Source organism: Adiantum capillus-veneris, chromosome 19 (assembly GCF_014529385.1).
Source record: "Adiantum capillus-veneris isolate H3 chromosome 19, ASM1452938v2, whole genome shotgun sequence".
NCBI lineage: Eukaryota > Viridiplantae > Streptophyta > Polypodiopsida > Polypodiales > Pteridaceae > Adiantum > Adiantum capillus-veneris.
The window spans coordinates 74394712-74466800 of NC_140949.1; positions in this window are offsets into that span (position 1 = coordinate 74394712).

Below are 72089 nucleotides of genomic sequence, written 5' to 3' on the forward strand. Positions count from 1 at the left end.
CCACCTGTTCCCAACTGCCCTACCCGGCAGGGATCTGCAACACCTTAAAACTTTGAACTTCAGTATCTTGCACATTGGGGTTCTGTTTGACGAGCCATCTGGATCGGATTCTTGAGCACCTCAAACACTACATTCTAGAGCACTAAATTAGAACTTTGGACATCTTTACCCGCAATCCCATCTGGACCATCCTTGAGCTTTTTTTTGGCCTAAAAAACCACTTTAGACATACATTTTCGTTGACACCAATCTGCCCAGGGAATCCATACCTACTCTTTGCACTACACATGCCTGCAGCCTTTGCCTAGCATATACCAATTTCCAGCTTGGACCAACTTTGGTTGTACCAATGTCAATTGAGAGCTGTACTTCTGCTATAATTTGTAATCAACCTTTCTCATTGTCTGGTAATCAAAATTCGATTCCGAATAGCACATTGTGTTCCTTATCTCTTGCTCTTTAATCTAAGAGTAATCATTCTCAATTTTGTTGTGGTTTGCAATGTCTTGTCTGTGAGATAAATGTGTTGAGTTGAGGGCTCAAATGGTTATTTTTTTATGTTTTGACCTTTGAAGAGTGTTTCTAAGCATGAAAGGAACCTTTTCGTGTAGTTCTATTTTAGTTTTCTATACATCTAGATATTAATCACCTCCATAATTCGCATGGAAAATAAAGAGGTCCTCCTAGACCCCATCCTCTTCCTAATGTCGGGTGCACTAATGAGACAAAGTGGCTTAATACAGACAACACTTACGTGGGGCTATATAAGTTCAATAATAGAGAACAAACACTCTATTATAGATGTGATGAGCCTCGCATCAAGGAGCTGACCGACCACAAGAGACTATATGTTTTTACATACACAAAGGGTAGAAGTATCCAAGTGGTCATGATAGATAAGCATGGCCGTAAATACTCTCCTATAGACCATAAGGAGCTAGAGTGGTATACATACTTTGGTGGACCACTCCACCAATATTATGTAAACCTTGAGGAAGATTCGGAAACTAGGTACGTGAGTCTAGTAAGAACGAGAGCGGAAGATTCATTTGGGCACCAATGATTCTCGAATGCAGGACCCATGGGGTCAATGGGGTCGTTTCTTTGAACACACACAGGGGCAGTGAAGCACTTGATTTGACTTACGCAACTAGAATCCCTCCAACAATTACACGAGATCTAACAGAATGACCGGATGAACAAATGGTGGAGAGGACACCAATTGTAGTGCCAAGGAGAGAGTACAAAACTAGAGAGACCATATCAGGAGGGTCGAGAACGGTTAGGATGGTTGTAGAGACTAGATGCATGCAACCATCTCAAGTGGCCAAGTGTGTGCTCAAAAAGTATAGTGGACTGGGAGATCCGTATGCTCATGTTTCAATCTTTAAACAAGTGTTGACGGCTGAACAGGTAACATATTTCCATACTCAATACGAAGGATTTGGATTGATCCTAGAAGGAACATCCTTGACCTGGTTCCAGCCACTAAACAACCAAGAATTCCTATAGAACAACTTCTACAAGAATTTGTAGAGGAATTCTCAAAGAGAGGGATTAAGCATAATACGGTCTCCCAAATCTATGCATTTAGACAAAAGGAGAAAGAAAAGGTGAAGGAAGCCTCACTTCAATTTAAGCAATACTTTAGAAAGATGTCCTACTAGAGAGCTACCTCAGGATGACAGGCTGTTATTCCTTTTCATAGAAGGATTGTGAGATGATACTCTCGAAAATTATATATGTGCACTTAAAGGCATGTGTTACATTCAATCAAGTCATGAAAGAGGTGTTGTATTTGGTAGACAACAATAAGGCATATGGGGAGGTGACTGAGGACACAAACCAAGGGACAAGTAGCACCTCTTCCACTAGTGAATCCACGAGGAAACTGGGTGGGAAATACCCTACTACTGATCAACTGATCGAGGACGTGATCAGAAGGATAAACCAAGGAAATAGGACAAACCGAAACACATGACAATAGTCCACACAAAAATGTGACACGTGTGGAGGAGATCATCCAACTCAGTGGTGCAACATGCAGCCGAGGCCAGGAGAAAACGTACAACATGTATTGAAGTGGTGTGCTATCAAACAAAAATGGACAAACCATGAGACCGACAAATGTTTCTACAATAGAAACTATGTTAGAGAAAGACCATATGGGCCACCTGGAGGGCAACAGTTGCCACCACCTCCAAGAGACCAAGTAGGACAAAATAATGTAGTCCAAGGGCAGGAAAAACCTCAACCTGTGTTGGGACATCAGCCTCTTTTACCACAGGAAAACAGAGCCATGTTAAGAATTTCACAACCCATAGAGGCACCTGCGGGTCAGAGTATGATATAAGTAGTTTCAGACCGAGAAGATTCAGACAACTCTTATGAGAGAGGATTAGACAAGTTGCAACCACATGGTTTGGGGTGGTGTATCATGGCGGTCTCTTGGATAAGAATGGAAGTGTTGATGGTATAGGCGACCTGGTTCTTTCACTTGCCTTTGGATGAGGTCGAAAAAAAGTTACAGTAGCAATCTCTTTGGTAAATGTGTCTGCTATCTTTCTATCTCGGACCTGCATCGTCATACCTTCAGTCGGCAGCTTCAATGCCTCAGCCACAATCTCTTTTGTGATTACCACTTCTACCTTCTGTCTTTGTTGGTCGGTGATTTGGGCTGACCCATCTTCTTTGATTATAGACAATAACTCATATGCCTTCTGGAAATCTGCACCGCATGGTTCCTGGTCATAGAAGTCCGTTAAGCCTAGCCTTCTGTTGGCTTCTTTGGTGTCTAGCTTGGTAGCTACATCATATATCTCTTTTGGTAGCATTTGCAGTTCCACTTGGTGTCCTTCTTCACTCTTGAACCTGCCAGTGAAAACTGTGGTGTTGTTTTCTTCAAGCTGTTCTTTTGACAAGTATGTTGCCTTGGCCGTCTTTACTGAACTTGGGACTAGTTGGTAGGGTGGCAACTCTTGCAACTTTTCTTTTTGGGACACTCTTTTCTTGGCAGCTTGCATTGCTCTTGTTAGGGGAATACAATATCAAATTTAGAAAGTCTGCAAATTCCACTCTGAAATGCTCTGAGTCTGAATTGCTGACAAATTATGTCCATTTTGCTTCAAATCAATTTTGGAGCATGCATAGAAGCATAAAAACATGTATAGATCAGAATCATACACTTCAGGCAAAAATTGAAACAAAAGTAAATAATCGCGATTATTTATAGCTGGGGATTTTTTCCAACTTTTTGCATTCTTGACATCATAGGCTTGAACCATATAGCATTTAGGTGCTCTGAGTGAAGTGTGGGCTCATTTGAGTGCACGGGGTGGAAATGGTGCTAGATTTAGGCTTTCATACTCTAAGATAGTAGATATAAAGAGATTTTGAGTTTTTGAGATTTAAACTTGCTCAAACTTGGTCAGTGGACTTGGGACATCATTTTCTTTGGTCCCATAAGGTCAAAGTTGTAATTTCCACCCATTTTGGTAAGAAAGTAAATAATCGTGATTATTAACTTTCTTATCAAAATGTGCATTTTTTGTTGCAACTTGGTTCTAGGCATGATGTAGACTCTGTGTATGAGATATGGGGTGATTTGGATCAAAACATGTAACAGATAACTCAAAATTGGATTGGAAAGACCTTGGTGCGTTTTTTGACAATTTTTCTTGATCATTTTGGCTCATACTTGAAATGTGGCATGTAATAGATGTGTACAAGTGATAGGTGAAGTGAAGATATCATTTTCAAACCAAAAAAGCACAAAAGTAAATAATCATGATTATTTATTTCTGTCAATTTTTTTACAAAACTTGACAATTTGATGACCTAGACATATTCAATACATTTAAAACAAGTCCTAAATTGAATTTGGTAAAGTTTTGTCGTGTCGGCATCACTTCGTGCTTTGTCGACTCTGAAACATCGATTTTTGTGACTAGATGGCATGTGGAGTTGGTTAGTCACTTTTGAAGCTATGGATTTGTCCGCTACATAGTCCTGATGCTACCCATCCAGTTTTGGCCCACTTGGAGTCAGTTTGACTTTATATGTCAAATTTGACGCTTTGTAGCTTTCGAGCTATTTTTTGCTTTTTGAGAGCTTGCCTTGACTGTTTTCATAAAACCATCCAGGTACATTGTGTATAGACCTAGTCTATAAGCTGTCTGTGGAGTCATTATCCAATTTTGGCATCTGGCAAAAACCTAGATTTTCTACTTGGAACCCCCCTTGACCCCTGCCGAATGGTCATCTGGTGATATAGAAGTGTTCTATTATATAGGGGCATGCTACAATTCAAGTCTCGTCCAATTTGGTTGAGCTCACAGGTCGCTATGGTCAATTTTGGGTCGTAGGACTTTGTGCACTGCTGGGTTTCTAGGGTTTTTTCTTGAGCTTAGACTTGCTACCCGGTCATATAGAATTGATCATTGATAAGCTTAGAACTTACCCCTCATGTCTCGTGTGAAACGGCGCTGTAAAAGGGCAACTATGGACTCCGAAAATCAAGCACAAAGAAGGAGGTCGAGAGCTCTCTTCTCCAAGAGTGACTAATGGAAATGAGGTGATTTTTGGCTACCTTGGATATCTATACTCGGACTTCCCAAACTATTTTTTCCCAAATTCCCCTGTTAGTCCTACTAAGCCGTGAAATCTATGTTAGACTCCAAAATTTCTTCAATCGGATTCTGGTAGCTCATTCTGCAAGAATTTGCGAAAGTATGCCTTGACAGCCTAATTTAGGCTTCCCGCTTCCAACTGTCGATTTGATTGAAATTTTTTGAGCATGTCCGTCTTGTCCTTCTGATCATCAGCGTATCTTTAGTTTCTCCATCTGAGCTCATTTGCTATTTATTATTAATTTTTGACCTATTTATTAAAAAATAACAAAATCCGCTAAAAAAACAAAGTGAAAAATCAACAATTAGAAAAATACATTGAGAAACACTGCTTTATTGTTTTTTGGTAGATTTCTCCATTTTTAAGTCCCAATATCAAAAAAATTGATGAAAATAACCAAAAAAGACCATTTTTGACGATTTTCTGATAGTATATACACTATTTACACTCATCATGGAGATGTTATTCGTTAAATTTCTCCTGTTGATGACTTATTAAGAGCATTATTAGGTAATTTTACAAAAAATCACACGTTAACATCAAACTTTTTCCTCCCTCTTCAAACATTGCTCTTAATTACTTAGTTCCCTTCCACCCCTCTTAGATGGCGTACTCCGTGACGACTGTGTGCATGGTTTGAACAATCGTGTCTATGCATAGCCTTGATTGGATCTACCATGCTTTGAAGATCAATGCAGCTCAAGCCATGATGATGTGTAAGAGTTGGGTCTTGAGTAATTAACTCAAGGGTTTCTGAGGTCGAGGTTTTCTTTTGTTGTCTCCCAAAGAGCAAATCTTGTAGCTTGTGTGCTCTTTGCTTTATTGTATTGTCAGGGTGCTTTGGCCCGCTGATTTCCTGAGTTGTTAGTATCAATAATGATCATTGTCGAGCTTTTACCTGCCATTGATATCTTGGTTTTCTTTGGTCAGAATGTTGTGGTTGAGTCTTTTGAGACTTAACCCTCCACTACTTCATCGGTTTTACAGTTTGCGGAGAAGATAAGTGCTCCTTTTTCCTCCAAATCCATCTTGTTTTAAGTTCTCTGCTCGGAGATGCTCCTCTTTGTGTTTTGAACCTTGAAACCTTCTTTGGTACAGTAGATGATATTTTGGGAACCCATCCTTAAGTTGTGCTTTTGGTACCCAAATTTGCTTGACTCCTTACATGCTACTTGTAGCATTTGCTTGTTTATAGGATGGAAAAGATTGATTGTTGCATGGTTTGTTCTACTAGTAATCTCTTTTCCATTCTTCTTTGCTTGGTGAAATTGGAACAATGAGTTGTCCGCCTTTAGGTGATAGCTTGAGTTTACTGGTATCCCAATCTGGTACTGCCTTGTACGTCCGCATCCATGAGATTCCAAGAATCATCGTTTCACGTTGTCATGAGTTTTTTGGAGCAAGGGATTGCGCATATGTACATAACCATGCATGGTGCATCAAATAAAGGATTGCCCATTTTCCAGAGCCAGGTGGTTACGTGGGGCCCACATGTGTACATGTAGGACTGCATGTACATAGTGCATCGATTTTCACTATTACCAGTACCACTGTGTTTTTTCTACAATAAGGAGGAGTTGGTAGCGCGTAAAACTTCTCGAGGAAGCTATCCGCGGGCCGACGACATGAGGTAAGCAGGTGCGTCAGATGGCATCGAGTGGCGTCAGGAGGTTGAACGGGGTCAATACTTGCACGCGGAGAAGTATGGACACGACGTGGGTGTTTTCTTGTGATACTTATGCAGAAAGGTCATCATGAGTACCACTTTTTGGGGCCACTTCACGTGGTTGCGGGATGCATTATTTGGAAAAACTGAGTGCCAGGTGTGCGGATGATGCAAAAAGGTGACAACTATGCACTGCGAGGTCAATTTTTGGCCTGTTCGGGGTCCGTTTGAGGTCATCTAAAAGGCCACGGGTGCCCAACTAATAAAGCTAAGTGTGGGAACTGAAACAACAGAGAGAAGACCAGAAAAAATGTAGAGAAGAGAGGAGGAACAGCCGCAGGTGTGTTTTTTCTCATTTTGGAGCTTGTTTTGGCCGTAAACTGCTCATCCGAGGTCGGATTTGAGCACTTTGACATTGTAGACTGGGGTTTTGGGCCGTTCCGGACGCGATGGCGCTGTCCATTTTGCCAAATTCCTCACTCTTTTTCTGCTGTTTTTCTGTGTAAGTTTCTCCTATGAGCGAAGTTTCTGCTCCAGTTGGTGATTGTATCTGGTATCTTTCACCCATATTTTGTGAGCTGTTTGCCCCATTGGTGTTGGCCCAAGCTCATTTGTATCTAAACATAAAAAATTCTCCTCTTTTGAGCTGAGTTTTTTGGGTGTGTGTGTGTGTGTGTGTGTGTGTGTGTGGAGTGGGCAAGTGGATAGTCTCTCTCCTCTCACTCCAGAGGTGTGTTCCCTGTCTCGGCCAGGTGTGTTGTGTAAGCCGAGTGGTGCCCCATAGTGTGTGTGTGTGTGTGTGTGTGTATCTTTCCAAGAGTGTGTGTCGGGTTGTTATAGAGGCGCTGTGTGTGTTTTCATCCCGCTCACATTCTTTTGGCGCCCCCACGGAGGATCTTCTTCGAGTACCTTCTGCTTCGAGCTTCGAGCTTCGGGATTACAAGTTGCAGGTTGTAGATTACATGTTAGAGGTTACAGGTTATAGGGATAGGGACAGGTACAGGTGATTCACACAAGTACAGGTAGCTAGAGTACAGTGATATACTAGCAGTGATGTCACTTGCAGTTGTTGTGGGTATGCATCACTTGGCGCCTATTTGAGCGCATTGTCTGTTGGATTGTACGTTACTTGTGGAAACTGCCATTGTACGCATTTGTGGAGCCATACTTGGTTGTATTTGGCAGTCCCAACCATTTCTGAGACTTGGTCTGGAAGATAGTCATTTGTGAGACTTGACTATATGCGATTTGTATTAGCCTTCGTGTGAGGGTCGATAGCGTGAGGTTTTTATTGAGTTGGGGGATTCTCAAATGTGGAGATCCTTTCGGTGATACAGGTAGCTGGAGCACCCTTTTTGTCACCTCGCCATAGGCTATGTACTAGTGAGTCCTACTCGATGCTCGGAATCTATTGTTGACAATTTATGCATACATAGAAAATCTATATTTTGGGTTCCTACTGCTCTACTTCTGGGGAAACTCTGTCGAAATTTTCCCAAGTTATGATGGCTGGTTTTTTGGTATTTTGAGCCATTTATGCTGTTATGCTGCTGAAATTTTGGCAAAATCAGAGGATAAGACAGGTGTGCTTTCTTGGGAGCTTCATGGTTGGCTTTAATGGATGATCAAAATGGACCTCAATTCACTCCATTTCATTTAACTCAGAGAATCCAGATAAATGTTCATGTGTCCAGGAAGATTTTTTTCCAGCAACGCATAGTCTTTATGTTCGGGCCAAGAAGATTACGAGAGATCCTGGAATGTCCTTTGCCTGTTGTAATTCCGATGATCAACTATGAAAACTCATTTGATGTGCATGTGTTTGTCCTTATCTAAAGCTGAGCTCCATTGAAGTTTCTAGGGATTGGGTAGTGAAAAGTTTTGGGTTCTTGCACGTGTGTTCGAAGGGGTTCTCAAAGCATCATAATTTGGGTAGCCATGGATTTCTCTTATCCCGAGTTTCATGGAAGAAGTGATGAAGATGTGGAAGATTTTTTGGAAAAGATGGAGGTTGCCTGCATTAGCAACCAGATTCATGACCCTACGCAAATGTTACGCCTTCTCCAAATTTTTTTGAAGAGTGATGCACGAGTTTGGTCTAAAGCATTTGAAGAGGAGTTGCGTGTGGCTGATCCACCTGTAAGGTTGAGTTGGTACAATCTACGACATGGGTTGGAAGTGGAGTTTGTTAAGATAGAAGATCCTGACAAGGTGTGGCAAGAAGTACAGGCTTTGGTACAAAAGGAAGGTGAGCCAGTAGATGCGTACATACGTAAGTTTTCATTGGCATGGGAGAGAATGCGCAAGGCTTTAGCACCACAGGTACCCCCGCCTGACATGATGAAGAAGGACAGGTTCTTGGCTGGTCTTTGGGAGAATATACGTTGGAGAGTGGAGCTAAAGAAGCCTAGGACATATGAGGATGCACTAGAGGTAGCAAGAAACAAAGAGTGGAAGTTGAGGAAAATGAGCCAGTTAGGGATGGAGTCTTTGCCAATGAGGTCTGAATTTCAGCCTATAGAGTCTTTACAAGGGCGCATGTCACGGGTTCATCATGAACCAGTAGTTACTACTCAGGTTATGCCAGCAGTGGTCACTACAGCAGTGCAAGATGATGGGCTAAGGTAAGACATGAGGAAAATGGTAGATTTGATGAAGAATCTCAGCCTAAACATGCTAGGTCAAGTGGGAAATAATCGAGGTCGAGGGAGGTTTGCAAATCAGCCAGGAGGTGAAGAAAGGCCTAGGAATGGTGTTGGACAAAGCAATGGTAGGTTTTGGAGGCAGACGCCCACATGTTACAATTGTGGAGAGTTGGGTCACATCAGCCCGCAATGTGATAAGCCACCAAGGAGGGGGGGAGACATGTATCCATTGCCAAGACAGGTGCTAACTAGGTCAAATGATTATGGCATCGAAATTAAGGGAGATGAAGGAACCAGTGGACTGACCCAGGAGGAAAAGGGAAAGACAAACGTGCTAAGTGTAGTCACTTTGGAGAAGGCATCAAAGCTAGAGGATACATTAGTGATGCCTATTGGGAAGAGGACCACAGAGGATAAGGAAGGAAGAAGTGCCCCAGGTCCTAGTAAGAAGAAAGGAAAGAGCCATGAAGGCGAGGATGTCAAGGCCAAGAGGAAAAGGAGAGCTCGTCGAAAGTTTCATGTTTCAGATTTTCCACTAGGGGATGGGCAATTAAGCTATGACTTGAAGGAGGATCTGACGAGCAGGAAGGCAGATGTTACTTTTGGGCAGCTTATAGAGATGGTGCCTAAGCTAAAGCGACAGTGGAAGAGGATGGTTAACCCAATGGAGAAAGAGCCAGAGAGAGGTTCAGTAAAGGTGTTGGCAATGGATGAGCTACCAGACATTTGTCCAATAGTAGATGTGTAGCATAAAAGGAAAAATTTGGGACAAGGTTATGTGGATGGCGGAGCCCAAATATGCGTCATAACACACTCATGCGTTGAGAAGATGGGTCTCATAGTGGCTGGGGTGTCAGGTTTTCGGATCAGATTGGCAAACCATCAAAAAGTAAAATGCTTGGGTGTTGTAAAGAGCTTAGAAGTGGAGGCATATGATGCAAAGGAAGTGGTTGATTTTCATGTGATGCCAGCAGGGTTGGGAGCATATCCTATTATACTGGGCAGACCATGGTTACGTGCAGTGGGAGCTGTTCAAGATTGGCGACATGGTATGATTAGCCTCTATGGAAAGACAGGTACCAAGAATCTTTATAATATGGACACAAGAAAACGATTAGAGGAGCTTTATGAAGATGAGGATGAGTCTAGTGATGAAGACTCTTCCACGGTGACAGATGAGGACAGTGATAGCACTACCAGCAGTGATGAGGATGCTGATGTTTCATTTCTTTTTATGGACAAAGAAATCCAGGAGGATGGTTTAGTTGCATTTGCGAATGAGGATGAAAGTGAAGGGCCTTATGAAGTGATTGAAGGGCTGATGCAAACCAAGGTTGAGTTTTCAAAGAAGCAGGAATTGATGACACAAATGATCAGTGGAGACCTCTCAGCTATGGAGAAGGAGATATATTTGCACATGCAAGTCTATGCCAAAGTAATTGATGATTTTCTTGATGGGAGGTTGATAAATGGCATCTCTACAGGTTTTCCTTGGGAACCAGGTGAAAGTTTGATTAAGCTTTTGATGCAAGGAATGCCAAGTGTTTTTGTGTGGGATCCAGGTGGAATGAGCATCTACTAGTGTTGCTGCTGCTGAGCATGAATGCTCTAGCAGGCTAGGGGGTGGGCAAATTATGTCAGGAGTTTTTTGGAGCAAGGGATTGCGCATATGTACATACCCATGCATGCTGCATCAAATAAAGGATTGCCCATTTTCCAGAGCCAGGTGGTTACGTGGGGCCCACATGTGTACAGGTAGGACAGGATGTACATAGTGCATCGATTTTCACTATTACCAGTACCACTGTGTTTTATCTACAATAAGGAGGAGTTGGTGGTGCGTAAAACTTCTCGAGGAAGCTATCCGCGGGCCGACGACATGAGGTAAGCACGTGCGTCAGATGGCATCGAGTGGCGTTAGGAGGTCGAACGGGGTCAATACTTGCACGCGGAGAAGTATGGACACGACGTGGGTGTTTTCTTGTGATACTTATGCAGAAAGGTCATCATGAGTACCAATTTTTGGGGCCACTTCATGTGGTTGCGGGATGCATTATTTGGAAAAACTGAGTGCCAGGTGTGCGGATGATGCAAAAAGGTGACAACTATGCACTGCGAGGTCAGTTTTTGGCCTGTTCGGGGTCCGTTTGAGGTTAACTAAATAGCCACGGGTGCCCAACTAATAAAGCTAAGTGTGGGAACTGAAAAAACAGAGAGAAGATAAGAAAAAACATGGAGAAGAGAGGAGGAACAGCCGCAGGTGTGTTTTTGCTCATTTTGGAGCCTGTTTTGGCCGTAAACTGCTCATCCGAGGTCGGATTTGAGCACTTTGACATTGTAGACTGGGGTTTTGGGCCGTTCCGGACGCGATGGCGCTGTCCATTTTGCCAAATTCCTCACTCTTTTTCTGCTGTTTTTCTGTGTAATTTTCTCCTATGAGCGAAGTTTCTGCTCTAGTTAGTGATTGTATCTGGTATCTTTTACCCATATTTTGTGAGCTGTTTGCCCCATTGGTGTTGGCCCAAGCTCATTTGTATCTAAACATCAAAAATTCTCCTCTTTTGAGCTGAGTTTTCTGGGTGTGTGTGTGTGTGTGTGTGTGTGTGTGTGTGTGTGTGTGTGTGTGTGTGTGTGTGTGTGTGGGTGGAGTGGGCAAGTGGATAGTCTCTCTCCTCTCACTCCAGAGGTGTATTCCCTGTCTCGGCCGGGTGTGTTGTGTAAGCCGAGTGGTGCCCCATAGTGTGTGTGTGTGTGTGTGTGTGTGTGTATCTTCTCAAGAGTGTGTGTCGGGTCGTTATAGAGGCGCTGTGTGTGTTTTCATCCCGCTCACAACGTGTTCATCTGGTAAGCATACAAACTGATGAGGGATGAACATCCATGTACTATCACATTTAAGTTGACTACTCCCAATTTTGGTGTTGGGTTCTCATTACATCCTTTAATAGTCGATATTCCTGTTGTCAAAGACTGACTCGTTGCTTTCTTGTACATGGAATAGCTGACTGCATTTACTCGAGCTCTTGTATCGACCACCCAATGCATTTGTTATTCCATCTAACCATTCATCATCTGTTGATACTCCATCTTTCTGTAATTCCCATAGTCGGTCATCTAGATCTTCCTGGCAAATGTCTCATTATAAGTGTATGGCCTTTGTCTTCTTGGTTTCGCATCATCTCTCATAGGTATGGCATATTGATAGATTTCTGGATCAACACCCTTGAGATCCTTATAAGACCAAGAAAAGATATCTTGGTATTCTTTTAGTAAGCTTAAAAAAATCTCTTCTTCTTCTTTTGTCAAGTCATTTGCAATGTAGGCAGGTCTAAGCTCTTCTCTTGGTTCAGCCAGATCTATCTCTTTTGTGTTTTCAGGTCCTTCGTAGGACTCGCCCTGTTTTTGTAGTTCCCTGACATGTTATTCGACTATGATTTTTCGGTCTTGGAGAGTATATTTTTTGTAATGGGATGGAACACTCATTACATCTTTACCTTCCTTCTCAGTGATTTCCATTTGAGTGGTATATATCTCCTTTACAGCTTTCTTCAACTCTTGATACTTCTTTTTTCGTTCAACTCGTGTCATGGCTGAATCCTTGTCTTGGTATTTAGGTTTTGCTTGAGTTTCCTTTCTCGTTTTTCTCAATGTTTTTGATATTTCTTGCTTTTCATTTAAAGGATATCTACCAGTGATTTTGTCTTTGACACAATCATGTGCATCTATCTGCATCACAAATTGTGTTCTACTGGAGACTGATGGCATAGGTCTAGCTTTCAAGTTTCTCATGTATCTTTTTCTTCTATACCATTTCTGTCTTCTCGATTTCTGGTTTGGAAAGTCAAAAAACTTTTCCTCCCCTCCTTTCATGAGTATTTTAGCTCTCACATGTCCTTCTTTTGACCCGAATCATCTAAGGTAGCTGAATGTTCTTCTAACTCATTTGTTGCATCATAATAGAGGTCTGAAAAGACTTTTTGAGCCTTCATCAAGTCCTTGGATTCTTGAATTTTGTCTTTGATGTGAAGGATTGAAATCATTTGTATGGGAATTATGCCACAGCCGTCCTCATTGTAAAATTGAGTAGGCATAGACATATTTACACATACATCCATTGTTGCTAAAATTTGAGTCCAGTCAAATGGCTCAACCAAATGCTCTGGAAAGGGTTCAGATACATAGGCTTTGTCTCTGCAATCCCTTTCTAAGATACATTCTTCTCGTTTTAAGCTCCCGTTTTTTGAGGCTCCACACATCCAAATAGGTGTGTCTTTGTTCAACCAAGATGGTAGCTTAGTTTCAGCCCAAGAGACTAAGTCAAATTCTTGTATGGGTGTTTTCATGACATCTCTATAAGTGTGATCTTTTAGATTAACCCTTGTTATTGATCCCACTTACTTCAAGTACATATAATTTTTCCCCCAATCCTGGATGAGTTGTACTTGTCGCATGAAAGGTCTTCCCAAGATGATTTCATAATTGAGTTTCCTTCCAAAGTCCACTATTGCAAAAGTGTGTTGATAATCAATCCCATAGGAATTAACTATCATCTTTTCAAGTAGTCCTAAGGGTCTTTCAATGTGTCCATCAGCCAATTGCAATTTCATTCAAGTTTTTCTAATGGTTGGTTGTCCTCATGATTCCCATACTGCTTTCGTTGGCTATGCATGTCCCACTATCTAGTATTTCCATGGTTTCTATATCATTATATCTCACCAGAAGGGTTGTGTTTCCTTCTTCCGCTTCATAGTATTCTCCAACTTTGTTCATTAGGACGGATCCAATCTCTTTGTTATCCATTTCGTGTTTCACTTTTCACAATTTTTTTGCAATTAGCCCTGTTATCCCCACCTTCTATAGAGTTTTATGTAGATTATTCCATAAATAACTCTAGGGTCTATTCCACTCTTTTTATTTGGGTGGTTTTACACACTGTGGATTCATCTTCGTTATCTCCCAAGTAAGAGGGTAGTGTTTTCAGAGTCATTGGTTTAGACATTCCTGAAGCTTCAGAACCGCAATACCCATACATGGATTGTACATCCATGTCCATATCAGGAGGTAGATCGTCTAACCAAACTTCCTCTATAGGAGCTGACTTCAGAGTTAGGCTCCCATCATTAATCTCTCTAACGTTTTCCCATAAGTGTCCTACCTAGTCTTCTTCTACGAATGGAATTCCATCTAAGGCATCTTTGCTGTCAGGCACTATGAGTTCTGGCTCTTTTGTTTCAAGGTGGGGCTCTACCACCACTTTGGATTTCTCTTTACTGGTTCCTACCACAAGCTCCTCAGGTTTTGCCATACTCTCAAGCTTGGGTTTTTGTTTTTCCAGCATCACGAGTAATTCTTACCAGATTTTGATAAGCTTCAAGCTTAGCTGCTTTCATATCTGGAGAAGGATAGTTTTCCATTTATCTTCCATGTTTTGACCTGCTTTGAGTCTCGCTTGGTAAGCTTCCAAGGCTGTGTTGATTGGCTCAAAAAATTTGTCTACCAAAATTAATCCTCCAGATTTCACGGTGGTTTTTTCTATATCACTTCCAGTTTCTTTCACTTTTTCTTGGAATAGTTTATTGGCTTTCTCCTCAATTTCAGTCCTTTGTTTCTATTTTCTCATCTCATACATTTTGCTTCTGCTTCTCTTGGTCTTTTGAGAGAAAATTTTAGTATTCTCTGAATCAGAGGAGTTATGTTTTTTTTTTCTTAGCCTGGGCTCTGGTGATTATCTTAATTGGAACAATCGGTTCACTCTCAGATGAGCTACTAGGTATCACTTGGACTACGTTCACTACTCTTTTACCCTTGTTTAAAGGATTTTTTGGACAATCTTCAGGGAATTTTCCTCCTTTTTTGCAACATTTCAAACAAAAAGATTCAATTGGATTAATGTTCTTGTCAGGCTCTAGGCATTTATTTTTCCAGTGATCATTTGCACCACAGTTATGACAGTTTCCAGTTCTTAGCTTAATCATGGGTCTTACCATCAGAGGTCTAACACCTTGGTTAGCTACATAGTACATTGGTGCAGATTCTGGTGTAGTATAAGTCACACATTCTTCCATTGGTGGTGGATGTGAATTATACCAGTCTCCTTCTACCATTACTCTAGATGGACTAGGCTCAGTGGACTGGGCTCAGCATAGGGTGTAACAGGCACTAGTGCTTATTCATCTATGACTCCCTCTGAATGCATGTACTTTACAGGCATTTCATTATGTCCAGGATATGGAGGTTATTGACCCAACACGGGTTGAGGTCTTTCCATACCCATCAGTGGTCTTTCAGTTGGGGCCATATTAGGCTGATATATGTACATGGGTTGTCCTTGTGGCCTCATAGACACATATTGAACATTCTCATCGTACTTTGGTCGCTAATAGGCACATATATGTACATGGGTTGTCTTTGTGGCCTCATAGGCACGTATTGAACATTCCCATCGTACTTTGGTTGCTAATAGCACTCATTAGTCTCATGGTTGGCCCATTTACCCTCGATTGCACACCATTTATGTGGCCTATTGGTTGTCCCTGCTGAGTTTCCCTTGCACTGGTCCCCTCATAGGTGCTTTTTTCATGTTATTCATCATGTCATTTGTCCTTTTGAGCATGTCTTTTACGGATGTAAGCGGTGCAGCAGCAATTCCCACTTGTTTTGGTTTGGTGGATGTTGTTTTCTCACTTTGATTATCCTTAGGGACATCTTCTTCATTGAAAATAGCACAATTGTCTCCTAAGTCAATAGCATATGAGACACACTCTTCTAGGGTCATATGTTTCTTGCTATACAATATATCATGAAGTTCTTTGTTTAGTAGTCCCTCTAGAAACAATTATACTAGTCTTTCTTCTGCAGGTATTGTTAGTTATGGGCATCTTGCAATGTATTTCTTCACTCTAGTTGCACAATCCCTAACAGACTCGCCTTGTTTCTGTTTGAAGCTATAGATTTGAGCTACAATATTATGTTTGATCCCCGTTTTGGAACATGCAGCTAAAAATCCTTGAGCTAATGTATTTAAATCCATGATTGACCTTGGTGGAATGTTTTAGAACCATGTTAGTGCTTTTCCTTCTAATGTCATTCCAAATCCCTCGAATTGAGGATGGAAATCAAATATGCATTCTACTCTTAACACTTGCGTAAAGCTTGCTAAGTGGTCATAAGGATCCCTAGATCCATTGTATTTTCTAATCCATTTTTGAAAATTAAATGGTATGACATATCTATTTGGTTCAACTCCCGGTCTCCTAGCAGTATTCTGAGTCCTTCAAACCAATCTGTTGGAAATAGTGACTCATGTAGCCGTGAACTGGCTTTAGTGTCACCCAGTTTTCTTTGTGATGAGACAGTTTCTGGTTTTTTCACATTACTCTCAAAAGATCTCTCACGAAGTTCATCTCTTGGAATAGTTTCTGGTCCTTGGCCCAATATCCAATCCCTTATGGAGTACCCTTGATATTTGGTTTGTTCCACCTCCTCAGGACTCATCATAACAAAATTACTGTTATAACAATCCCTAAATAGGTAGGTTGGTAGATCTGCTGAACTCTTGTCTTTGATTTTGAAGATATAGATGATATTCATGGGTGTTAAATGTCCTGATTTGGCATGAGAAGTCCATAGAAGATCTTTAACGTTTCTACCTTCCCAACTATAGACTCCGATCCTAGGATTATCCGTGCTAAACCGTTTCAAAGGCTTCAAATCAGCTTGATCGTATCCCTCGAATTTTAAAGTCGGTGGTCCTTCTTTTGCTGCCATATCTGGAATTATGGTATTTACTTCTAACCCCCATTTGTCTATCACATCAGGGTTTCAGCTTGTAAATACCGAGTTCTATTTTTATCCATGTACATTTTTCCTTGTTTTTTTGCCCTGATTTCCTCTTCAAACTCTATGCCATGGTCATCAATGCGAATGGCATACTCTTCATTAGGATCTAGGTATACCTGAGCTCCATGGCGATTAGTCTTATAAAAGGTGAGTATGTGCTTATATCGCACTATCATTCCGATTTCTGAATGAGTCGAATAGGAAGACATTTCAGATGTTGATTCTGAAAAAATGTCTGAGACTTCTTCAAAGATAGTGTCCAAGTGATCGCCTTTGATTCACGGTCTCTTCGGTGGATACTCTACTAGCGGGCTCTCCAAATATGCCTTGGTTTGCTAGTATACGACCGCGGTTCTTAAAAGAAACTTTTGACTCTAGGTGATGCTAGAGGAAGTTAAACAATTAACTTCACCAGATGCTCGTGTTTCTCCCTAGTTTAGGTCTCTTCGATCCCCGACAGTAGCGGTGCCAAATGTGGAACGGGTGTCTAACCTCACTCCTATCTTATTGCAGACATAGCGAGAACCACGAATATAATCGTCAATCCATGGGACAAAGCTGACTCGACTAGTACATAGAGGCTATAAGAGGTTGTCAATCTCTTGGAAAATAACAAATAACTCGCATCTAACTCAAGCTACACTCAAGTGACAGAAATCACCAAAAGCTAATCACTCATCGGCAAACAAATCACATCCGTTACAGCATCAAATGACATCCTAACATTACGAAACTTCTAGGATTTTTTTATAAGACCTATGCACACATGCTTATGGTCTCAAATCTCACTTTAGGTTAAGTGAAAAAATCGTGATTATTAACATCATTGAGTTTTTGACCTAGTCGTTTTCGACCCAGAATGCATGTAAATGCTTAGCAATGATGCCCCAATACCATGCCTATACTTAGTTTATGATTTTAAAGCTTAAATTCCTACTTATGATGAAAATAGGCCGCGGGTCGGCGACGCCAAAAGCTACGGATTACCATGAAATGCTTATGTCAATGCGTATAGCTCTTACCTGCGGTTGCAACGCAACAAATTACATTGCAATGTGACAAACTGAGAAGGGAGTAGGAAGCGCGAGAAGGAGAGAAGTGAGCGATGTTAGCTCATGCTGTGTTTCTATTATCCAAAACTTCTAAAATACTTATAAAAATTGGCTTTTATACCTTAACCAAGGTTTTTGTGGTCAAAACTAATAATCTGAGAGCTCTAACTATAGATAGATTGATACAACTGGAAGCTTGTAGCCCCAGCTCATCAATTACACTGTTTATCTGGAAAGCAGGAGTTACAACATTCCCAATTCATCAAAATAATTAGTGTTTTTACAATAAGAGCTCTGAAAAATGTTATCCGAGTTAGGTTGCTGCTAACACAAGAGTTGTTGATGTAGACCTCTACTTCTTAATGCTTGAAGAAGGAGACTGAATTCTTCTTGCACACATGAGTCGTGTGTGTGTGTGTGTGTGTGTGTGTGTTGTGTGTAGAATTGTGTTAGAAAAAAATGCAACCCTCTCTCTCTTCTTGGTCGACCCCTCTTGCTATTTACTTATGTTGGCCTCCCATTGGCTCCTATAAAGCTTAGCCAATCACAAATTAGAACCATAATTGATAGCCTTGTGACATGTCTCCCCCTTTCCCCTTTTGTGAGAGCTTTAGGTAATTAAATAATTCATTTAAAATCTCATTGGACCTTTTAGTCTTCTAGCCAATAGGAATCAGGCAAGCCATTAGGCTGTTGGATCCTCATTAGACCCCTTGGTAGACTGTCCAGTCTTCTAGGGTGATTAATTTCTATTGGTTCTTTTATCAAGCATTTTTAAATTGATTAGTCTAATTTTACTCTAGCCGAATTCTCATTGGTCCACCTCTATGGCCATCCAATAGGATTTGAGGGGAAATTAGGGGCAACTAGCCTAGGAGCCTACCAAGTGTCCATTCTTCCCTTTGGGGAGAGCTTGGGAGTGTCTGTGTGTGTGTTTCTCTCTCATCCCCTACTACTAGGGATCGCCCCCTCCTTGATAGGGATGTGGGGAGACTTTTGAGTCTTCCCTCCACCATCCAATTTTCCCAGCTTTGACCATTTGGACTTTTCAATTAAAGTTTTGGAACCTTAGCCTATGGAAGTCTTAATAGAGTTGAACCTTAGGTCTTTGAAGCTCCTATGATGCACATTGCTCTTTTGCAGGCTGCCCCCCCTTTGGATCCCTATTTTCTCTCCTTTGGATCCCTACAGAGATCGGTCCTGGTACTTCCCCATATTAAATGATCAGTTTAACATGAGAAAATCATTTGGGAGAATTAGATATTAGTTTTTATGATAATAACCCTTAAGAGCAATGTCAAACCTCGCAAGCAACGTGCCGATACTTACAATGAGACATTTGTGAAGAAAATCAAAGAGGAGATAGACAAGCTTAAAGAGGTGAGGTTTATCTATGAGATCAAACACATAGATTGGGTGTTGTCTATTGTGGTAGTGCCCAAAAAGAATAGAAAACTACAAGTGTGTGTACATGTCAAGCAGGTTTTGTAGGAAAGGAAGCTTATATCTTTCTTGATGGTTTTTCGGGCTATAATCAGCTTACAATAATGCCAGAGGATCAACACAAAATGAACTTTTCAATAGAATGGGACATATTTTCTTATAGAGTGATGCCATTTGGCTTGAATAATGCACCTGCCACATTCCAAAGGATAATGAGTCATGCATTCAAAGAGTATCTGAGATAATTCTTAGAAATTTACATGGATGACTTGTGTGTGCTTTCTCTCTCGAGAAACGAACACGGAGAACATCTGAGGAAGATCTTTGAGAAGTGCATGACTTATTGTATATGCTTGAATCCTAATGAATGTGTCTTCATGGTAAAACAAGAAAAGATTTTGGAACACATCGTGTCCAAAAATGGCATGTCCATAGATTTGAGAAGATACAAGTCATTGTTTCTCTTTTGAGACCCACAAAAGTTAGAGAGTTACAAGCCTTTATGGGCCATTTTGTTTACTAAGGAAGGTTTATCAATATGTATGCAGTCATTACAGAACCTCTCTATGCTCTCATCACAAAGTTTGAGTGGACTGAAGAATGAAAAAAAAGCAGAGATTGAATTCTACTCTAATTTCGAAGGCTTCTAAAATTAAGAAAATTATTTCATGTCCACATTGATGCAGCAATACATGTCCACATTGATGCAGCAATACATGCAATCGGATGCATTGTGGCTCAACTTGGAGAGAACAGTATGGATTTCCAATAGTATGGAAACAAATTACACAATGTTGGGGTATAAAGCCCAATGTGGTCGCCCAGGTAAGTGGGCGGGCCGCCAGGTATGTACACATATTCTTTTGTAAAAACCTAATAAGAAATCACTATGCTCTACACATTACAGTAGAGCGAGTTCACCATATCCTCGTGCTCTTCTTCTCGTACTCTCTCTCACGTCGCACTTCCGTTCGTACTCCTTCAACTGGTATCAGAGCTCAGATCGAGGCTCGGGGCAGCACTGCAGGAGGCTAGAGTCACCAGCTCAGATTGGAGTGAAATTCGACAGGCAAAGACACGGCCCCAAATCTTGTGGAAAGCTCGTAGGGCTTGGTGTGCTCAGAATTTCATTCTGAGGTCATCTCGGTTACCGTTCGGCTTCGACAAAGTTCTGCGCAGGCCATTTTCGACTACGTGGTCTCAGCGGGTGCAGATCCGACTCTGCAAATTTGGGGTTTTCGGCCTACGATTGTAGGTGCTGAGGATATCGACACTCCCAGAGTGTTGATTTGTGGCTGTCTACACATCGAAGGACGGCTCATAGTTCTTGGAGGCGTGTCACATACGACACGGGTGCATCTACACACGGACTGTAGGCGACATCCACTAGTTCATTAGGTAGCTTGTGTTTGCTGCTTGATATTCCAGATTTCATCCTGACATTGCAGGTACTTCCACATGGGATGTATTGTCAGAGATGATGTATGTTTGTTGAGAGTTTGCTGGCTGTGAGTCACGCAGCAAACAACCGCCGCAGCGGTTACAGCATACAGTGGGAAATTTGTGCATGTATGACTTTATGGGAAGTCTATGTACTGTCAGATTTACTGCAGCCTTTGTTGAGGGTCGAGTGAGTTTTTATTGAGCTAGGGGATTCTCGAATGTTGAGATCCTTTTGGTGATACAGGTCTTGGAGCAATCCCTCCAGCACCCTTAGATAGGCAGCTAGGATGTATTGACTGTGAGTTAGACAGCTGGGGTTGCATCTTTGCTTTACTATCGTTGAGGCATTGTCGCAGTCTATGCTTACAGGATAGTGACAGGACAGTCAGAGACAGTACATGTGTAGGACAGGTTTACCCACAGCTTACAGTGTCAGAGAGACAGTGTTTTTTGAGCTGTTTTTTGGTTTGTTTTTTAGTACACCAGAGCCATTTTACAAAGGAGACTCTACCGAAATTTATGCAGAATCTGAAGCTTTCTTGGTTCATTTGACAGGTTGATATTGGTTCAGAGGTCAGTTTACAGGGGAAACTCTGCCGAATTTTTCTCAGGAAAGTAAACTACTGTGAAGCGTAGCTATGGCTGGATCACAGGACACTGCTCTTTACAATATCAAGAAGCTGGATGGAACCAATTTCCCATTGTGGAAGCAGCAGATTTGGCACGTGTTGGTACAAAAGAAGCAGATAAAACCTATAAAGCTCAAGGGGATAAAACCAGAAGATATGGACGAAGATGAATGGAGCGAAATGGATGAATTGGCACTTTCTACCATTATGCTGACTTTGGTAGAAAGCGTTTACTTCAATGTAGCAGACGAGATGTCGGCTTATCAAGCATGGTTAAAGCTGAGTGATCTTTATGAGAAGCAGAGTGCAGCTTCACAGGTATACTGGCTTAAGAAGCTTGTTGACTTGAAGATGAAAGAAGGGACACCTATGTCCAATCATCTGAATGAATTCAACACAATCTATAGTCAGTTGTCAGCTCAAGGTGTCAAGTTTGATGAACCTGTTAGAGCTGTGTTCCTGTTGATCACATTGCCGGAAAGTTGGGACACTTTTTGCACATCTTTGAGTAATTCTGCACCTCCATATGGTTTGAACATAGCAGGTGTAGAAGGAAGTCTGCTTACTGAAGAAACCAATAGAAAGACAATGGACAAAGGCAAAGGAACAGCCTTAGTTGTCAGGGGAAGGACCAAAGAAAAGTACAAAGGTGGAAAGAGAAATCAGTCTCGTAGCAAGTCCCGCAGTGCTAAAGGCAAGAGTGATATAGAATGCTACCATTGTTCCAAGAAGGGTCACATGAAAAGAGACTGCAAAAAATGGAAAGCAGAAAAAGGCAAAGAGAAAGTTGAAGACCATGGTGAGAAGAACAAGTCCTCAGTGAAGATTCAAGAAATAAATGTGACAAACACTGTTGCAGAGGATGACAGTCTAGTGTCAGAAGACATCTACTTCTTGAAGAATACAATGGACTCAGCTCTTCTTACAGCATCTGATGGAAATGCACTGAGTGACTGGATTATAGACTCAGGGGCATCACTTCATGTGTGTCCAAACAAGGAGTGGTTTACCTCTTATGTGACCACTAAAGATCATGTTCGGCTAGGCAATGGGCAGACATGTGAGATCTTAGGTGTTGGAGATGTTCAATTGAAGTTTCAGAATGGCTCTTCTTTCACGCTGAAGAATGTGAGACATGTTCCCACAATTACAAAGAGCTTGATCAGCACAGGTTTACTTGATGATGCTGGCTACGTCACCACTTTTGGACAGAACATGTGGAAGATATCCAAGGTTTCTATGACAGTAGCACATGGAGTAAAGTATGGAGGACTTTACATGATTTATGTATCAAATGTCTCTAAAAATGTAATCAATGTAACCGAGCAACCGAACGTTTCTTTGTGGCATAGCCGGTTAGGACATATGTCCAAGAAGGGAATGGAAATCTTGTCACGTTCTGGTTATTTGCCTGGCTTTTCATTTAATGATTTTGAATTTTGTGAACTTTGTCTGTATGGTAAGCAAACACAGCAGCCACATAATCATAGAAGCAGTAGAAGAGATACACAGTTGGCACTTGTTCATAGTGATTTGTGTGGACCTATGCCTAACCTATCTCTAGGGGGAGCTTCTTACTTTATGACATTTATAGATGATTACTCGAGGAAATTATGGGTTTACTTTCTCAAGCATAAGGATGAAGCGTTTACTGTTTTCAAAACGTTTGTGACACTTGTGGAGAATCAGAGTGGCAAGAAGCTTAAATGCTTATGCACTGACAATGGTGGAGAGTATGTTTCAAAGGCCTTTCAGGACTTTTGTGAGTCAAAAGGTATAAAACGTGAACTTACTGCTCCTTACAATCCTCCTCAAAATGGTGTTGCTGAGAGGATGAATAGGACCATACAAGAGAAGGTCAGAAGTATGTTGTCTAATGCACAGCTGCCAAATGGGTTTTGGGCTGAAGCTGTATCAACAGCTGTTCATCTTGTAAATAGATCTCCTAGCAAGGTTTTGCAGAAGGATTCAATGCCAGAGATGGTATGGTCAGGCAAAATGGCCTCATACAAGCATCTCAGAGTCTTTGGCTGTGAGGCATATACTCACGTTCCAAAGGAATTTAGGAACAAACTTGAGCCAAAGAGTAGAAAGTGCATCTTTCTAGGCTATGGTAATTCTGGTGAGATGGGGTACAGACTTTGGGATCCCGAATCCAGAAAGGTTGTCCGCAGCAATGATGTTCAATTTAATGAATCCAAATATCATTCTAAACCAGAGAGGGTTGAGGAGATTAGAAGAGTTGTCTTCCAAGAAGATGGACCTGCACGTGCAAGACAAAATGTCAGGGCTCAAGAAGAGCAAGGACAGGATAGAGTGGAACCACAGGTTGTGGCTCAGCCCGAGCCACCTATTGTGCGTAGATCTGGACGTGTCACGCGACCTCCTGATAGGTTTGTTCCATCTATGAACTATGTCATGTTGACTGATTGCAATGAGCCTTCATGTTACAAGGAAGCACTGCAAATGAAGGACTCCGGGAATTGGCAACTGGCCATGCAGTGAGAGATGACAGCTCTGCATAAAAACAAGACATGGAAGCTAGTTAAATTACCACAGGGCAAAAAGGCTCTACCTTGTAAATGGGTTTACAGGTATAAGATCACCGCTCATGATAGTCAGCCAAAGTACAAAGCAAGGCTTGTTGCCAAGGGCTTTAAGCAAGAACAAGGCATTGACTTTGATGAAGTCTTCTCTCCGGTGGTCAAGATGACTACATTGAGATGCTTTCTTGCATTGGTTGCCATATTAGATTTGGTGTTGCACCAAATGGATGTCAAGACAGCGTTCTTGCATGGTGATTTAGATGTGGAAATTTACATGCAGTAGCCAGAAGGGTTTGTTGAGAAAGGCAAGGAAGATTGGGTATGCCAGTTGTTAAAGAGTCTTTATGGCTTAAAACAATCACCGAGGGCATGGTACCATAAATTCCACAAGTTTATGCTTTCTCAAGGCTACAAACGTAGTGAGTTCGATCACTGTCTATATACAAAGAAGGCTAAGGATGGTAGTTGGCTGATCCTTATTTTGTATGTGGATGACATGTTGATTGCTGGCAAGCACTTGGAAGAAATTTCAGCTTTGAAGTCAAAGATGGCAAAATCGTTTGACATGAAAGACATGGGTGAGGCAAGTCATATACTTGGTATGCGCATTGAGAGAGACAGATCAAAGAAGTTGATTTGGTTATCTCAAACAGAGTATATTGACAAGGTTTTGCAACGTTTCAATATGGAGAAGGGAAAGGCAGTGAGTGTTCCATTGCCACCATATGTGAAACTTAGCAAACAAGATTGTCCTGTGTCTGAGGAAGAACAAGCTGAAATGGATAAGATTCCATATGCGTCTGCAGTGGGTAGTTTGATGTATGCAATGATTGCTACTCGCCCAGACATTGCATTTGCAGTGGGAGTAGTAAGTCGATACATGTCAGACCCAGGCAAGAAACATTGGGAGGCAGTGAAAGGAATATTGAGATACCTGAAAGCTACAAAGAGTATATGTATATGCTATGGGAGTCAGGAGCTAAGTGTAAAGGGTTTTATAGACTCATATTATGCAAGTGACTTAGACAACCGAAGGTCTACGTCAGGGTATGTCTTTACATTGGCTGGTGGAGCAGTATCATGGCGTTCTAGATTACAAGATTGTGTTACTCAGTCTACTACAGAGGCTGAATATGTTGCAGCATCAGAGGCATGCAAAGAATCAATTTGGCTTAATCGACTAGTAACAGATTTGGGAATCAAAGAAGAGATGCCTATGTTATATTGTGATAGTCAAAGTGCTATACAATTGGCTCGCAATCCAGTTTATCACTCAAAGATAAAGCATGTGGATGTGAAGTATCATTTCATCAGGGAAATGCTCGAGGATAAGCAACTTCAGCTTGTCAAAGTTCACACCACAGAAAATCCTGTTGATCTACTTACAAAAGGACTTCCCTCAGAGAGCTTTGCGCATTTTTGCAAGCAGTTAGGTGTAGGGTAGTACATCACTTCTCTACATCTCTTGTATATTAGCTTGTATAGTAGCTTCTCTCACACTTAAAGTACCACATTGGACTTTAAGTGGGAGGTTGTTGGGGGATAAAGCCCAATGTGGTCGCCCAGGTAAGTGGGCGGGCCGCCAGGTATGTACACATATTATTTTGTAAAAACCTAATAAGAACTCACTATGCTCTACACATTACAGTAGAGCGAGTTCACCATATCCTCGTGCTCTTCTTCTCGCACTCTCTCTCGCGTCACACTTCCGCTCGTACTCCTTCATACACCACCACTAAAAGAGAAGGAATGGGGATGGTCTATGTAATCAAAAAGTTTAGACACTACCTTCTTGTGAAAAAAATTGTATTCTTTTGTAGACCATTAACCACTATTGTACCTAGTGAACAAACCATGCAGTACAAAACAAATTGTTTAATGGTTTATTTTGTTGATTTAGTTTGATCTCATTATAGTAGTCAAGAAGTAGACTACTCATCATAGCCTATAGGGTGGACCATTTGTCTTGATTCTCATGGAGAAGCACCTTGTGGAGTTGACAATTACCTACCTAACTCATATCTATTCAATGTTAAGATGGTACAAAGGTGGAGCAAACATGTAATACCATTCCTCACCATTGGTTCTCTGCAGACTGAAAGGCAGCTATCAATCATTGAGCAAACATGCTCACTTGTGCTTATAGAGAGACGACTATATAAGCATGGAAATGATGGAATACTTGGGCTATGTATAGAGCCATCGGAGAAAAGTGAGTATTTGATAAGCCTCTCTCTGGCTAAAGCTAGTGGTGGCAACTGCCCTCTAACTAGAAATCTGACGTCGGGGCCACTACGGTCGCCCCCATGTGTGCCATGTTGATCTCCTCTATCAAATCTCTATTATCATAATCTCTTTCTAGTTGGATTTTGTCTTTGTCTATATGAGAGTTCCTTATTTTTTCTTTGGCTTCAAACTCCCAAGCCAAACAAAGAGTCCAGTCACATTTATAACAGTGGTTGTTCAAGGACCTCGTGGTGGGTACCAAGGCAACTAGCTAAGTACTGGTACTATCATTGTTGTCAAGCTTGGCTTTGTCGTTGTCCTCTAATGAACTCATGCATTTGCTTTTGGATTCACAATATTGATCCAAACAATTGTCAGTTTCCTTGAGAATTGTGGTTGAGCATAGGCTTCTAACAAGATGGTTGATCTGCTTTCCATATCCGATAGTTGGTTTTGGTCGATGCCATTGGCATTCGAGCAAGAGGGGGCTTTGTTGAAGTTGCAAGATCTGGACTTGATACCCTCTCGCACTCCAAAAGCCACATAAAACTCCACCAAGCTGCTTTGTCCTAAGCCGATTCTCTTTCACTCCTCTCCTTCAAGCAAATCACCTTCCCAAATCCAATCCGTGCTACTCAAATTTTTCTCCCGACTCACATCCAAGAACTTGTTTTGGAGAATGTTGAACTGAAAAAATGTTTGACTAAGCTTGAGAATACAAAGGCAAAGGAGAGTGAAACTTTTCTTGCAAAGCAACTCGAAGTTGAAGCTTCTCTCACTGAGACTGTCAAGACATCTAAAAAAGAAGCCAATGCGGCAGTGCATAAGAAGATTGACATCGAAATACAAGCAACCTTACAAGAATGCCAGATACAAGAATCCCTTGCCCTCAAGATTAGGATTGGAGGACTCTCATCACTATGGTGCATCGAGGAGGATACCCTTGAAAAATCCATCATCAAGTTCAATGACATTCTCCAACCAATCAACATCGAGCCCGACACTGTCTCTTGGATCAATGACACACATAGGCATGTCCCTCCTGGCCAATGCATCCTCACTTTCAAGAACAAAGAATAATGGACGAGTTTGCTACGCCAATACTATCACCTCAAGGGGACAAATCTTTGGATCTCCGAGGATTTGACTGCAAACCAACTCAAGCGTAAAGCAAGCGAGCTCAAAAAGATGCATGAAGCTCGTAAACAAGGTAAATGGGCAGTCTATCATGACTGTAAAGCCATCATTCAGGAGTTTCAAACTCCCAAGCGAGCTCCCTCTCCACCTGACCCCAGGTTTTGTTCTTGTTCTTATCCTTTCCTTTTTCCTTTACCCCTGATGGATCCTCAGTCCCTAACTGATATGTATCTAATGCTTCCACTCCAAAAGAACAGATGTAATGTTTTGTTTTGGTTCCATAGGTCATATTTGACCTCCATGGACGATAATTAAATCTATCTATCTCTCTTACTCTCTCTCTATGTGTGCAAAAACTCTAGCTTCCCGTCGCTTTCCTAGAAGTTGGGCTCTCTCAGAACACTAGCTCTCTCTCTCTCTACCTATCCATAACCTCTTTCTCCATCTCTTTCTTGACTACGTGAGATGTCTACACATTCTCTCTCTCTCTCTCTCTCTCTCTCTCTCTCTCTCTCTCTCTCTCTCTCTCTCTCTCTCTCTCTCTCTCTCTCTCTCTCTCTCTCTCTCTGTGTGTGTGTGTGTGTGTGTGTGTGTGTGTGTGTGTGTGTGTGTGTGTGTGTGTGTGTGTGTGTGTGAGAGGGTTATAGAGCTAGTCGGGGCATGAGGAGAGGTCGTGGATAGAGGGAAGGGGCAAAGCCTGGGGAGGGATCCTATTAATTATTAATAGATTCTTTTTATGTGTGACTATTATTTATTATGACAAGTGTGTGGCTTGTCGTATGGACAAGGGGATGGATCTCCCACACACACACACACAGCCCCTTTACTTAGCACCCAATCTACTCCTGACTACCCATGCCAAGGTCCCCCCTCTCTTTCTTTCTTTGCCTTGGCTTCCACTCCCTTCTCTCCTTATGCCATGTGGTAGGGGCTTCCCAGGTGCATTAAATATATTAAGTCAAATAAAAAATAAAATTAAAGGAAGTTAATAGTTGAGTTTTTTTGGTTAATAGAAAGATACCTACGACTTGAAACAAAAACTCACACACCCGACTTTGTGGGGTGGAGCATCCGATTGGCCAACCTTTTGGCCATATAAGTTTTGTTGACCCATCATATATACTTGGGGAATAGTCCTTAGGGACTACATGTCACCCAAACTGTCAAGGGAGTTTGAAATCAAGACCCTAGGTGCATGATGCCCTTGCTCTATCAATGGACCTACCATTGATTGGTATGAGTGTGAGGGCCATACCCAGAATCGACCCTACTCACCTCCCTTAGTCCTCCAGACCATTCCAGGGAATGACGTAGATCTATCTGTACGTATCCCTCCCACTTGGGACCGACACTCATATAGGACTCCGGTCTATCTCGAATGCCAACCCAAGGGGGTGCATCCCTTCATTCAATGATTCTATCGGCTTCTCATAATCAATCTATCCTTGACAACTTTCCTCGCCCAAAATCGTGGTCCTTAGTCTTGATTCTCTTAATCTTTAACTTGAGGATCTGCTCTTGCTTTCTTGTTCTTCCTTGGTTCAAGGTGATAACCCCTTTTTCCTGACAAGCAGGCACGGCAGCTATCACTTTCCCCTAAGAAGAGGGATCTTGCAATCCTACCTGGTCCCGCTCGTCCCCGATTACCCATTTTTATCCCACGTAGTCCTAGCGTTTAACATAAAATTTCTAAATCAACATTGGGCCATCTGACCCTCCGGATCCCCCCACCCCCCAAACCATTTCATGAAACTCCCTTCCCGAGGTAGTACTTAACTACTATAAAATCAGGATCAAGAAGATAGCAGTCTATCAGACATCATCAAACAATACGCAACATGCAATCTATTGCATACCCTCATTCAGGGAAATTCATCTGGTTGTTCCCACCATATCTTTATTTAGAAACTTTAAATTCATTTCCTTTCCTTTATCTGCTATATTAGCTTGTAACTAGTTTCCTAACTAATCATGCAACACATTTAGTTTCAACCAATTCATCTTGCCTCCCCATTCAAGACAAGATAATCGGTTACAAGCCATCAAAATGGCAGCACCCTCACAATATTTCCAGAATTAAGTGTTTGGGAAAGACTAATCAAGTAATTTAATCATTCCTTCCTAAGCATATTATTTCGAGAGGTATAGCACCATTTGGTGATAGATGCACAAGATAGCCCCTATATTCTTAGCCTTTCCAGTTTCTTTTTAAGCAACCAAGTCGAACAAATTTCCTTAATTAAATTCACATCATCCTCCCTGAGTATGACCTTCTCATCCAACTATTGGCATCAAGCCATACCCGGATTATGGCCTTTTTCCAATAAGATACCGCAAGTACTTCACCCAGCTGGGCAAAGATAAAACAAACCCATGCATCCCTTATTCCTCGGGCAGAATGACCTAGGTATAACAACTTGCCGGTTACGCTGCCCTAGCCAAAATGGACCAATCTCTGTCAAGTTCCCCAAGAGAATCCTCTCAATGGGCCGGCCTTTCAATCAAATTGACCCCAAGAAGATCCATCTTGGTTTTCGGTCATTTCCAGACAATCTTCAAAACTCTTAGTTAAATCTATGTTTTGCAATGGGCTATCCCTATCACCTCTCGAGATTCCTTTCTAGCTCCTAGTTGGTAATTTCCAGGTTCATCCATTTATCAATCTTAATTCCTACTTTCATTAATTATCTACCAACCAAGTTTATTTAGAAAATACAAGCGAGTTTTTGCCATAGGAATTTGATGGGTGGTTAATGTCTCTTTGAAAATGCCAACTTTTTAAGTTCAATCCCCGTTTTGTACGATTCCCAGGTTTTTGCAATCCTTTGCCATCCATGGGGCATCTCCTTGGAAGCTTGTAGAGTTTTCGGTTCAAACAACACGGAGATCAATTTCGCGAAGTTATCCCCTATCTCCCCCATCCCGTATTTGCAAACAAACTTGAAATTGACACTTCAATACCAAAAATTGAACTACTTCTATCGGGTTTAGACAACTACTCTTTTCTTATGGTGCCTAGCTTTCCATTAAAGCTTGGAAAGAGAGGATTATAACCATACATTCTTCCTATTGTAAAGAGACATGAAAAACCTAAGCTTGATTACCATAATGAGACTAAACCTTTCTCTCTTTAATGGGACAAGGTTTCCATGAAAGCTTAACCCTAATCACACAAGGTCACCATGGAAGCTAAACCCTAAATTGCAAGCTTGTCTTTCAAAGTTTTTCCTAAGTGCAAAGTTACCATTAAAGATTAGCTTAAAAGTGCAAATATACCTTTGAAGCTTAACTTTATGATGCATAGATACCCTTTGCACTTAACCCTAATTGCGAGGTTACCATTAAAGCTGAAACCTAAAAGTACAAGGTAGTCACTAAAGCTTACCCTAAGTGCAAAGTTACCATTAAATCTTAGCTTACGAGTGAAAATCTACCTTTGAATCTTAACTTTATGATGCGTAGATACTCTTATCACTTAACCCTAATTGCGAGGTTTCCATTAAAGCTTAAACCTAAAATACAAGGTAGTCACTAAAGCTTACATCTAAGTGAAAAGTTATCATTAAAGCTTAGCTTACAATTCCAAATCTACCTTTGAAGCTTAACTTTATGATGCATAGATACTCTTATCACTTAACCCTAATTGCGAGATTTCCATTAAAGCTTAAACCTAAAAATGCAAGGTAGTCACTAAAGCTTACAGCTAAGTGCAAAATTACCATTAAATCTTAGCTTACGAGTGCAAATCTACCTTTGAAGCTTAACTTTATGATGCATAGATACTCTTATCACTTAACCCTAATTGTGAGGTTTCCATTAAAGCTTAAACCTAAAAATGCAAGGTAGTCACTAAAGCTTACACCTAAGTGCAAAGTTACCATTAAAGCTTAGCTTAAGAGTGCAAATCTACCTTGGAAGCTTAGCTTAATGATGCACAGATACTCTTATCACTTAACCCTAATTGTGAGGTTCCCATTAAAGCTTAAACCTAAAAATGCAAGGTAGTCACTAAAGCTTACACCTAAGTGCAAAGTTACCATTAAAGTTACCACTAAAGCTTACATCTAAGTGCAAAGTTACCATTAAAGCTTATCTTAAGAGTGCAAATCTACCTTGGAAGCTTAGCTTAATGATGCATAGATACTCTTATCACTTGACCCTAATTGTGAGGTTTCCATTAAAGCTTACACCTAAAAATGCAAGGTAGTCACTAAAGCTTACACCTAAGTGCAAAGTTACCATTAAATCTTAGCTTAAGAGTGCAAATCTACCTTGGAAGCTTAGCTTAATGATACATAACTACCATTAATACTTAACCCTAATTCCAAGGTTACCATTAAAACTTAAACCCAAAATGATGCACATAAACCTTCCTAGTATTAAAACACATGGATTAATTAATCCGATTAGAAATGAAGATTACCTCTTCTAAACAAGAGGAAAATGGGGTTGTAGTCCTTCTTGAAGAGATGTGAGGCTCGAGGAGGAAGGAAAGGGATTTAGGATGAAGAGGAGGGAGAGGAGAGCTTCTTCACAAAACCCTCAAGGGTTTGGCCTTCAAGAGAGGGAGACAGCAAGAGCAAGGTTTAATGGAAACCTTGATTTTACTTAAGCATAATCTTGAGCATGGCAAGTATGCAAGTAGCTTAGCAATATTGTGTGTGTGTGTGTAAAATTACAAAGGAGAGGGAGTGCTTATATAGGAAATGGTGGGTATTCTCTTCTCAAATGCTATTGGACCCCAATTCTCTTCTCAAATGCTATTGGATCCTAATTCTCTTCTCAATTGCTATTGGACCCCATTTCTCTTCTCAAATGCTATTGGACCCCAATTCTCTTCTTAATTCCTATTGGAGCCCAATTCTCTTCTCAAATGCTATTGGATCCTAATTCTCTTCTCAATTGCTAATGGACCCCAATTCTCTTCTTCAATTGCTATTGGACCCCAATTCTCTTCTTAATTTCTATTGGACCCCAATTTTCTTCTCAATTCTTATCTCTTAACTTTATCTTTCAATCACTTTAAATTTTTTCCGTTTTGAGCGTTGACTCATTTATCTATTGATAACATCCAACTGCTACCATGTTCTTGACAGTTAAGAATTTCATAATGATCTTTCAATTAATCTTGCAATATCTCCTCCCTTGTGTACCCAATTTATTTCCTCCATCCTTATTTCTCTTGTATCTATAGCTTACTGCTTCATCTTTCACTTGGTAATCAGATATTTCATGTAATTAGACTTGTAAAACTCCATAGACGATTTGAATCTCAAAAGAATTGGCTAACTAGAGATGGTTGAATTCCATAAATATGACGATTGATTACATCTACATTACATCAAAAGTGCCGTTGATATCTTGAAGAATAATTATAAGTTGTTCTGAATAACCAACCAAAAAATATGATCAAGGGTTTGGACAAAAGGGAGATATTGATTTGATAAAGATGCACAATATCTGAATGTAAGCTTACAAAATTTCCCTAGCTTTAAGGAGCTGTGTTTGGATTTGACTCTGAGGAAAACTTGTTCGTCTTTGCTAAAGCTTTTAGTAGAGCAGTGAAGATCAGCGTAGCTCTTTTGCCTATCACTAGCTCTCTTTAGGTTGTCTCTAATGACTAGAAGTTGATTATCCATATCTTCCAGGGTAGACTTAGCGGCAGGAACATGAAGAGCTGGGTCAGCTTATCGAAGAGGGACTAAACATTCCTGAACATACAAGGCCTTAAAGGACGAGGCTGCGATGGTGAGAAGAGTTATAAGCAAACTCAACTAGGGGAAAAAACGTGATCCATTGCTAGACTGCTGGTTGCAATATGCTCAAAGCATATCTTCAATGACTTGATTCACTCGCTCAGTTTGACCATCAATCTCCGGATGATATGCTGAGCTAAGATTCAGTTGGGTACCTAGAGATCGAAACATGGCTTGCCAAAACTTAGAAGTAAATTTGGCATCTCGATCACTGATGATTCTTGCAGGGATTCCATGTAATCTTACTACCTCTTTGACAAATACTTGGGCTATACCGATGGCGGTGGTTGTCTGCTTGATTGGAATTAGATGAACCATCTTAGTGAGTTTGTGTACTATGAAAAAATAGAATCATAGTTTCCAGTTGTCTTTGGAAGACTTGTAACAAAGTCCATACTCAAACATTCTCACTTCATCTAAGGAATATCTAGGCACTGAAGCTTTCCAGGTAGTAAAGAAGACTATCTACTAAGCTATAGTCAGTTAAGTGTTTCCTTGGGTCCCAAGCTTGAATCTCTTGCAAAAGAGGTCTAAAATAGGGGTCTACCTGAATTTCTTGTTGACCTCCCTCGGATAAAGAAGAGCTAAGGAGTGAAATTAGTCAGGGTTGATGAGGACAAGACTACTGGTCAAGAGGTCTTTGAGTCTATTGAAGGCAGCATCTCTCCCCAACAAAAAAGAAAGAGCTGTCCTCAACTCGAATAAAATAAGTAATTGATGAAGCTTCTTGGATACGTCTTGCAAGTTAACTTCTTGTTAACGCTTTCAACTTGACTTATCTCTTACACCTCTTCATCCCCAAAAATTTGCTAATATAACAATGGAATCATGAAAAATCTTTCTTAATAAGCTATCTTCTTGAATAAGTCATTGTGTTTGTGGCTTTGTCGATACACTACTTCCTCTTTATAAAGCTACAGGTAATTCCTTCTTTATCCGCTCTTGTTATCCTCTTATTTTTGCGATCTTCACTCTCTTGTAACTTAGTCATTTTCTTATATAATGGTGTCTTGGCAAGAAGACTTGGTTCTTCATATATGCATCTCTCACTTGCAGAGTGTAGATGAGGCAATTAAAAGACAGTTCTTAGAGCGATACAAAGGTCTCCTCTTTCCTTAGTCAAATTCTTGTGTCGGCCAGACGATATGGAAGACATGGCGACATCTCACAAGAGTGACTCTCTAGGGTAGAGACCATTTCCGCAACAATATCCGACTTGCTATGGCTACAGAGGCTCTGGGACTTGGCCCTTGATACTACTGTGTTAAAAGGACACGAGATCCTGGATTCTCTGCAAGATTGTTCTTGCTTGTGCAGTTTATCCCCCATTCCAATATTTGTCTCGATACCATCTGGAGCCTTCCTCTTAGAGGTCCCTTTCTTTCTCAGCTCATACCCGAGAAATTGCTCAAGCTGTTTCTCGTAGAAGCATTCCAGAGGGTGAGCGTCCTAACAAGTGCGGCGCTTGCAATACTTGGTTATGTGACCATATATTACAGGATCTTCATGAGTTGTAAACTTTCTTGCCTCTCTGTAATTACTTCCTGCCTCCCTTGTAATCCTTTTTGGCTTTAATTGAAGAAATAACCCTTTTTGAAAAAATTGAGTATTGCCAGTATCTCCTTTTTTTCAAATGTCACTGTCTTCTTCAATTGCCAATGAGTTTTTAAGGAATTCTCTTTACTGTGTACTTTTAATTTCTGCAAATAGTCTTGAGTAAAGATTTCCACTTTAAAGTTCTTGGCTAACTCATAAGTTTTCTTTCTTATTCTCTCAAGTCTTTGAATGATCCGTCAAATTCGTGAGCTTATCTCTTGCACTTTCCCATCTTTAAGGGATTTCTTTTGGTCAGACTTTAAAGAAAAAAAAACTTGGTCATCACTTGCACTCTTAAGATTCTTTCTTATGACTTGCAATTTGGCAATCCAATTATTCACTTAATTTTTAAAAAAAATCCTTCTATCTCAAGATTATCTTGGTATGATTTTCAGTAATCTTGAATTCTCATGAAGTCCTAACAATAGAAAACTTGGAAGATCTGCAACTCTTGCGCTCAACAAGACTTCTTCAATTCAGTGGATAAGTACTCAATTTTTCATAGTATTGATGTAAACAAAAATGCTATCCTTGCCATTCCATGTAATCTTCCAATCCTGATAAATTCCAACCTTCATAAATCTCTCATTCATGAGCTTCCTAAAATGTTCCAACAGAGCGAGCCTTCGCTCTAGCGTCGCAGTTTCCATCCTCCCGTACATAATCCGCTGAATTTATTATGGCAGATCCCAAGCCATCTTGAATTTTTTTGAATAATTTATTGGAACATCAAGACTTCATTTTGTAATTAAATTGAAATTTGGGTGCTAGACTGAGCTATTTTTCTCTCATGCATTAATCTTAAATTCCAAGGTCCAAGATTCAAAATTAGGCTCTGATACCACTTGTGAGAACCATACCCAGACTCGCCCCTACTCACCTCCCTCAGTCCTCTAGACCGTTCTAGGGAAAGACGTAGATCTATCTGCAGGTATCCCTCCCACTTGGGACCGACACAAGGGGGTGCATCCCTTCATTCAATGATTCTATCCGCTTCTCATAATCAATCTGTCCTTGAGAACTTTTCGCACCCAAAATTGTGGTCCTTAGTCTTGATTCTCTTGATCTTTAACTTGAGGATCTACTCTTGCTTTCTTGTTCTTCCTTGGTTCAAGGTGATAACCTGTTTTTCTTGATAAGCAGGTAGGGCAGTTATCACTTCCCCTAAGAAGAGGGATCTTGCAATCCTACCTGGTCTCGCTCGTCCCCGATTACCTATTTTTATCCCACGTACTCCTAGCGTTTAACAAAAAATTTTAAATTAACATTCGCCCATCTGACCCTCCGGATCCCCCCACCCACCGAACCATTCCATGGACATCCGTTCCTGAGGTAGTACTTAACTACCATAAAATCAGGAAGACAGCGGTCTATCAGACATCATCAAAAAACAAGCAGCATGCAATCTATTGCATACCCTCGTTCAGGGAAATTCATCTGGTTGTTCCCACCATATCTTTATTCAGAAACTTTTAATTCATTTTCTTTCCTTTATTTGCTATAATTAGCTTGTAACTAGTTTCCTAACTAATCATGCAACACATTTAGTTTCAACCAATTCATCTTGTCTCCCCATTCAAGACAAGATATTCGGTTACAAGCCATCAAAATGGCAGCACCTTCACAATATTTCCAGAATTAAGTGTTTGAGAAAGGCTCATCAAGTAATTTAATCATTCCTTCCTAAGAATTTTATTTCGAGATGTATAGCACCATCTGGTGACAATGCACAAGATAGCCCCTATATTCCTAGCCTTTCCAGTTCTTTTTTAAGCAACCAAGTCGAACAAATTTCCTTAGTCAAATTCACATCATCCTCCCTGTGTATGACCTTCTCATCCAACTATTGGCATTAGGCCATACCCGGATTATGGCCATTTTCCACTGAGATATCGCAGGTACTTCACCCGGCCGGGCAAAGATAAAACAAACCCATTCATCCCTTATCCCTCGGGCATGAATGACCTAGGTATAACAACTTGCCGGTTACGCTACCCTAGCCGAAAAGTGCCAATCTCCGTCAAGTTCCCCAAGAGAATTCTCTCAATGGGCCGGCCTTTCAATCAAATTGACCCCAAGAAGATCCATCTTGATTTCCGGTCATTTTCAGACAATCTTCAAAACTCTTAGTTAAATCGGTGTAAGATGATAATGACATAGTAGAAATAAAGAATCAATGCTTTTTTCCCCAAGTTAAAGAGGCGGAGCTATTGATGTTTTTTCCATAGTACTTTTTGACGGTGAAGTAAGAATATGTTACCCTTGATATAAATAATAGGATGAGATAGAAAGATTATTATTATACTTAAATATGCATATGTCCATTATCGGAAATATAATTATGTATCTAAAAAGATACAAGATAACTCTTGTAGCATGCGTTCCCACTATGTACATGTCACAGCACGACATCCACCCCCTCTAAACCTGCACATCCTCCGGTATGTGCCACATTGTCTCTTTGTAAGATCAGCCCTCTTGTACATCTTCTTTGCTTTGTTCTTCACTGGATGATTCCAGAGCTTCATCTTCACTTTGATCTTCACCTTTGTTTTGCTCTTCTTCCTCATCAACATCTTCTGGATCATTGTCTCCTCTTCTCTTAAACATTTTGATCCTTTTTCCCACAATGGGAATCTTTACTTCTGTACAATCTAGTTCAGACAAGTTGTAAGTAGCATTTTCATGCACATGCTTTACAACATACAGTCCAAACCATCTTTTTTAAAACTTACGCATGATTGTGTGTTGGTTATCAAGGCTACTATCATACACTAAAACCCAGTCACCTTTGTCAATTGCTTTGTTCTTGAGACGATGTCACTTATCAAAGTAGTCCTTGTTTTTCAACCTTGCATTTTGAGTCATTCTTTTGTAGCTTCAATGTCTCCAGGTCTTCTCTCTAGTTGCCTTATGTGCAATGCAAGGAGACCTTCCCTACTAAGCCCCTCTTGCCAAGGTAGTACATTCCATGTGGGAATTGTATCTTCAATCGGCATCACTGGCTTTTGACCATACATTAGCTCCGCAGGCATGTAGCCAGTTACTGAGCTATGTGTTGTACGATCAGCCCATAAAGGATATGGTAACAGTTTTGGCCACTCACCAACTCTTCCTTCGCAAGCCTTGGCCAAAGCTTTGATGATAGGAGGGTGCCCTCTTTCACTCTTTCCATTGCCTTCAGGGTTGTAAGTTGTAGTAAGAGAAATCTTGATTCCTAATCTAGAAAAGGACTCCCTTGCTTCCTCTGCATCTATCTCACCTCTGTCTGCACTGATCTTTCCCACACAACCATAACGGCAAATCGCCTCATCAAGAAGGAATTTGCACACAGCTTCTGTGGTTTTGGCCCTTAATGCTCTTCCTTCAACCTGCTTCGTTAGGTCTTCTCGTGCAAGAACCAAGTATCTCATCTGCCACAGTCCTAAAAGCATTGTGATTAGATCCATAACTCATTTATAGTGCATGGCTAGTGAATATGTAGGGTGCAATCCATCACAATGTCGAACATTTGAATACATTTGACAAGTTACACATTACTCTACAAATTGAGATACATCTTTATACATACCCTTCCACCAGTATTTTTCTTTCAACTTTGAGAAGGTTGCCCACACACCCTTGTGTCCAGCCCATAGACTCTCATGAAACTCTTGCATGAGCTTTACTTGAGTCTCTTTTTTACATATAACCCTTTGTGGTGTAGCACCCATTTGTTTAGGATGCTTCCACAAGTAACCATCCCTCAAAAAGTAACTATATGCTTTCCTGCGTATCCTCTTGAATTCATGTTCAGACCAATCATCCTGTTTTGTTAGAGTACTCAAGTAGCTTCCAATAAGAAGCCAATCACCTTCATAAAGATCTTTCAAGAACAATTCAAGTGGATTAGTCATGCAGACGTTGTTACCTTTGACATGAGAGATGGAATAGAACTTTGTGCCCACATCATCTCCCTCATCAATCATCTATGACTCATCTTCATACCTTGCCCTTGATAGCATATCTTCCACTGTATTGTCTTTACCTGCAATGTGCATAAACTCAGGGTTTAAGGACTTAATGTAGGAAATCCACCGCAACATAGCAATGTCTGGCGTTGAGCAGCTTGTAATCATCCCAAGAAGTGGTAGACAATCTGTTTCTACAACCACACATGCACTAATTAGGTACTCTTTTCCATTTTTCAAGGTTGTAACCATACCCCATAACTCTCTCTTTATCTGTGGATAGTTTCTTTGGAAATCACTCAGTACCTTTGCTCCAAATCTCACCACATACCTGTGTCCTTCGTCATCTTGCCCTATTTCCCATCCAATCCCTATAGGATTGGTTTCTACTGTCACAATTACTGGCCTTTGACACTCATAGTCTACCTTTCTCAAAGTTGGTTCTGACTGGAGCAACTCCTTTAGCCTTCTCATGGCTTTTACATGTGCTTCTATCCATTTAAAATTTTGATTCTTTCTAAGCAACTAATAAAGAGGATCAGCTACATGTGCATAATGTGGAATCCAAATAACATAAAAGACACATGCTCCCAGGAACCTTCTAACCTCAGTGATGCTAGTGCATGTTTCTTTCATTCTTTGGATGGCATCTACCTTTGTTGGACAAGGTTTCCTACCATATGGTCCGCACTTGTGCCCCACAATGAGCACTTCATTGACACCAAACATAGACTATTTTCTTGACAAATTAAGATTCACTTCCTCTAGCCTAGATAGAATTTTATCACAATCATTTATGTGATTTACCACAAACCTACGACATCCCCCCCTAAGATCCAAAGATTTATCTTTCTCACTTTCTTCACATCCTTTGATAGGTAAATCATCAATGAAAGGAATTGTAATTTGAGGAATAAAGTCACGTAAGACCTTATTCATCCCATTCATCATATGTGCAACCGAGTTGGTTGCTCCCTGTGGCAAGGTACACATCCTTACCAAACCCAAAGGTGTCCTCATGGTTGTCAAGTCTCTGCTTTCAATTGCAAGCTGAAATTGATCGTACCCTGAGTAGAGATCCCCCATCGAGTAGATTTCCCTCCCTGTAAATGCCTCTGCAAACTCATCCACAAATGGACCTGTACCTACATTTCTAATTGTCACCTTGTTCACTGGTTGCATATCTTGGATGAAGCATAGAGAACCATTCTTCTTTGGAACTGTGAACCACCTATTTGAGTATGGAGCACATAAAGGCTCCAAGATTCCTTCTTTTATTTTCTCATTCACTAGCTCTACTAACTTTGTCAAATGAGCCTTTGGAACCGGAATAGGCTGCAGATTCCAAGGCACATGAGGTATTGTGAAAATTACCATAGGAGCTACAATACAAGGATCAACACATCCTATCTGCAACTCTTGGAAAGACTCCTTTGTGAAGGTATGCCCAATCTTTTTAGGATTCCTCAAACTTGGTTGTAAAGAAGCCTGCTCAATCTTTTCCCTGTTGTTGGGTGGTAAGGGTGAAGCTACTGGTTTCACCTTCTTTGCTACACTCTTGTATTTAGTTTCAACATGGACTTCTGGGCCAACTGTTTGTTTTTCTTTAAAGGCTTCTACTACTTGATACATTTCCATAGAGAAAACTTCCACAACTTCATTTTCAAGATGCAAACTAGACCCCATTATAGCATCAAGCTCACCCATAGTATCTACAAAAGAAACTTGTTCACACAAACCCAAAACATTTTCAATAGGCTCTAGCAGCCCACTTTTTTTCATGCCTATTTGTACATTATGCACATATTGTCTCTCACATCTCTTCAAATCTTCAAGTTTTGTAAAACATACTGATCCATTCCTTGTTACCAAGGATCTCGTTGAGAAAGTTTCACCTATTTTTGGTTCAGGCGAGACCCTTTCTCTTTCTGTACCACTCCAATCCTGCTTTACAATGGTAATTGGCCAAAACCCATCATTTCCCTATGGTCATGAAACTCTTTGGTCACCTTTGGTAGAGGATGTTCTCTGAGGTTGTCACGATTTCTTTCATGGTTCACACAAACTGTGAGAAATTGGATAGCACGTTTACCATCTTTGCTACATATCCTAGCATATGTTGAACCATCGTCCATTACCTTTGTTTTCATTCGAACTCCCACAATGTAGGGTTGTCCAAGGATGAGATGATATGAAGATGTATCCTGTACAAAGAAGTTTTGGTCAATCTTTACATCACCTATTGTCACCTTCACACCTGGACATGCTGCATGCAATTCACCGGATGAATTGTTTTCCACTTTTACCATCCAGCAATGATATGTGTCCATCGACCATTTGCACTTGTTGTAGAGACTCTTTGAAATTATGTTTATTTCTGAACCATGGTCAATCAAGGCACCAAATGGCTTTTCAATATCACCTACCTTGACCAAAGTTTCTATAGTATCCCTTGCCCAGTGACTTCGTGAATAGTAGCTCCTAGGAATAGCTTCAACTTCTTCATCATCATTTGAAAAATGCACTTGCTTCACTCTCCCACTAGATTGGTAGCATCCTACCATAGCTCCATCATCCTCGTTATTTTGCAACTGCATCCCTTGTGTCTTCAAGGTTTCCTCATCAACCTGTAGACGAGCAACCTTAGCAAGATTTTGCCTCTTTCTCTTGATGATGTCAATGATCTCCTCGTGGAATTCACGCTTTGCAATGCCAAGGACTTTTCCCAGAGTGAACTCAATCTTGCTATTCAAATTCCTTTCCTCCAAGACTTTCTTTAAATCTGTAGCAACCTCAATATCAGATTGTAGTTTATAAGTTGGGCCTTTTGTCTTACCTTTTGTTGGATCTTTCTTCTTTCTTGTTGTAGACTCCTCCATGAGTACTTCAGGTGGAGATGCTCCTTGTGTCAGGGGTGTTTGAGAAGGCATTGAGTCGCTTCTTCCCCCACTTCTAGAAGCTCTTTTTGATGGTCCTTCATTAGCATTCTCACGTCTGTGCTTCTCTTCTACAATAGCCTTATTTTGTTGGCATTTTGTAATGTAGGCATGCATTGACAATGAGTCCACTGGATCATCCCATCATGTTTCTAAACGTGTGCAATCACCTGCGTCATGTAGAATCTCTTTTTTAAGATTTCTCTTTTTAGCTAATTGCATGACATTTGTCCAAATTTGACCATGATGGTCACTCACCTCTTCATCACTAAGATGCTCATTTTTTACTCCATAAGTAGCTGCCTCAACTAAAGAGGTGGCATGGTTAGTTTCCATATCTTCAACTAAGGTTTTTATTCCCCCCTTCCAAAAGCTAGTTCTCAAGGGTAGATCTGTCTCTCTTAAGTGGATTTTACAATCCTTAAAAAAGACAACATCTTTTGACAAAGCATCACTAAAATCATCACAATCCCTTCTTACATGGTCTGTACTATCACACCAAATACATCTATTAACAAACCCTTCTTTGGGCTGTTGTCTTTGCCTAGGAAGTGGCCCTGATGATCGGACTTTTCTTCAAGCTTTGCAAGCTTCACCTTCAAGTCGTGCATTCCCTTCACAAGCTCATCTAGCATGGAGTCATCAAACTTAGGAGCAATAAAAGTAGGCTTTACCATTTTGTCAAAAGTTGAGGTGGAAGGACTTGTAGTGTTTACTACCATCTTGTCCATTCTTCTTTGTCGCTTGGCAAGCAGCGAGACAGCACCTTCAACCTCATTCCAGTCGATCTTTATTCCTTGCTCAGCATCTTTATCTTCAAGAGGAAGCTCCAAATTTTCTTGAAACTCTTTACCTGTAGCTTGTAAGAAAAGATCTGTCTTCTCTGCATCTAGTGTGGCCCTTTTTGTCTTGGTGAGTTGTGCATAGTGCCGCTCAAATTTCCTAAGTAGCTCTGTTATTGATAGTCCTTGCTTTGGCTTGACTACCCATTCTAAGAATGTCCTTTTGGTTAGTCTCTCAAAGTCCTCCATGAAATATTCCTCCTTCAAAGCTACTTTGAGTTCTTCCCAGTTTTTCCCATGCCCATCTTTAATTCCCCTAACATGTTCCCTAATTTTTGGAGCAACAACTAGCTCAAAGCTTTGAATCATCTCACCTTCTCACACGCTATGCAGCTCCATCTCCTTCACATACTCGCGTAAGTACTTGGTTACATCTTTTCCATTGAACTAATCCATTCTATTGATGACTGCTTGTATGGCCTTCGTTGCTGAAATCTCCCTTCTTTCAGTGGCATGTTGTTGTTGCATGAACATTGCAAATGATTGAAACATTTGCATTGTTGCTGGGTCAAAATGCATACCCTGTTGCTCAACATGATCACCCATGGTTACTTAAAAACTCTCACCCTGGCAGATTCGCATCGGGTTCACCAAAAATATGTCGAGAAATTTGCGGTCTTGCAAGGAAAGAAACGGGCTTTTGGCTGTGAGAGTTTGTGAGAGAACTCCAAAAACTATATGAAGGAACCATAGATGCCATGAAGTATAGGGTTTGGAAGGAAGTGCAATCAAAGAAGCTTCATTCTTTCTCTCTTGTACTCACACACACAAAGAAAGAACACAAAAGAGAATATCAAAACAACACAAATATGAAAACATCAAGGCTATGGTCATATCGTATCATGGGTAATATGAAAGAGTTAATAGATGAGTTAATGGCATTCAATCTTTGCTGAGCAAACAGGCTACAAATTGTTCTTTGGAATTGTAGTTTTGTGCTCACCATAATATATATGTTTTGTCTAGTGATTGGGATTAATTGTGTGTACAAATCCTCTTGGTTCATAGCAAGATAACTACACTTACATCAAAAGAAAAGTTATATCTATAAGAGGTAGTATGATGGGATCCGGTAAAAAAAGTATTTCATTGAGCCTTTCTGGGCCAAAGAGAAACACTATACGCTGTTGAAAGTGTATTTTATGACTAATCCATACGTTAATTCTAATAGACCTCACAGAGTGGAAGCGATAGAAATTCTCATTGTGTGGATTATTCATCTAGGATAGTATGTGAGAAATGTAGATATGAGAGAAGTGAAGAGATGAGAAGTTTCCCTCCCAAGCCCTATTCTTGCCCGTAGGCAATAAGGATACTGCAGAGAGAGATGTACCTGTAGCAAGGAGAACCTAGAATTTGTAGAGAGAATGAATTTTTAAGAGTGAGAGAGATAGGTTTGGTTAAGGAAATGAGATTAGGTATGTATATGTTGGATTAGAGATGAAAAAGAAAACAACAAGAAATCAACAAAGTATCAATGTAGAACACATCTTACTTGTCAAACCCTTCGGCACCATTTTTTATGGAGAGAGAAGAAGAGGAAAGAATTCAAATTTGATTGATACACCAAATACAAGACCTTCTTCGATTAGAGTTGATCTTCCAAGGATAGCTTACAACAATGACTAGTCTTCCTCTAGAAGAAAGTATAGGCTTAGGCTTATGTTAATGGATAGGTACAATTAAGCATTACTATTCACTCCCTCATGAATTCCTTTCATCAATGGCTTGAATGGCTTGAATGCTTCCATGTTTTTCAAGGAAGAAGAGGTCCCCTTTTCTAGGTGAAGGGAACCCCCAAGGATTTACACAAGAAGAGAGGAGCCAGTGTGAACAGAAATTGGAAAAGTTGGAAATGAGTTGTCCCTGCATGATTTGGGTCCAGTATTTTGATCATATCTCCTCAATCGTGGCTCCAAATAAAAAAGTAAAAATATGGGCCAAAAACACAGCTCATTAGCTACGACTCCCATTTTATATACTTTTTCCAATTCGGATTGGAACCTTGTGTAAAAAATTCATCAAAATAGGGTACATTTTTGGCAGCAAAAATCTTCTTGTGGTCCCCTTAGCCTAGACTTTTATTTGATTCCAATGGACACCTCATGCCATATGAAAGCATGACATTGCTCCTTAACAAAGTTTTTTAATCATGCTTGTAACAATGCATTAAAATAGGGGTATCTTTGAGAATCATGGAAGCTAGTGTCCCACTAGCTTTTGATTCCTTCCTAGTAGCTATTTAAAAGAAATATAAGAAAAATACATAAAATATATATATTTTGAAATTTACCATAGATATAGTATCTAGCTAGGGTGTAAGATGATAATGAAATAGTAGAAATAAAGAATCAATGCTTTTTGCCTCAAATTAAAGAGGCGGAGCTACTGATGCTTTTTCCATAGTACTTTTTTACGGTAAAGTAAGAATATGTTACCCTTGAGATAAATAATAGGATGAAATAGAAAGCTTATTATTATAATTAGATATGCATATGTACATTATAGAAAATATAATTATGTATCTAAAAAGTTACAAGATAACTCTTGTACCATGCGTTCCCACTATGTACATGTCACACGACAGCACGACAGTGTGCAGACGCACGCACGCGCATACACACACACACACACACACAAACATGCACATGCACATGAGCTTGTGTTCTTGTATACCAAACAATTACCCACCATGTGTGTAAATACAATGGCACTAGTTCAACAGAGCTGATGTCATCTCTAAATCAAAGGTGGATGCTATCAATGCTATATCCGAATCCTTATCCACCTCTCAAATTATTGACAGGAGTTAAAAATGCACGATGAATTAGATGTCTAAGGGAGAAAAACAATGTGTGACAAGCTATGAGTGTGGTGATTATGGAAATGTGGAAAGGAGATGAAGCTTCACAAAGCAACACATGGATATGGAGACTTTTTGAAAATGAGTAGTAGTCCAAATAAAAAGGCAAAAAATCATGCCATACAAAGCAACTGAGACACTTGAAAAACTGCTATTTTTGAAGTAACTTGAGAAACTATTATTGAGGATATGCCCATGGATGTTACCGCAGATATCTCTCTCTCTCTCTCTCTCTCTCTCTCTCTCTCTCTCTCTCTCTCTCTCTCTCTCTCTCTCTCTCTCTCTCTCTCTCTCTCTCTCTCTCTCTCTCTCTCTCTCTCTCCCCCCCCAATCCATTTGTAAATATATGTTCCTCACATAGTGGTTGTGTATGCAACATTTTTCTTGACACCTCATTAGCTTTCTCAGTTGGAAGCCCATCACTAGCCCTTCTTACAATTCACAAAAAGAAACTTACTTACAATTCATTTTCACATTTTCTTGAAGTTCCCCTTTTTCTTAGCAAGCTAAAATGATGGAGATCAAAGAGATGTAGGTTAAAACATGAAATGGTTGAATTCTTTTTTTTTTTAAGGGGCAAGACTCACAATAGTGAGTAAAATATATTAATAGAGCCATACAATTCAAGGGCCAAGCACTAGAGGTGTCAGACCCTCTACGAGGGACACTAGGATGGATGTCAAGGGCAATGGTTAGGAGCTAGCTATCAAAGAGGTGGCTATAGAGACAAGTTGATTGGTAGTGGAAATGAGAGAGGAATCAGCCGCGCCTGTTTAGACTTCCAAGGGTGAGACCAACATAGACAATATGGAGTTATCAATTGAGATGACGCTCGACAAAACAGAGTTACCTGATAATACAACATTAGAGATACATAATGGTGCTAGTCAGTGGAACTTGGATATAGGCAGAACTATGGACCTTAAGCTTGACCTTGTCAGCCATGTAGCTCATCTCTCTGGTACTACGACCACCACTCTTAGATAACTTAAACGTAAGAAAAAGGAAAATTGATTGTGGATGCCTTCTCTCTCTCGACGATATGTTCCTATTTGCACTTGTTTGAGTGACAGTCAAGGAGGATGCTCTGGCAGGGCTCCCTCCTTGGTGGAAACCCCAAGTGAAACCTTGGTCCCTTTGATGTCTTCGATGATAGGGTGGCACCCTTTATCAATTGATGTATCTAATGATGTATGTGTAGGTTGTTGGCCGATGCCATGCCACTCGTGAGGAGTATGGCTTACTATGTAGCTTTTGCTGGGTTTTAATACATTCATCACTCACAACTTGTGAGTTTGGGAGAAAAGCAAAAATATTAACAAAACCAAAAGATTACATCCATAAGCCATCCTCGAAACAATCAATGTCATCACAAACAAAACATTTAGGAGCACAACCATATATGAGACCATAACCGGGCTTTTTACAAGGAAGACAAAAATTTCACTACAAGCACGTAGTGGCAAATAAGGTCACATTGGATGCCAAAAGCCATGACCCTCTCACATCAATCAGAGGACTTTTGTTTCTTTTTCTTATCTTGGGCTCTAGTGATCACCTTGATTGGAACAAGAGGCTCACTTTCTAAAGAGCTACAAGGCATCACTTGGACTACATTCACCATTGCTTTTTCTTTGTTTAGTAGATTTTTTGGACAGTCTTCACGGAAGTGTCTACCCTTCTTGTAGAACTGTGTACAAAAAGCTTCAACTGGATTAATGTTCTTGTCAGGTTCTGGGCATTCATATTTCCAATGATCATTCTGCACCAAGATTATGGCAGTTTCCAGTCCTTGGCTTAATCATGGGTCTTACCATTGGAGGTCTAGCACCTTGATTAGCTACAAAGTACATCAGTGTAAGCTCTGGTGTAGCATAATTTATAGGTTCTTCCATTGAAGCTGGATCTGAATTATACCACTCTCCTTCTACCATTATTGTAGATAGACTAGGCTCAACATACGGTGTAACATGCACTAGTGCTTGTTCATCTATGACTCCTTTTGAATGCATGAACTTTACAGGCACTACATTATGTCCAGGATATGGAGGTTGTTGACCCACACTGATTGTGTTCTTTCCATACCCATTGGTGGTCTTTGTGTTGGGGCCATATTAGGCTGAATATATGTACATGGGTTGTCCTTGTGACCTCGTAGGTGTTAGAAATGGGATCGTGTTAGGTAGGGTGGATGAAAGAGAAACATAGTGCAAGTGTGTGAGTGTATTTGTGTAAGAAACACTACAAGAGGTTGTGTGCTCTTGTGACGCTGTTAGCGACGGAAATACACTGGGTTTTTATAACCCCCGGCGTCGCTAAAACCGTCGCTAATAGCGTCGCTATGAGAGCATCGCTATATGCGACGCTATAGCCGTCGCTATATATGCGACGCTATAGCTGTCGCTATATGCGTCGCTATATAGAGACGCTCATAGTGACGGTCATAGCGACGGTTATAGCGACGTTTACACAAAAGTCTATAGCGACGCTTATAATGACGCTCCAGAGCCATAAATAGCGACGGTTATAGCGACACCCGAGAGAAATTTTTTTTGGTGACAGGGCATTGAATGCCCTGCCACCCATCAACCATATTGTACTTGATTCACTTTTTAAAAAAAGTGCAAGGGTAGATAATAGACCCAAAATAGTCACCCACAAGACGCATTGTTTGCAAAATTGACAAGCGTAAAATTGACAATTGTACACATCATAGGCAAAATGAATTGATTGGCAAATGTAATAATGACAATTGTACAACATCATAGGCATAAAGAATTGATTGGCAAAATGAACTGCGGTGACAAATGTAATAATATACATGGTTCAAAAAGACGTATAAAATCCGTCTCATGATACATAAGCTATGAGAAACCCTAAACTAATGCTATCTAGCTACGGCTAAACTGACGTCGTCTAGTCAGACATCTCATCGCGTCCAAGCGGCGTATCTGTCGGATTCTGCAAAAAAAGACAATAAGACAGCTTTCAGTAAGTATAAACATATAACGACATTTATAAAACAATACAAAAAATAGAAAAGAGTAAACCCTAATACTAACCATGCCGCCGCGAGAACTGAGAATGTCCATCAGGGCGTTTAAGCCCTTCCTGCCTGCGTACTCGCGCTCGTACGGTGTGGGATCACGTCCTGTCATCGACCACTGTCAAAACATACAAAGATTTCATTATGTTAGAATTAAAAAACTCATAAACCCTAAACTATCGAACATAAAGAGCAATGCGAAAACACTTACAAAATCGGCCTCAAATGATGCCCATCCACCGCTCCCCAAGTGGTGCGAGCTCCCTGCCTCTACTCGCGCTCTGGCTGCATCCTTTTGTTGCTTCCACTTGTCGGGATTCTCGCGCGCTGCTTTCTTCGCATTCTTCCAATCTTCTTTGGCCAGTCAATCTGGCCTGTTCCACCCATGCTTGATTGCTTTTTGCACTTCGGAACGCTTGTGTTTGCAGTTTTCGCGCATTCGAATCTTCATCAGGTCTTCATTGAAGCGCTGATCCCGTGTTGGAACGGGAAACTCATCATGAAGTATGCTGATGACTCTGGCTTTTAAATCACTTGGTACTTCACTCCATTTGTTTAGTATGTAGTGTCTAAACAGCTGAGAGCAAAGACCACGCATGCACGAGATCACCTTCTTGCCGTCATCATCCATGATGATGCCGCCGCTGAAGTCGACGGAGAAAGGCAAGCCCTCTGGCCGGTGACGCGTGAACCTGGGTGTCCCGGCAGGGGTCTCTAGCGGCATGTCGATGGGGGTACGGACGTCAGGTGTCTCCACCGGCGTCTGGGCCCCGAAGCGAGGAGTGTCGAGTGGGGTGGCTCCTGGCGGAGTAGGTAGAGGTGTGTAGCTGCTAGGAACAGTCAGCCGCGCAAAACCTGGCGTAGATGGCGATGCTCTGGCTGATGTGGGGGTGGGCAAAGAAGGGGAGGGTAAAGAGCCTCGTCGAACATGAGCGGTGTGGAGGCATCGGCGGCGGAATCCCCACAACAACCGCCACTGCCACCACTAGAGCGCCGGTGTCTAGACGAGTGTGAAGATCGTCTCGTCGACACCGAAGCTTCGGAGCGCGCCGAATGCTCCGAAAGAGAGGGAGATGCGGATGGAGTAGGAACGCGCGATGATGCGCCAGAGCGATGACGCTCCACGTACCACTGTCTCTGCTGCGGTGACAAAGAAGAAAGAAACTCCTCATCATCCATACCTGCATTAAACACACGAATATTTAAACTTAATATTGAATGAATAGAGTAGACAATGACGCAAAGACCATTAAATACAATGACGTAATGACGCATATAAATACAATGACGCAATGAATTGAGTGATAGAAGAGGCAAGTCCAAAACTCAGAATTTTCAATCAAAAGATGTGAGCGCGAGTAGAAAAGAGCGTTATACACCATGGAAGGTACTTAGAGAGCCAGAGCTTTTACAACACGGAGCAAAATTGTTCAAATACAATATTTGTGGCTTTAAGAGATCTCTCTCTCATCCTCGCATAACTCAGCATAACTTCCTATATCTATATAGAGCTCTCCGTTTAAACACATATCCTCTGTTTCATTTTGTAGCTCCTCTGCATGCACCCCATATAGAGTAGTAGCATCTTGATGCTCGTCTGGAACCACCGCACCGGCTTCTGATTGAGCATCTTCTCTGATCTCCTCCATTGATGCCGTTGTGATTGGCACATGGTAGCATTCATACGTCCTTGCACTACAAGGGGCTACCTCTATGACGTACCACCAGTTTGATGTAGACTTTGTAGGATGAAATATTACCTGCCAGAGCCAGATAACTTACATGAGAGCTTTCAAGCACATAACTTGTAAAAGGGGGATGTTAACTATTTACATACTTACTTGTTCACAATGCTCGGGTAGTACGAAAGTGTCTCTTAGGTCAGTCCATTTCTTAGTAGAATCCACCTCAAGAAAACCAGACTCTCCTCTACGCACAGTAGCGTTGCGACCCTCCATGATTATCTTGAACCATTGCACGTCGAACAAGTCGACAAAAAATCCTCTGTAATCGATCCTCAAAATCTCTTGTAGCGTGCCGAAGTAAGTGAGTTCCGTCACCACAGGATCTGCATCAGAGGAACGTCGTCGACTAGACTGTTCAAATTTTTCCATGATTCCACAATCTTGAGTAAAACGCTTTTTGTCGATCCGTTCCACCCTAAAATGTCTACCTTTACACCATGCTGCTGTGTATGACTTATACTAGAATGAACAAAGATTATGAGTGGCCGTTCAAACGTTTAGAAATAAAGTCACTAGCTAGTCGTACATTGCAAACTTACCTTGGTCGCGCAACCCCGAAAGTACTCCCACTCTTCCTCAGTCACTTCTTCACCGCATTGTTGTGCGCTTTTCAATTGGTTGTGCAACCATCTTAAGCTCATGAATGTTGGTAGGCTCTCCAAACCCGTCGGATAGTGCATCGGTGGTCGTCTTCCCCGTCTCCACTCGATTCGTGCCCTTTGTCGCTCTTGCTTTGCATCCTCATATTGTGAAATCCACTTTTGCATCACTGGATTGTGAAGCATGCAAAATTGGTTGATTTTAGCCTCTAGATCTTCCGTCATCTTCTTCTCAACACCGAGATTGCACATGACAATCCGAGATATGCGCTTATCATCTATGGTTTGCCATAGCGTGTCCCGGGCTTTATCAAATCCGTCTAGCCACTCTCCAATGTACACTAGGGACTCTGATACCAACCAACCTTCTGCCATGCTACCCTCCGGACGTGCCTTTTGACGCACATATCCCTTAAGCGTTTTCATGAATCGTTCTAAGAAGAACATCCATCTGGAATGAACTATGCCAGCTATTTCCACCTCATCAACTATGTGAACAAGAAGATGCACCTGAATGGTTAGCATGGTAGTAGGAAAATGTTTCTCAAACATGCACACAAGCTCCGCAGCATTTAGTTTGGCGAATGGTATGGAGTCTACGTTGATCTCCTTTTGTGAGATCCATTGCACCAGCTTTGTAAGTTTGTAGATTGTGTTACGGATGTCGAGAGACAAACATCCCTCAATGGCAACCGGTAAAATAAACTGTAAAGTATGTGTAGCAATGATATTAAAGTCCACATTTTATGCAATGATATTAAAGTCCACTATGAACGTACGTGACACATTTTATGCCAATCGTGTGACTTCAAACCGGTAAGCTTTCCTTCTTTAGTAAAACACGTTCGGAGCGAGTGCATTACGCTAGTGGGGGTCCGCAAAGATCGAATGGTCTCTTTTACTTTGCGTTCTTGGGCTCCTGTGAAAATCCATGGTGCTTTAGGGAGTTTTATCGATCCATCAGACGCTGTTTGCGGCCAATATTGCTCCATACGATCCACATTTCTAAGGTCAACTCTGGCTCCCAAAGTATCTTTCTTGCCAGTCAGATGGTCCCATAGTAGATTACCCACATTCTTGAATATGTGCATTGGATCGAGCAAGTGATTGATCATGAGTCGGGGCCAGTATGGTAACTCGTACCATAGAGATAGTCTCTTCATCCCTGGAGGCAATCCGTCATCGCACATCTCCTTCTGCTCTAACCATGCTTGTGCAGACATCCTTGGTGACTCTCTTCCCAAAAAGCCGTCGCGTAACACATGATTCTCTGGAAGATACGCTTGATGACCTTCGTAGATTTGCTTCTTCAGTGAGGGCGCCCTACGTGCATTCAGTCTAGGTCCACATGTGACACATGCTCTATATCCGCTTGTTTGAAGCCCTACATGTATACACATGATAATAGATCAACTATGGGAAAAAACAAGATTTACAGTGTCTGAGTGAGGAGTGTCAATAGATCACCTGAGCATTCTGTTAGCCCGGGATAGTCATGCATGGTCCACATTAGAATGCCTCTGATCAAAGCATTCCGTCGTCCTGTGTGTCGGCTCATATCAACCACCTCTATGCCAATCCACAATTGTTGTAGCTCTTCCAATAGTGGACGAAGATACACATCCATATTCTCCACTTTATATCGCCCTGGCACAATCAAGCTTAGCCATAGGTGCCCCTTCTTCGTAGTCAACCACGGGGGAATGTTGTAGTTGACGATGACAACGGTCCATACACTCTAAGATGTTGATCTTTGACCAAATGGATTTACGCCATCCATAGCCAGGCCTAAGCGCAAATTTCGAGCTTCCCTGGCAAAATCCGACCATGTTCCATCTATATGTTTCCAGGCTACGCAATCTGCAGGAATTCGTAGCACACCATCCGAAGATTTATTCTCCTCATGCCATGATGCTAGGGCGGCCATGGACTTACATTCGAAGAAATGCTTGATGCGAGGAAGCAGAGGAAAATGTCGCAAAACCTTTTGTGGAATTTTTGTCCCGTGGAGATCTACTCGATATCTTTCGGAATCACATTTCGGACACTTCTCCATGTCTATGTATTCCCCTCTGAAAAGAATGCAGTCATTAGGACAAGCGTGGATAGAATTGTAATCCATCCCCAAGTTTCGCAAAATCTTTCTTGCTTCATCTCGGGAATCTGGCATCACATTGTCAGCTGGTAGTATGTGCTCTTTAAGCAATCTACACAACATAAAAATACGATACAGTCGTGTAAAAATCTATCAGATCATTATACATTTAGAGTTTTATTAAAGTAAATTAATTGTAATAGATCACCTGAAAAGCGCTGTGACGCTAGTGTCACTCCATCCAAACTTTGCCTGCATGTTGAGAAGAACCAGGAGTGCTTTCAACATAGACATACGTGCTCCATTATACAATGGCGTATCGGCTTCACTTTTCATATTATCATAGATAAGCCTTTCTGAATCCATGATCGTCTCGATCATTTCATCAATCTCGGGCTCAAACATTGCCTCGTTGGGAATGTGCTCTGCATGATCATCCCCCGAGCTATCAGAGGCTACATCTTGTGGCCTCACATATGATGCTTGACCAAAGCGCCTGCGAACACGTCTATTGGGTTGCAAGATTGCTGCTTGTTGGCCAGCGTCAGAGTCCGACGAGTTATAATTGGCAACAACTCGATCTATAATAGATGGATCGAACTCGCCAAATTTGCGAACATGCTGCAAATAAACACGTCTTGTTCGTCGCACAGCATGCTTGCATTGATTACAAGGACATAAGACCCTCATTGAGAGATAGGTGTTTCGGTTGGACGGTCCCACATCCTCGTCACTACTCATAATGAGGATAAAAATCTTATAACCTGGACAACAAATTTAATATTCTATTGGCATTCTTCGTCTTATCTCTCTCTCTCTCTCTCTCTCTCTCTCTCTCTCTCTCTCTCTCTCTCTCTCTCTCTCTCTCTCTCTCTCTCTCTCTCTCTCTCTCTCTCTCTCTCTCTCTCTCTACCTCACATTCTCTAGTCATGTCCAATCCCCGCACACCTCGGTCTAGAGGTGCACGGAGATCAGAACCACCGGGTTATAATCTCGTCTTTATTGGTCAATACCTATATTTGTGGGTACAAGAAATCTATAGACCCACGTCTACATGATACTGCATGTAGTGGACAAAACCCCTTTGCCTCTTCTCTAGCTGTAGCACTTCACAGCATCTTAACATCTTTTCACAGTAGATCTTTTCACTGTTCGTCTAACTCTAAACCATAAACCGTAAGTAATTCTTGTGTGGACTCGATCTAACGTAAATAAGCGTAAATCTAAATAAACGTAAATCTAACTAAAAATAAACCTAAATCTAATTTAACGTAAGTCTACATCTAACCTAATCTTTAACGTCTTTTGGGATAGTTTCCTACGACGTTAAAACTCTCTTCTTCTTGTGTGTGTGTGTGTGTGTGTGGGTAAACCTAAATAAACCTAAGTCTAATCTAATATAACATAAATCTAAATCTAACGTAAATTATGTTATATTAAAAACAAAGAACTAAACTAACAGGGATTATAAGAACCTTAAAACTGATTTAACACATAATTTTTCACATAACTCGGCAAGAGTTGGCATTCTCATCACTAAAGATGTGAGAGTTAACTTCCGGCGGTGACGCTGCCTCATCTCCATCCACATCTGACGACAGCAATTGGCCCTTTGGACCGTTCTTGCTCTTGTTACTAACTTTGAAGTTGCTGTTGAATGACTAGAGGTTGTCTAGATGGTCATTGTCGGGGATGTAGTGACTCTTGCCGCCCTGAAGATCCACCTTCTTCCCTATCTTCTGAAGACATTTCACCAGTACTTTTGGATCGACGGAGCCCACCATGAGTGAAGGCAGCAATACCCTATATTCCATTGAGGGATTTCTTCACCCGCTTCATGCAGGCATCGCAGTCTATGGAGACCTAAATCTAATCTAATATAACGTAAATCTAAATCTAGCGTAAATAAACGTAAATCTAACTAAAAATAAACCTAAATCTAATCTAATTTAACTTAAATAAACCTAAATCTAATTTAACGTAAATCTACATCTAACCTAATCTTTAATGTCTTTTATGATAGTTTCCTACGACGTTATAACTCTCTTCTTCTTGTGTGTGTGCACGTGTGTGGATGTGTGTGCCAATAAAAAGAGATAAATGGTATAACCTTTCTATCACCCATGCCAAGTATGATAGATTGGTTATTCCATTTCCCTCTTGAATAATAGGTCTTGAGTTCAACTCCTCGTGGGCTAGATCTTTAGGTCTTTTAATTTTAATTAATTTCTTACGATGTTAAATTAGTTTCTCTCTCTTTCTCTCTCAATGTGTGCGTTTTTTTGTTTATGCATATTTTCTCTCTTTTTTCCTCTCTCAATGTGTGCGTTTTTTGTTTATGCTTGTTCTATCTCTCTTTTCCTCTCTCAATGTGTGCGTTTTTTGTTTATGCATGCTCTCTCTCTTTTCCTCTCTCAATGTGTGTGTGCATTCTTTGTTTATGTATGTGTGTGTGCGTTTTTGTTTATGTTTGTACTCTCTCTCTCTCTCTCTCTCTCTCTCTCTCTCTCTCTCTCTCAAAAACACTATGTGTGTGTGTGTGTGTGTGTGTGTGTGTGTGTGAGAGAGAGAGAGAGGGAGAGAGAAAGAGGGGAAGGGAACATGAGAGTGAGGAGAGGGAAGGAGCATACCTGGCTCTCCTTCCTCTCCTCGTGTGTGTGTGTGTGTGTGTGTGTGTGGAGAAGAAAGAGAGAAAGAGAGAGAGAGAGAGAGAGAGGGAGAGCGTTACCTGCTCCTTGCTTGAGGGCGCCGAAAAACTCAGATCTGAGATCTGAGTTTTTGGGCGCTCTCTATTATTTTTTTTAGCCTAGCCGGCGTCGCTATGAGCGTCGCAAATTTACTTGTAAACAAGTAAATTTGCGACGCTCATAGCGACGCCGGGAAAAAAAAATTGAGCGTCACTGTGTGAGCGTCGCTAATATGAATAGCCTCTTGTAGTGAAAGATTATCACTTAAGTGAATTAGGTTCCAAGATAGAATTAGCTTGGACTCATAGACACAATCTTGAGTATTAACTTAGCTTAGCACATGCTCACCATAGACAAGCATGTAGTGCAAAATAGAGTTGTGTTTATTCATTCATGAAATGAGCTTTAAGTAGGTCTACAACGTTTCTTCACATCATGTGAAATAATTCCACTCTTCTCTCCTTGACTCACACTTTAGGACAAAGATCACACTTTACAATCCTCCCCTTGAGGTTTGGACTAAGACAAACTACTAAAGATGCAATATCCACACTGGATGATAAGCTGGTATCCAACCAAGATGGTGATCTTAAGCCTATCTACTAGGCTAGCAATGTCCTCCCCTTCAGTCATAATGATTTTTTAAAGTTGTCTTTTGAGACTAACTTTACATCTTTGGGCCCTGGTGTTTGGTGGATACGAGCGAGCAGGCATATGCACACCAAACCTGGTGGATACTCTATTTTTTCGGCAAAAACCCTATAATTTTGCCTAAAATGAGTTGTAATCAGAATAAGATTAGACCATATTCATTTTTATGTTCTCTGAGTCTACCCCTTGTAAGCGGCTGGTTGGCCATGGGAAAACCCCCTAACTTTTAAAGTCAAAACCCTTAGTTTTTGAGGGGATTATTATCATTAGCTTGGGGAAGAAAACGTGTGCTGCAAAATCTTCTTGTGACTACAATTTGTAATCATTATTTCTCCTGAACGAGTAATCAAAATTCTATTCCGAATAGTACATTGTGTTCCTTGTCTCTTGCTCTTCAATCTAAGTGTAATCATTTCCAATTCTGTCGTGGTTTGCGATGAGTCGTTTGTGACCTAAATGCATTGATTTGGGAGTTAAAATGGTTGTTTTTTGATGTTTTGACCTTGGATAAGTGTTTCTATGCTTAAGGAGGATCTTTCCAAGTACTTCTCTTTCAGATTTCTGCACATTTTTTGTGATGGATCGTGATTTATGTACCTTCCCAAATGGTGACAGAACTTGGTAGGATTGAGCCCATAAGTGTTGTGATACCTCTCCTTAAGTTTCGTGACATTCTGGATTCGTTTGGATATCGAAATGGCGTGATTGTGTTGAGTGTTGAGAATGGACGCATACTGATTGTCTGACTAGGAAGTGGTTGATTTTCTTTTGTTGTAAGAACGAGTAGTCTTCGAGTTCACTTTGGTGAGATTGACACCCTCATTAAGTCTCCGTGCCCCACCCCGAGTCGCTTCCTTGCATATTGAAATTATGTTAGTGCAAAAGAGCTATGCTGCAGACGTCCGTCGCGGCAACCCGCTAACATTGGCGTCGTTGCCGGGGAAACCGACCCTTAGGTGGTGAGTGACTCAGTGTACAAAAAAACAAAAAGAGAAATCTCCCTTCAAGCTTTTTATACCCGTTCCGTTTACCCATAGACAGTGAAGCAGCTAGACGTAGGTTTAGTGCTTAATAGCGACTGGAGTCTAAGACTAGCCAGTGCTATTCCTTAAGAGCAAAGAAAGCTGTGAGTGAGGTACAAGATAGTATTTCATTCTTTGATTTTTCACATGCTTGGAAAGGGCTGTTCCACCACACACATTGTTGTTATTTTTGTACTGTTAAGTTCAGTTATGTTTGCACATTCATTTCAGTTGTAGGAGTAGGTTAGGTAACAAATTACACCATCATTTGTGGCCAAAAAAATCGAGGAAAAAACTGTGGAAAACCTTATTTTGGTGTTGAAGACCATAACTCGGGAAAATTGAAGAAGTGATGGTCAGAGCTTCAAAACTGGACCAAACCCAATAAAACTTTCAAGAAGGGGATAACAACACTTGTTGAAAAAGACTGTGCAAAAACCTGTCAAAAATCTTGCCCAACATGGATCGCGATCCATGTACCTTTTTGGCAAAATGTGCTAAAATTATTTTCTCTGCTTAGCAGAGGCTCTCAGGCATCAGAACATTGAGTTTGGTGAGAAGAAGAGGACCAGAAGATCATGAAAATCAAGATTGGGGTGATCAGACCAAAAACCTTGGAGAAAAGGGGAAAACAAGGAAAATTTGAACTTTTAATTGGCCAAATTCAAAAAGTGATGAGAATTGGGACTAACTAGAAACAAGGAATCCATTGAACCAAATTTCATGCCCAAGTGCTTCTCAACATGGATCGCGATCCATGTTCCACATAGGTATCTCACATCAAGATTTGACTAGTGTACTCCAGATTATTAGTTGAACAACTTTTCCAAAAGGAGCCATAGGCAAAAAGTGAAAAAAGCTTGTCAAAATACCAAAAAAGGAGTGCTTTGCAAAAAACCGCAAAACAGACACAAAACTTTGCTTTTCACTTGGAATAAACTGACCAAATCCAAAAATACTTGGGGAATAGCATCATCATAGCTTGTGTGATCATCTCACAAAGTGTCAGTCCAAAATCATGCCAAACATGGATCGTGATCCATGTACCTTTTTGGAAGTTTGAGCTGATAAGAGACAAGCAGGGAATTGATAACAATTGGAGCACTTTCTCCTAAAGGACCCTTATCAGGAAATCTGAAAAAGAGGGCAAAAGGTGGCAAAAATCAGGTCAAAGGAGGAAACCACTGACATAAACCGTAAAACTGACTTTTGCATGTCCTAAAAAGCTTTAAAACATTCAAAAACCATATAGGCAGCATCACTAGGCCAAGGACTAGCTGCAGGACAAAATACAGTGTATTTTGACACAAAGGTACATGGATCGCGATCCATGTTCCTCCGACACAAATTGACACCACACTAGTACCATAGCTAGAGAGTCTAGTGGTCCTTTCAGAGTTGAAATTGGGTGCATAAAACCCTTCCAAAAGCTCAGAACTAATAGGAGCTCAGGCAAAGTGACAAAATCAACTTAGCTTCCAATCCAGAGATTCATTTCTGAAAATTTTGATACCAAAAGATCCTTTAACCATGCTAAAGCTGAGGGTATCAACAAAAGTTCAAATGGCTTCCCAACATGGATCGCGATCCATGTACCTCTGAGCCAGAACAGAGACAGAAACTTACCACACAAGGAGCTAGGCCATAGCAACCAGGTGCTTGTTTCAAAATTGAAATTGGATCAAAATTGTTAAGGTTGTGTAGGGAATTGTGTGCCAAGTTTTGTCGAACAAAAGCAAGAACTGACAAGAACAATTGTAAGCTTACAGCTATCAAGCACATTCTTGACAGGTTACAGGTACTAGAAGATATTTCAGCAAGCAAGAACAAACGGGAGATTCAAACTATTTAATGAGGTAACTCGGTTTGGATTTTTCTTGTTACCCATTATTCATGAATCTGGGATCAGGAAGATTGCACCAGAATAGGAACCACAACATCTTTGATCAAAGGAGTAATCACTCAACAGAAGAAAGTGTGAATCAGAGACCACTACCACCTTTGGAACCCATTTTGGAGGAGAATTTATCTGACACTTCGTCTGAGAGATCATACGGCCTCATGACTGAAGATTCTAACAAGTCAAACCCTAAGGGAACAGATTCAATGGGTGCAGGTCCTTCACAACCCACATCTGATGTAAAGTTGTTGTATCTGAAGTTTCAATTTGAAAATGTGCTTAAAGCCAAAATCTATAAGGATTGAATGGACCGCTACTATGTTAAGTTGGAAAATAGGCCGAGAGAGTTCAGAGACCTTGTAGATGTTGATTATGACAGGGATAGGTATTTCGACCGAGAGGAATGATGTACTTAGTGGTTCATAACTCGTATATTGTGGATAAATGGGGAATGACCTGCACCAAGGACAAAGTAGATAATGAACCGGCCGATGCACCACCCAAAATGGAGAAACAAAACGCGGTACTCAGACACACCAATGAGACTGAGCGCCTTTACACAAACAACACATATGTGGGGCTTTATACGTTCAATAATGGAGACCAAACACTCTATTACAGATGTGACGAGCCCCGTATCAAGGAATTAACCGACCGGAAAAACTTGTATGTTTACACTTACACGGAGGGTAGAAGTATTCAGGTGGTCATAATGGACAAGTATGGCCGAAAGTACTCCCCAATGGACCAGAAGGAGTTAGAGAGATATACATATTTTGGAGGACCACTCCACCAATACTATGTAAATCCGGAAGCTGAAAAAACCACGACCAATCACATCAAACTTGAGACTGTACTTGAGAGTCCCTTGAGAACAAGAGTGGAGGATTCTTATGGACATGAACGAGTGCTGAGAACAGAACCCTTAGGGTCGACGGCGACTAGGGCTTCCATGAACACACATAGGGACAGCTCTATTCCTGAATTCACTTACACCACTGGAATCCCTCCGACTATCACAAGAGATCGAATTGATGAACATAGGGTGGATAGGATACCACTGTTAGTACCAAGAGGAGATTACAAACCAAGAGAAGCCATCCCAGGGGGACCAGGAGTTTTTAGAATGGTTGCAGAGGCCAATCGTATGCAACCATCCCAAGTGGAAAAATGCTTACCCAAAGAGTATAATGGATATGGCGATCCGTATGCCCATGTTTCAACCTTCAAACAAGTATTGAGAGCGGAACAGGTGACTGATTTTCACACTCAGTATGAAGGATTTGGGTTGACATTGGAAGGTAATGCCCTGACTTGGTTTCAACCATTAAACAGCTTAGAATTCCCAAGTATTGAGCAACTTCTCTGAGAATTCGTTGAGGAATTCTCAAAAAGAGGGATCAAGCATAGCACTATCTCCCATATTTATGCATTTAGGCAGAAGGAAAAGGAAAAATTGAAAGAAGCATCACTTCGTTTCAGGCAGTTCATTGAAATATGCCCTGCTCGAGAACTACCTCAGGACGAAAGACTATCAGTCCTTTTCATAGAGGGACTGTGAAATGACACGCTCAAGAACGACTTGCACCTGAAAGCCTGTGTCACCTTTGAGAAAGTCACGAAAGAGGCATTGTATCTTGTAGATAACTACAAAGCATATGGGGAAGTGACTGAAGACACAGATCAAGGGACTAGTAGCACCTCTTCAACTACAAGTGAGTCCATGACAAAATTAGGAGGGCAAAACCAAACTGTACCCAACGTTGATCGAGTGATCGAGGGAGTAATCAGGAGGATGAACCAAGAAAACAGGACGAACCCAAACACACGACAACCACCCACCCGAAAATGCGATACTTGTGGGGGTGACCATCCAACCCAGTGGTGCAACCTTCAACAAAGGCCAGGAGCTAACGCACATCGGATATTGAAATGGTGTGCTACGGAAAAAAAATGGACAAACCATGAAACTCACGAATGTTTCTACAATCAGAACTATGTTAGAGAGAGACAATACGGACCACCTGGAGGACAACAACTTCCACCCCCTCCAAGGTACCAAGTGGGGCCAAATAACACAATCTTGGGTCAGGAAAAAGCTCAACCGATGTTGGGACATCAACCTCCTTTACCCGAGGAAAATAGGGCTATGGTAAGGATTTCTCAACACATAGAACCACCATTTGATCAGAGTATGATCCAGGTAATCTCACACCTAGAAGATTCAAACAGTACTTATGAAAGGAAAAGTGATAGGAATGCATACGCTCCAGAGGGATATAATCCATGGATAATTCCAGAAGAAATTCCCGAGCCCTCATACATAGCACAACCAACCAAAAATCATTACCTAGTCAATTAGAATATGCTAATGTTTATGGCAAATCAGGGCTACAAACCTAGAGGCTACCCTCCTAGAACACGACAACCAATGGGAGCTCCTCAAGCTTCTCCACCACTTGTCGAACCATGCGGTGGGGATCACTGGGCTAGAGTGTGTCCAAACAAAGGAGAGCGGGTGAAATTTTTTGGATTCTGCAATGGATGCACGACGGACCATCTCATTCCACACTTCCCAAAAAACCCCAAAAATAAAGAAAAAGCAACCAGAACAAAATAGGGATTGTGCCAAGCTCAAGTGGATCAGAAACAGAACGGAATATTCCAATAAAATCGATCACTAGAGCTCAAGCACATGAGGTAGCAAAGAGTGTCCCGGCCAGCCAAACAGAGATAGATAACTTGTCTGTACGAACCCCTAGAAAATCCTGGAAGGCGAAATGAAACAAGATGAAAGCCAAAAGAGAAAAGAAAAAAACGGCATTGGAAACCAAATTGCGGAAAACGGAGGAACAACTTCAAAGGGGAAGAGGCCTTAATGGTAACAACGAGACAAAGAAACTGTTGAAACTGCCATCCGGGGGGTCAGTCCTAGTAGACAAGGTGGTTGAACCCTTGGACGCAATTCTGAAAGCTTACAAAGCAAGGCTAAAGCCTAACCAAACCCAAGAGGATCGGTGGTTAATGTACCCTCATCTAGGGTATGAGAAAGAGAGGCTAAAGATGTGCAAAGAGCTCATTCAAGCTGCTCAAGCGCTTATGGAACCATCAGCTCCTACGACTCCAAAAACCAAGGTACTCATACAAGAAAAGATTCAAGAGCTAGATGAGAGGGGAATTGAAGTGAATAACCTACCCAATCCGGTCAACGAAACACCTTTGGACACGAGGGTAGTAGCCAATATAACAGATGGAATGCATTCTCGGGAACCACCACCAATTTTGGAGGTAGAAGAACAATGACCTCAAGAGCTATGGGAACAGATCAGGAATAGGAAGGTCAGGAGTGCCACACTTGTGTCAGCTCCTATCCAAGAAATCCACCTGGAGCATGAGCTCTACCCAAATGACATCCAATCACTGTATGGAGATGCAGGCACATCGATATCGGAAGACAATAAACCACAGTCGTTGAAAACTTTACCTTCATTTATTGGTAACCCTGAAACTCGATCAGAGGTAAGGAAAGTTTCATCTCAATGGAAAGACAATCCTAAGATAATGGACACTAAAACTCTTCACGAGCTGATGTCATCACCTATCCGTTGTACACTGACTTTGTCACAGTTGCTGAACATTAGACCGCATCTTTGGAAAGAGGTCGCAAAAAATTTGAAAAAAATAGGGCTTGTAATTCCTCCAACCAAGGTTTCTCGAAACACATTAAAAACACAACCCTCGAAGCAGACTAAACACGAGGCAGTGCCAGTCAACAAAGTAGGGGACTATTGTGAAGGTGAGGAAGGAAATACTACCCTACCGGTAGAGTACCAGGATGTAAAATCGATAGCGATATTGGATAGTGGAGCCGGAATTGTCATAGCCACCAAAGCAATGTGGAAAAAATGGGGAAAACCTGCTCTAAGAAAAACAAGAATGAAACTTCAACTAGTAGATGGGTACCTGGAGAGACCTATTGGCATCTTGGAGCAGATTGTAGTAACCTCTTGTGGAATTGCATACAAACACACCTTTGCTATCATGAATTTCGATGAGAGCAGCAATTTCAACATCATTTTGGGCAGACCATTCATGCGTCAGCTCAAAATGGTCCAAGATTGGGGTTACGACTATATCTATCTGAGGAACAAGGATGTCACTACAAAAATTAGTGTCACCGATCATAGGTATAAAGACATAGATAGAGCTCCAGGAGAAGACCTGCATTCCACAACTGACCAGGAAGGAGGAATATCGGCATGGCTCCACAACAAAGCTTACCAATGGACAGGAGAAGCTTTGGATTCTGGAAGTCTAAAAAAGGAAGACTGCATTCTTGATAGGACTGCACAAGATGAAGCATACATACCAGAGCCTTTTCCAGAGAAGATGTTCGAACCATTTGGATGGCAACAAATACTAGCTACTCTTGATGTTTGTGTCAATGAAGTGACCCTCACCAAATATTGTGATGAGGAAGGGTACGATATCATTCCATTCCAGATGATGAATGTTCGCCTACCTCCGAAGACTGAGGAAGACGTACTTGACAAGGAAGGGATGGCAGAGTGCCGATGCATAGTGGACGAAATCTTTGTAAGGGACCTTGTCCAAACAAATGACAAAGAAGAGTTTCAAGACTCGACTGATAGGGCGCTAGAGGATAACGCGGACGATGAGCTGTCCAGTAGCTCGAGCCAGAGCATCAAACGGAAGGATCGTCGAGTGATCTACTATGATTTCCCAAACCAAAACCCTCGAAGACAACGCAGGTATCGAGATAAACGCAAAAACAACCACAACAAGCACCACAAGGACTCAGTACCTCTGTTAACTGACAAAACGCAATACTTGAGATTAGTCGAAGCGAGTGACTAACTCAAGGATAGGATATCAAAGCAATACATGAAACATGACTCAACCAAAACATCATCAAAACATAAACCAGAAAAAGAGAAACATATCGAAAAACCATCTAAGTTGTCCAAGATGGAACGCAAAATTCAAATACAATGATTTAACACTAGGTTGGTAATGGGACACTTTTATGTCCTCTGAAGTGACCATTTTCCTTGAATTATGTCAAGAGTTTCAAAATGGATTTTGAGGTGCTATCTGTCTAGAAAGTTGTCTCATGAGCTGAAAAAAACTCGACATTTTTTTGGAATATCAATTCCATCTTTAACCTTGTCCTTGCACAACATTTCACAACTTAAACTGTGTGAAAAAACGGGTCCTATTTTTGGCTTTTTTCAACTTTTTGCAATCATACCACTCTAGAATTCATGTTTGTGAGGTCTATAATTCTAGAGAACTATCTTTAGTAGTCCTCAACATGTCCTGATGCTTCTAGGGAGAAATAAATGTTAAAGTTGTAAGTTATGACCAAATTACAGAAATTGTCAAATCCTGTTTTTTAGCCAATTTTAGCTCTTCTATGATTTTTTTGGTGGCTTTCATGATATCCAAATACAGTTTTGATTTTCTATGTCGCATATTGTAACATAAAGCTAATATTCCTTGAGTTTTGGGGCACCTAATACCCTATTTTGCATAGTAGACAACGATGGTTGATTTTTTCATTATAGAAGAAAACGAAACATCCTAGTATATCAAGTATAGCTTTTTCAATATTGTTAGTTTCTTGTGACAACTACATGCATTCTATAGGTAGTAACCATATCTACTCATAAGGATCAAATTTGGCTAGATATTGAATAGCTTCTATGGGATTCTACAACTCATAATGTTGAACCCAGTTTTTTCATGTTTGCTGTATTTAGCACTTCATCTTTGTCCCCAAGATTCCCCTTGGTAAGAGATGTATTATTCTTTTGACATGCTCCATGGCTCCTTATTAACCTAAAGGAAAATAGGGAACTCAGAAAACATGCATATATTATTTTTATTGAGCGTGGCTATAGAAACTTTGATAATAGGTTTGCAGAATGGTAAAAATTTCACTTTTTTGTACCTATTTCTTTTGGCAAAACAAAAAATAGTGAGTGAGAAGCAATCATATAGTCTGATTACCAACCCATTGAAGTTAACTAGGGAATTTATCTCAAGTCCTACAAAAATCCCTAATCTTATTTTTATGCAACAAAACGTAAGAAATGACTGTTTTGATGAAAATCTACTGGTCCATCAACTTTGGAGGCTTGGTGTGACCAAAAGATGAGAAATTTTACAAGTTTCTTATTTTTTCCATGTGTAGTCGGCCTTGAACTATAACCTCATGAAAGGATTTTACAAAATGAGTGGATCTACTATGGTTTTGGAGGTTTTTTTCAAAACCCTAAAAGGACACTTTTATGTCCTGTTAGGTTACCAACCTAGTGTTAAAATGAGCATTGAAAGAAGTTTGGACAACCGAAATGGAAACTGATGAGGAATCAAATGATGATAAATTCGATGCACCATCCCTCTATAAGAAGTATACTATTCAAGATAGGAAGATAGTGGTGCAAAAACCCAAACGAGATCCCAAAGAACCAGGAACATCATATGATGGGCCTAAAAACACGAAACGCGTCAACTTAACAGAACCCAGAGAGCAGCCTCAACCGGCCTATATTGCCACGGACCTTACTAAAGAGGAAGAGCAACTTCTAGTCGATACGCTCAGGCAATATAAAGATGTCTTCGCATGGTCTTACAAAGATCTAAAGGGGATAGATCCTGAGATATGTCAGCACACGATTCCCCTTAAGAGCGATGCCAGACCACGTAGATAACGTCCTTACACGTACAATGAAACTTTTGCACAAAAAATCAATGAGGAAATAGACAAATTAAAGGATACCGAGTTTATCTACGAGATTGAGCACACAGAGTGGGTGTCCCCGATTGTGGTGGTACCCAAAAAGAATGGCAAGCTGCGGGTTTGTGTAAATCTCAAGCAAGTAAATGCAGCCACCATTAGGGATAACTGTCCACTACCAATAACTGATCATGTTATTGAGAAGGTAGCACGGAAAGAGGCCTATAGTTTTTTGGATGGGTTCTCAGGCTACAACTAGTTGACGATTAAGGCGGAAGATCAGCATAAGACAGATTTTGCGACAGAGTGGGGTATATTTGCATATAGGGTAATGCCTTTCGGCTTGACCAATACCTTGGCCACATTTCAAAGACTAATGACCCACGCATTCAAAGCATATCTCAGACAATTTTTGGAGATCTACATGGATGATCTTTGTGCTCATTCCCACCGACGAAGTGACCACATCACTCATCTGGATAAAGTCTTTGAAAAATGCAGAACGTATCGTTATTTGCTTAACCCCTTAAAAATGTGCCTTCATGGTGAGACAGGGTAGAATTCTGGACCACATAGTGTCAAAAAACGGCATTCAACTGATCAAGAAAGGTGAAAACAATTGTTGCACTACCGAGACCAACAAAGATAAAAGAAGTGCAAGCATTTATGGGGCATTGCGGATATTACCGGCGATTCATATATATGTATGTTGTAATAGCCAAGCCATTGTATGCCCTCATAACTAAGTTTGAATGGATGGAGGAATGTGAGCAAGCTTTCCAAAAATTGAAGCAACATTTGATTTCAGCTCCAATTTTGCAAGCCCCTGACTGGAGCAAAATCTTCCATGTCCATGTGGATGCGTCAGCCTATGCCATTGGGTGCATATTAGCCCAGCTAGGAGAGAAGAAAATGGATTTTCCCATTTGCTACTCCAGTCGACAACTAAACAACGCAGAGCAAAATTATACCACTACGGAAAGAGAGGGCCTAGGAATGATCTATGCTGTCAAGAAATTTAGACACTACCTTCTAGCAAAAAAGTTTGTCTTCTTCGTGAATCACCAAGCACTGCTATATCTAGTAAAAAAACCTTGTAACACTGGAAGAATTGTTCGTTGGTTTATACTGTTGCTTGAGTTTGACTTCATGGTGGCTGTAAAAAAGGGGACCACACACCAGAGAGTAGATCATCTTTCACAATTATTTCATGGGGAAGCCCCTGTGGGTGTCGATGATGAACTTCTTGATTCACATCTGTTCAACATAGAAATGGTGCCACGATGGAGCAAAGAGGTCATGCCACTACTCACAATTGGCTCTTTGCAGATAGAAAGACAACCATCAATGATCCACAAAACACGGAATCTCATCCTTTTAACAGGACGGCTGTACAAACACAGTAAGGATGGAATACTAAGACTATGTGTACAACTTGAAGATACCACCTACTACCTCAAACAAGCTCATATACAAAACACGGGGTTTCACATTGGTGAAATACAGACAGGCCAACCGTTACAAAGACTGGATGTCTACTGGCCAAACATGGAATAAAGTGTCCATAAATATGTAAAATCCTACAATAAATGTATAATACAACCACCAGTGGAACATGCCACAATGTTTCGAGTAGTACAAGCACCGAAATGGAGTGCTCACTTCATTGGGTACTTGAAAAACAAAACCTTTCCAGAATAATGGGACAAATCAAGAAGGAAAATTGTTGAGTAAGATGCCAAACACTATCTACTCATTGCCAACCAACTGTATAGGCGGGGGAAAGACGAACAATTACAGTTATGTGCTACAGAAAGTGAATATTACGTCATCCTAGATCATGCACACGCGAGAGAACCCGGAGAACACTTCTCTGCTGATAAAACGGCAAAGCTAGTGCTAAACTCAGGTATATGGTGGCCGACCCTATTCATGGATGCAACAACATACATCAAACGATGTGACAAATGTCAATACATGAAACCACCCCTACGGAGAGATGACATGCCACTGAGGCCGATGATGGGAGTTCGCGCTTTTTCCAAATGGGGCATTGATTTCATTGGTCCCATCAACCCTCTAGGATATAGGACACACGCACAATACATTATTGTAGCAACAGATTACATGACGAAGTGGGCGGAAGCCAAAGCAACCCAAAAAAATTATGCAAGGACTACAGCTCAGTTCCTTTTTGATAACGTCTTTACACGGTATGGACTACCAATCGAAATAGTAAGCGATAATACACTTTGTGAACGATGTCATTGAGACTCTCCTTGACGAATTCATGGTGGTCCACCGAAAGTCAGCACCCTATCATCCGCAAGCCAACGGACAAGCAGAGAGCACTAACAAAATCCTATGCACCGTGCTCACCAAAATGGTCAGTGACTCAAGAAATGATTGGGATCAGAAATTACACACCGCTTTATGGACTTACCGTGTAGCTTTTAAAACTTCCAATGGCATAACTCCCTTTAACCTGGTCTTCGAAATTAATGCAATACCACCATTGGAATTTCTTGTTAAATCCCTCAGGGGGGTGGCAACACAATTAGGATGGATGTGTCATGAGCTATCGGAGAGACTGGACACCCTAGAAGAGTTAGATGAAACTAGACTCAAAGCGGTAGCTAGGATATATGCTCAAAAAAATCAAATGAAAGCTTTTCATGATTGACAAGTGATTGGTAAGGAGTTCCAGAAAGGGGATTATGTTCTCATGTACACCCTGAAACAGCACTCCACGAAACTCAAAAAGCGAGGAATGGGGCCTTTTGTGATCCATGATATATCGCAAAGTGGTGCCGTTAAACTTGCAACATTGGCAGGAGAGGAGATGCCTAATTGGACGAGTGCTTGTAGGTTAAAGAAATATCTTCTTCCGCTGACACCAGATGAACTCGCAACACTCCATGCAGCAGCTCAACGCAGATGTCAAGCACACGACATTCGGGAACAAGCACAGCAGGAGGCCAAACTTAGAATATTGAAACGCAGGGAACAATCAAACTTTCAGAGGAAAGAACAACAGGCAATGGCTAATCAGCATGCTCCGATAGCATCCATACAAACCGTGACTACATGGTTAGGAGGAATGGATCTACGTATTCAGTTACAACTTGCCAACGGCACCACCGAAAGAGCGTTAGTGGATACAGGGGCCAGAGCTAATGTGGTTAACTACTCCACTTTCAGAAAAATCACACGGAAACCTCTAATGCCAAACACTATGGGGTTCAAGGTCACCAACAATAGAGGTACTATGGACAATCTAGGCCACATAATTTGCCAATCAACATTGATGGAACATTGTATCCACATCAATTTCATGTGGTCGAAGATCATCAGCTCAACGAGGCAGTTATTCTAGGCGTGCCGTGGATGCACACTTATCAAGCAACACCAAACTGGCAGGACAACACATTACGCATCGAGCATGAGGGCCAATCTTTAGCCACGCCATTCGTACAAACGGACTATGAATGGGAACCTCTACCTTCGCCACATGCAATAGCTCAACAATCATCCATCACCAAGGTTACAAAAATATGGGTCAAGAAATCAATCATGGAAACCAAGCCCAGGCAATTGTGGATACCTAAATGCCAAATCAATACCTGTAAACCTACATTGCCTACAAAAAATTTAAACCATCACGAATTGCCCACTGTTGTTGTCAAACGGCCTAAACCGATGGACTACTCTCTTCGTCATCCAACCACACTCAAATGGGTATGGCAACCAAAACAACATCCCCTTCATGATGCCTCTTCTAGTGGATACACTCCTCGGGAATTTCAATGGCAACCCAAGAAATGCCAACAACTGCCACCATCGGCAACATCAAAACTTTTGCAGTGCACAGTCAAACACAGAGCACGCCTTCTACAATTACTATTGTTCAGACCACGCAACTTCCAAGGAACCTCGCCACCAGCAGCCACTGAACATATTTTTCAGCACCTATCTCTTGCACAACAATTTGTTTTCCCATGCATATCCTCCATACGCATCATAGAGCCACACTATACGGCTATGCATAGACACGTGCTTTATTCCCGTGCACTCTGACACAAGCTTGTCGCGGACGACTCACTTTAGGAAGGGGGGAAAAGCGGTTGGAGTACCACTTGTATATACCATTACTATCATTCTTTTCTTTTCTTTTCTTTTCGTTTCCTTTCTTTCCCGTTTCCTTAAAAACACAAGTTTTCGGAGCCTGACAGACTCTTAGCTGGTATAATCATGAGCCATACCGTCACGATTTAATACCAGAATAAGAGTATGTATGTAAGGGAGGTGACACTAATTTTGGCTAATTTTGGCCGACTAATAATCATTGTAAATAATTTTCTTTTACAAAAACGCAAAAAATGACAGGTAATCAACAAAAAATTGATAAGTCGAGCCAAGAAAGTCAGAATCGACTTTTGAAAGAAAACACCAAAACTTCAAAGAAAAGACTACAAACATGGCAAATATGGAAAAATTCAACACAAAATGAATTTTGGACCAACTTTTGAAGGATCAAAACTGCAGATCGGATACCATTTGTAAACCAAGTGTCAGAATGACGAACGGTTCGAACCACAGGTGATGTGCCCAACAAGATATGAGCAATGAAGGTAAGTATAAATGGGGCGTTCTGGGTAGACTGGGATCATATAGTCAAAAAAGGGCAACAGAAGCTCATTTGCATTCACAGAGAGAGAGAGCCACAAGAGCATAGGGTTTTCGGAATTGCTTCTGCCTGATGTGACCACCTCGGTGGATCTCACTACACCAGATTTGAAAGGTATGATCATTAACCTTACAAGAGCATGTGTGTGTGACCCATAGTGCATCAACAGTACCAAACAACAAATCAAATCAGTACAAGGTCACAAAATCGGCAAACTCTTAGGGCCAATGTGGGAGTCCAAAACTCATCAAAAACAAGAAAAACTTCATCAGTAGACCCCAAATACCTAGCAGAATCAGCCAAACTAAGACCAATGGAAAAAGGTGCTGGAACATGGATCGCGGTCCATGTTTCCAAAACCCTACAGAAACAAGGAAACTCCTACAAAAGCAACTATAGAGACCCATGAACAAAACCCCATGACTGTTTTTGCAAAATGCTTCCCAACATGGATCGCGATCCATGTACCTTTTTGCCAAAATCAAGATCAAAGAGGTTCACTAGCTGGACAATGTACCAATAGTCCAGGGGTTGAAAAATGATCATGAACAATGCTCTAAAGCTCATCAGATCCACCTGGATTGCTACAGTCAGTTTGTAAATGGTCTTTTGGTCAAAAGTACTACTAAAGTAATTTGAAAAACTTCAAACTTTCCTCGAAGTCTATCAACAAGCAATGGTAACTTAAGAAGGGTGATGGGATCAAAACAAAGCAAAAGTATACTTGCAAAATGGTGAAACTTGCAAGATTCAGTCTGCCTTCCCAAAAGACTTCAAAGTCTGGGGAAACTTGCCAGGGAACCAAGCAAAGCTATGAACTACAGACCTCAACCATCAGAAATCAATGCAAGGGGAGATTTCAGGCAAAGCATGACTCCAAAATGGTGGCCAGAAACAGATTTGGTCAAAACGGAAAAATAATGGCCATAAACAGGGTGATGGGATCAAAACAAAGCAAAAGTATACTTGCAAAATGGTGAAACTTGCAAGATTCAGTCTGCCTTCCCAAAAGACTTCAAAGTCTAGGGAAACTTGCCAGGGAACCAAGCAAAGCTATGAACTACAGACCTCAACCATCAGAAATCAATGCAAGGGGATATTTCAGACAAAGCATGACTCCAAAAGTGGTGGCCAGAAACAGATTTGGTCAAAACGGAAAAATAATGTCCATAAACTAAGAAATGGGGCAAACTATGGAAAAACATGTCCAAATTGAAAAATTTTCACTAGTGTACTAGGAAACCTATAGGAACCAATGCGCACAAAAACTGTGTTCAAATGCTTCCCAACATGGATCGCGATCCATGTACCTTTTTAGCCAAAATAAGTAAAATCCATGCCATTTGATTCAGGATGATCAAGAAAGCCAAGCCATGAAGTGTCAAGCCATTTGAATCCCAAAAATCCACTTCCACAAGCCAAAATCTCTGAATCCTGATTTTCAAAATTTAGCCCAAGTGTCAAACCATTGATCCAAATCCCAAACTTTTTGGACCAAGTCATAATCAAGATGAACCCTACCAGATGGTATCAGCAGTTTTTCAAAATGTTTCCCAACATGGATCGCGATCCATGTACCTTTAGCTCTAAATCCAGAGAAAATTTCTCAGTAGCATCCCCTTATGCCCAGTAAAAACTTCCCAAAGTTAGAATTTTAAAAAGCCTTCCAACATGGATCGCGATCCATGTTCCTTTTTGC